Below are 64028 nucleotides of genomic sequence, written 5' to 3'. Positions count from 1 at the left end.
ATCTGCTAATTATGATAAAATGAATCATTCACCAGTCACCATTCTTTATTTTTTATTTGATAACATGAGACATATTCCTAATATATTGCTTCAGAGAATTAACAGCATATCCTTGCCTTTCTTTTCGTTAAAGTCAATTGGTCTAATTACTCTAAAAGTTAGGATGTGAGTCAGCATTACTGGGTTATCCTCATTTGAATAAAATAAAGAAATGTGATTTATATATTGAATAACTGTCTCCGTTTTTTTTTTCTATTATTTTGGTTTCTAAAATTTTGGACAAATATTATTTTGGTTATTTGAATTGAGGTTTTGTTCTGATGCTTTAATAAAAGGCCACAGATGCAGAGAAAAATCGCCAATAGAGAGGTCTATGTTATTTTCCATCAAACCCGTCTGCCTTTTCAAAAGATTTCCCTCTTTGCTTCCATTTTCCCACTATTCAGCTTCTAACTACCTTAACTGTCACGTCGATCTCTTCGTCTCCAACCAAACCTCAAATTTCGAATGTCTTCTCCAATCCCATGCCCTCACACAACTGGAAACTCCAACAGTGTCTTTATAGCAACGAAGCTCATCTCTCTCTGTGCATTTCTTGACAAACCCACATTTTCAACTCTAGTTTTTTCTTTGGTCCACCACAAGGATACCTTTCTTTGGAACTCCATAATCAAATCCCACTTCTCTAATGGTGGTTACCAACAAGCAGCTTGATTTCTTTCAACAAATGCAAGCCTCGAATTTTTATTTTTTTTCCTACCAATTTTTCTCTTCCTATGGTTGCTGCTATGTGTGCCAAGCTAGATTTGGTAGACAATGGCAAAAACCTTCATGGGCTGGCTTCAAAACTTGGGCTTTCCTCAAGTAATGTGGCAGTTGGGTCTTCTTTTTTATACATATACTCAAAGTGCTGAATGGAGGATGCATCTTTCATGTTTGAGGAAATTACTGTGAGAAAATTAATGCTTTTTGTATTTTCTTTTCTAAGTTAATATTTGTTCTTTAGTTTTGTATAGTTTGAGAAACATGATTTTAGGACTCCACATAAGGGGATGCTATGGTATAAACTACAACCTATCTATTATTCAAACTACAATGAGTTAATAGCATATTAGTAAACGTATCACACTATTATCTCTTTGGGACCAGGTGCATTCACTAGCACAGGCTTAGTAGTCATAGGAATTTTGTGGTTATGAATCTCAGTTGTGAGGTAATTATTTGTATTACTTAGTTTGGTAATTTCAGTATTGCCCATTATTATCATTTAATATTTTTTTTATTTGATTAATGTTGTCATTCTCTTTATTTACCTCTTTTTTTCTTTTTTCTTTTTTCTTTTTTTCCCTTTTTTTTCTTTTTTTTTTTTTCAGGCTTTCAGCTTATTGGAATCTTGCGAGGAGTTATTATCCAGATGTAAACATGTGAGTTAACTACCCAGTTTTTATTGTGAAATAGTATTGTAAAAGGATCAAAATGTCAATATGGGTGGAAAAAAATTAGTGGTACAGATATATGGATTTGTTGGTAATGATTTGATACACAAGATCATGAGGACATTTACCTTGTAATGTGAACTTTAATGTAAATTTAAGAAATGCTAAAAACCAAGATTGAATTAATTAAGCTGGTTTTCTCCAAGATTGAGTCAATTTAGCTGGTTTCTTAATAAAGTAAAATATTTATAACAAATATAATGCCTATAGTAAATGCATTAGTTGATAAACAAACATCTTGCTAAAACTTATCACAGGAAAATTAGATAATCATGTAAATTAGAAATGTCAACACCTTAATTAGAATCAATTGAAATTAGAAGATTAGAAATTTATGATTAAGGCAGATGGATTTTGGGGTGAAATTTTTTTGTTTATGTGTTGGGGGAGGAAGGGTGGTCAGTGCAAAGATTTGAGTGTATTGAAATTAGCAGCACTTGAGGAAAAACTATGATTTTGAGCTATTACAATGGAATTTGTGCAAACTACTTGATTAAATAAGATGTTAATAGTGAAAGAGAGTATTAATGAGTACTAAAATCGTTACTTGAAAGCATTTCCAAAACCAGCAACTAATGCTATTCTACCCAAAATTAGGCTAATATTTACCAATATTGTACTGAGGACTGATAATACTGGTACATATTGACGATATTATGAGAAAATTAAGCTGAAACTAAACAATATTGACAGAAACAAACTCTTTCATGATTCACAAAATGTCCTAAATTTCCAAATTAAAAACTACTTTGGAACAATAAGTAAACCAAAACCAGAATGTGGTAGTACAATTACCAGGAACTGGAGCCTTGATCCATTCCTCTTAACTGTGTGAGGCTTACATTCTTTAACTGATAGGCTATTTAAATTTGTCACTCCATTACCTGAATGTATGAAAGATTTATCATGTGGATTAGGTTAAATAGAATATGGAAGGCACTTCCGTCACTCATTATCCCAGTAAATAAAACAGACTCAGAGAAAGAGAGCTTTCTAATTATATTTGCTTCATGGCCTTGAAGGACTTCTGAAAAATCCATTTTGGCAACAGCTTAACCTTGCTTGATTGAATACTTCTTGTTGTTGTTGTTGTTGTTGCTGTTCATAATCGAGGTCGCCTTTGATATGTGAAGGATAATAAAAAATTTTGTGTAACGCTGGAAATATTATGGTTATTGAGGAACAGTTTGGATGGTAATTGGTTGAAGTCATCTTAGTTTTGGACTATGTACTGCGTTTAATTCATCCAGAAACTATATAAAAACAAAATATACAAGTGGTACTGAAAACAATGGCCCCACGACCCCTTAAAAAAAAAGAAAAGAAAAAGAAGAAAATATGTATAAACATCAGATTGAACTAATATTCCTTATTACAAGCATTGAATTTCCTTTAATTTTTTTGATTGGAGTGAGTTTATTCTTTTGCAATTAAATTTGAAAAGCTAATTTGGTAGGTCCTTTAATAACTGTGAGTCTGCAACAAAAGTCAAATGGGATTAAACTGTCATTTATGTGGTTGAATACCTTTTATGTGTCTCTGTATTCTCTTTGTAATTTTATTTTTCTTTTTGGATAAATTTTATTTTGGCTGTTTGAATTATAATTTTGTTCTGCTGCTTTTATAGGAGAAGGCCATGGATGCAGAAATATAGCCAATAGAGAAGGTCCATGTTCTTTTTTATCAAACCAACCTACCTCTTCAAAAGATTTCCCTCTTCTCTTCCATTTTCCACCTATTCAGCTTCAAACTACTTTAACTGTCACCTCAATCTCTTTGTCTCCAACCAAACCTCAACTTTCCAATGTCTTCTCCAATCCCATGCCCTCATAATCACGACTGGCAATTCCAACAATGTCTTTGTAGCATCAAAGCTCATTTCTCTCTATGCATTACTTGACAAACCCACAATTTCAACTCAAGTGTTTTCTTCAGTCCACCACAAGGATACCTTTCTTTGGAACTCCATAATCAAATCACACTTCTCCAATGGTGCTTACCAACAAGCTCTTGATTTCTTTCAAAGAATGCGAGCCTCATATTTTTCGCCCAACCAGTTTACTCTTCCCATGGTCGTTGCTACGTGCACTGAGTTAGGTTTGGTAGACAGTGGCAAAAACCTTCATGGATTGGCTTCAAAACTTGGGCTTTTCTCAGGTAATGTGGCGGTTGGGTCTTCTTTTGTGTACATGTACTCAAAGTGCAACCAAATGGAGGATGCTTCTTTCATGTTTGAGCAAATTGCTGTGAGAGATGTGGTCGCTTGGACTGCACTTGTTATTGGGTATGTGCAGAATGATGTAGGGTGGAAGGCTTTGGAATATCTTTGCAGGATGCATAGGATAGGTGGCGAAGGTGAGAGACCGAATTTTAGAACATTGGAAGGTGGATTTCAAGCTTGTGGGAATCTTGGTGCTTTAGAAGTTGGTAGATGCTTGCATTGCTTTGCGGTGAAAACTGGAATTGGGTGCTCAGAAGCTGTTAAGTCTTCGCTTCTGTCTATGTATTCCAAGTGTGACACACCTGATGAAGCTTATTATTCCTTTTGTGAAGTAATCAACAAAGATCTTCTCTCATGGATGTCTATTATTAGTGTTCATGCCAGATCTGGGTCGATGAATAAATGCTCAACTTTGTTTTGGGAAATGCTGGTCAGTGAAATAAATCCTGATGAAATTGTTATCAGTTGCATGCTTTTAGGTTTTGGTAATTCCATGACTTCCTATGAAGGAAAGGCCTTCCATGGATTAATCACGAGGCGTTCTTATGTACACAGTGATATGATTCACAATGCGTTATTATTCATGTACTGCAAGTTTGGATTCTTGACTCTTGCAGAGAAGATCTTTAATAGAAGTGGAAAATGGACCAAAGACACTTGCAGCAGTTTGATATCTGGCTATAACAAAAAAGGGCTCCATGCAAAATGCATAGAATTATTTAGAGAAATGCAACATCAAGGCATTGAAGCTGATCCAAACTGTCTTGTCTCAGTGATTTCTTCGTGTTGCCAATTGGGAGCAGTCTATCTTGGGTGGTCACTTCATTGCTATGTAATTAAAAGTTCTAGAGATGAGAATATCTTGGTTTATAATTCACTCATAGACATGTATGGAAAGAGTGGTAATTTGACAATTTCAAAGAGAATATTTGATGGGGTACAGGGAGATACTATCACATGGAACACATTGATCTCGTCTTACATAGAAAATGGAAAGTTTTCTGAGGCAATAGCTATATTTGACAAAATGATCTCACAGAACTTGAACCCAAACTCAGCAACACTGGTGATGGTGCTTTCAGCTTGTTCTCATCTTGCATTCCTGAAGAAAGGACAAGAGGTTCACCATTACATTATGCAAAGAGGGCTTGACATCAATCTATCGCTTGCCACAGCATTAGTTGATATGTATTCGAAATGCGGCCAACTTGAGCAATCAAGAGAATTGTTCGACTCAATGAAGGAGAAAGATGTTATCTCCTGGAATGTTATGATCTCAGGCTACGGGATGCATGGGCATGCAAAATCTGCAATAGAAATGTTCCAAGAAATGGAAGCTGCCAATCTTAAACCGAATGAACTCACCTTCCTTGCTCTGCTTTCCGCATGTAATCATTCAGGGCTTGTTGAAGAAGGGAAGTATCTGTTTTCTAAAATGCAAGATTATTCTCTGAAACCCAATTTAAAGCATTATGCTTGTATGGTAGACCTTCTTGGTAGGTCAGGTAATCTGCAAGAAGCTGAAGCTTTGGCTTATTCAATGCCCATTTCTCCTGATGATAAGGTATGGGGTTCTTTGCTAAGTGCTTGTAATATTCACTGTGAAATTGAGATGGGAGAAAGAGTTGCCAGGCATGCTATGGAGTCTGACCCAGAAAATGATGGTTATTATATAATGCTTTCAAATATGTATAGTTCCATGGGAAGGTGGGAGGAAGCTCAACAAGTGAGAAAATTGATGAAGGATAAGGGTGTAGGCAAGGGAGCTGGTTGGAGTGTGGTGTAGTAATTCAATGAGAACACTTTTTTTTTTTTTTTATTATGATTATTATTATTATTATTATTTTAAAGTTTCAAAAGCCATCTACCTATTTCACAGTGACATAAGTGAGATTTTTTTTTTCTTTTTTGTTTCATATTTGCCGAATTCTGTTATCAAACTCAAAAGTAAGTTTAATTTTCTCTTCAACCATTATGGTACGTTGTAATCGAAAAAAAAAAATCTTTATTATTATTATTATTATTTTTCTCTTGTCAAAGAAAAAATCTCTAGTATAAATATATATATATATATATATATTTAGTAATTTTAAACAATATTTAATGTAATGATGTGGATATATATAAATATATATTGCATTAGAAACAAATACAAAATAGGTAATAATTTGACGGAAAATTTATTTATTTATAAATTGATTAGTGGTTAACTAGAACATAATATCAATTACAAAAAACAGAAAGTTAATAAAGAGTTTTTATTTTTTTTTTTTTTTTGGATAAAAATTTTAAGATGTTAAGAAACTCATCTATTGCCTTTTGAAAGGAGATTCACTATTGATTATTTTCATTGCATAATCATAAGTAATTTGGGATATAGTTCACCTAAAAAAAAAAAAAGAGAAAGTATTTTTGGATGTAAATTTGTTGGCCCAAACATAAAATTTTGGGCTTGAAGCTAGCTCAAATGAGGTTATTGGGTTGGGATGCAGATTCATCCGAAGGTCGAACTGGGCCCATAAATCTCCATATTATAAAATAATACACAAATTAAAAAGTATATGAAGATTTATTTTAATATTGTAACTTCCGACTAATTACCAACGTTCCTTGTCTGATAGGAAACTCAGTTATACATCGAAATTATAAAAGAGTATTTTTTTTAACAATTCCAAAATAATTTTTTACAATTTTATTTTTTATACATTACTGCTTAAATGTATAAAAAAATATAAAATTATTTAATATAATATTATTTATTTTTAAAAAATTTCTAATCCATACTATCTTAAAATTATATATTTTTTACAAATAAAAATTATTTTCATAATTCTAAAAGAACTATATACAATCCCTTTAAAATTAATTTTATTAAAATATTTTTTTTTCTTATTTCTCATTTGAATTCTTCAAAATTATAAATTATTATTTTGGCGCGTTCAATCATAAATTTACAGATGTTCGGTTGTGAACTTCTGAACATTATCATTTTAGTTAGTTATATACTTTTGAACATGCAATTTCACATGGGTACATTTTTAAATGTTTGGTTTTAAATTTTTATACGTCATTAAAATATTTGTTTGTATACCTTTGAATATTTTTAAAATTATAACTTATTATTTTGGAGCGTTTGATCATAAACTTCTGTATGTATTTTAGATTTTCGATTGTGAACTTATGAACATTATCGTTTTGTTTAACTGTATACTTTTGAACATGCAATTCCATATGGGTACATTTTTTGATGTTCAATCGTAAACTTTGTACACCATTAAAAAATTTGTTTGTATACTTTTGAACATGTTAAAGTTGTTTGATTGTAAATTTTGAACGAAATTTAGAGATATTAAATATCCTAATTTTATTTAAAGATAAAAATGCAAAACTATAATAGACCTGCTTTATATCAATCACTAAAGATAAAAGTACAAAAAGATCATTTTGAAATTGCATTTAGTGCCATAATCACAAACTAATTTGTTCAAAACTATAGACTATCTAAATCTATTGTCTTATGAGTGGCTACATCATTTGAAATTAAGTCTTTGAAAGCTTTTATTTGGAGAGCATTTGGTGTTTTCCATTATTGGGCACATATTTGACGATGTTTAAACCATTTATCAACAACTGGTAGTATTGGACATCCTGGTACCATGAACAACTATAACAACAACAAAGGTAATAAAAATATTCTCAACATAAATATTAATATAATCCAGCACTTACATTATTTATATCTTTTTCGTCTTGCATATTTTTTACATTTAATTAGATATAAACCTTCAATTATTAAAAAAAAAAATTTGGTATGTTTCATAGCGTAAGGTATTTAATATCTGTATATATATATATATATATATATAATGCTCAACAAATAAAAACTAAACATCTTGATAATGTTCAGATGGACGCTTCTGAATAATTAAAAAATATTCATTTTTAAACTTCAAAATAAAAAACGATTTTTAACATACCAGAATCAAATATAAGCCAACCCTGTCATTGGTACATGATAGAAAAAATAATCCAAATTAAAGCAATTATCATAAAATGAAAAGAAGAAGAAGAAAAAAGAAATTAAATATACCTTACTGTTTCATATTTTTGAACTTTTATAATTTGTGAATAATTATTGTATCTGCAATCCTAATTTTTAATAAAGTATAAATTAAATGGATATATGTAATATATTATTTGAGAAGAATAATGAGACTGTATAAAAAAATTATTTAAATAAATTTAGTTAATAAATATCTTTAATAGTAATTTAAAATGGGGATAAAAATGTAAATCAATAATGAAACTATACAGAGTTAGAACGGTACTGCAACTAGAAATTCTCGTTATAAAAATAGATACTCTCTCTTTTTTTTTTTTTTTTTCTTTTGGTGACTAAACAAACATAGATATTTGTTTTTAAAAAAATTAAATTGTCTCCTGACCTCGAATGAAACTATCCATGGAATTGCGCCAGTTGATATGGCACCTTCTAAACTAATAATGAAATTTTCAAAAATTCAATTATTATTTTTCATATCTACGAATATAAAGATTAAATAATTTCTTTCAATTTTTACCCCCAAAAAAAAAAATTTTCTTTCAACTAAACTATCATCTTCAATTATATATACTTAGCTAATAATAGATATAAAGTAGACTCACCGAGTATTATCCAAAAGTAGATATGGTCAGTTTTTTATTTATTTTTTTTTTTTATTTTGATTAAAAAAGATATTCATTGCCAAAGCACAAAAGCCTCCAAAAAAGGAGGAATTACAGAGAAAGGCCCCCTCCAATAGAGTCGGTGGCCAAAATGTTCAAAAGGTCTCTTGGGAGAGAGACTAAGCAGCTAGAACAATCAAAGAGTAACTTCTCATGTAATGCTTTCTCTGTGAGAAAGTCTGCAACCTTATTAGAGGGTCTAGTGTTCCAAGAACAAGACCACGTGAGGCGAAAAGGGCCTTAAGAAGTATGAACTCATTCTTGGTAGACCAGACTGCATGAGTCCCAATCTCAATGTTTTGGGCCTATCCAAATGGGCAACTAGCCTATTACAATATATAACTCCACACCATGCAGAGGAAAGGAGAACTTTGGGCCTTAGTGGCATGGATCATCCTGATAACCAAAGGCTGGGCTCCCCATCTTCAAGATACATCTCAGGAAGCAAAACATCACTAAAAGAAAACAGAGACCATAAGAGGGTGTCCAAACGGCCTGCGTTACTGGAACTTCATGGACCCCCAAAAAGCTACTTCAGAATAGAAGAACCCAGGAGGAAGGAATTTGTAGAAAACCTACAGGTCCAGGAAGGCGTCGAGGGACAAGAGGAAGGTTCGGAACCGGTCACTGAATATGACTCTCTCTCATGCAGCTTGGATGCAGAGGCTACACTAGAATTAACTATGAGGTTGGAGGGCGAGTCAGGTCCCACAACAAAAGACACAGGAGTCAGAGAGATATACGAGACACCAAGAGAGAGAAGGAATACACAAACTCGAGAAGGAGGCAACAGCACTTGGTCTTGGAAAAGAGAAGCTAGACAAAGAACCCGAATTCCTCCAGAATCAAGCCAAAACAATGAAGGGGCTTCTAGTTCCTTTTCCAAACGCCATCTGGATTTTTAAATGGCGGAGGAGGCGGGCCTATACATGCCCCTCCCGCAGTCATGAATTTTATGGCATGAAACTGCAGGGGTCTAGGACAACAGGGAGTGTTACTTGTGCTCAAAAACTTGGTGAAAAACCATAACGCCTCATGTGTTTTTCTGTGTGAAACAAAAGGTGGTAAGGACTGGTTGGAGATGGTTTGCGGGAGCCTAGGATACCAGATGACAGAGATCATAGAAGCGAAAGGAAGTGCAGAGGGTCTCTGCTTAATTTGGACAGATGATTTTAACCTAAGAATTAGGTGGACTAGCGAGAGAGTGATCTGTGGAGACGTGCTCAATGCGTAAGGGAACCCAATTTGGAGCTTGCTTGCCTGCCATGGGCCTCCCTATAATGGAGAGAAGAAAAATTTTTGGACTTATTTGACTGAAATTGTTAACAATTTAAACAGGTCGTGGATTGTTTTTGGCAATCTCAATGAGGTGATTGATGGATTGGAGAAGTTTGGAGGACGTCCTATTTGAAGAAGAACTCTATACTTGAAAGATTTTATAAATGAAGTGGATGGTACTGATTTAAGTTATATTGGAGGTCGATACACTTGGGACAACCGACAGAATGGGCAAGCTCTTATCAGGGAAAGAATTGACAGGGCTATCGTAAGTAGAGATTGGTTTGCTGGCAATCCCCAGGCGCTGGTGGAACATCTTCATTTTGAAGAATCGGATCATTGTCCCATCCTGATCCGAACGGAGGGGGAAAAGAAGAAAGTGAGGAGACCGTTTAGATTCTTCAAGACTTGGACCTCTGACAAATCAAGCTCTTATGTCATAGATAAAGCTTGGAATGCCGACTCTCGCCCAGGAATGGACTGTCACAAACTGAGAAGGAGCATTCTCGAAACTTCCAAAGCTTTTAGAATTTGGAACAAGGAGATCTTTGGGCTTGTCGACAAGAAAATCTAGGCTTTAGAAGATGAGCTGAAAGTAATGCAAAAAGGGGACTCCAGAGACTTTGCCAAAGAATCGGTCATCCTGGATGAGCTGAGGACATATAGAAATAGATGGAAATCAATCCTACGTCAAAAGTCAAGAGAAGTGTGGCTAAAAGAAAGAGATAGGAATACCAGCTTTTTTCACACAAGTTTTTTAAACAGAAGGAAAAGGAACTCTATTTGTGCCATCAAGACAAATTAGGAGTAGATATGGCCAGTTGAAACAAGTGTTTGCACGATTCAAAGATTGCAAAAACACATTAATCTCCAGCTTTCCGATCCTTTGTTATTATACAAAAAGAAAATGTGTGATAACATGAGTCCACGTTTTCTTTCAGGAAAAAAAAGAGTCCACGTTTTCTATAAAATAAAAGAGCGAAAAAAATTTATATTCAAGTGGGACTTGGGCAGTTTCAAAGGTTGAACAGGGGGGACCCATCTGTGATTTAGTAAAATATCACGTCAATCAAACGGTAAAGGGTTACATATCATCTTTTATAGCTAGGATAGGGAAAGCAGGGGATTATAGCTACTAATATAATATTAAAAAAAAGGAGAATATAAAACATAAATAAATAAATAAAATTAAAAAACAGAAATTATCAGGTCTGCTCGTCGTTCTCGTCTGGTGGAATTTAGAGCGCTCTCTCTAACTTCTAAAACCTCATCCCTGCCTTTTGCCCTTTGAGGGCTTTGCTCTTCTGCGCCGCAACCCCACCAAACACTAACCTGAACCTGCGCCGAACCTAAGCTTCTTCTTCTTCTTCTTATTCTTCAAGCTTTGCTATCTCTATTCTCTCAACCAGCCTACCCCCATTCTTTGTCCACTAACGCGCTCACTGTAAGTTTTAATCCACTCCCTTCCTCTCTTTTTTTTCTCTTTACTTACATTTCACCCATTTTTCGTGGAAACTGTCGCCGATTTTTATCTACGGAAATTTGTTGTGCTTGTTATTTTTTTTATTTTTTATTTTTATTTTTTTGCTGTAGAACCGTAACGTATGGTTCTTTAAATCGACAATTTTGTTTGCTTAGGACGAAAAGGGAATTTTTTTTTTTTAAAAAAAATTCATGGCCAAATAGGGTTTAAATTTTATTGAGAAATGTTTATTTATTATTTTTTAGAATATTTTTGGGGAAATGCAATGATATTTGGGAGATATTCCGGAGAAATATCATTTTCCCCATTTGTCGGTGGTGATTATTATATGTGTTTCTGGTTGCAGAAAGTAATATATATTTAATGGCAATTCTACCTGCGGGAAGTACGGTGGTTGCTCAATGGGCAATTTGTCCTCAGCCTACGATCAAGTTCCGTGCCACTAATAAGTTGATGACCTCCCCATGCTGGTGAGCATTTTATTGATTGACTGCTGTATTTGTAGAAATGGGAGTGAAAAAGACATTATTGTAGCTAAAGGAAAAAAAATTTGAATATTTGTTTGTGTTGCCTTCTGTATGTCCTTATGGTTGTTTGGTTTAGCTGCAAGGAGGCCTATGAATGAGGGTTATATGTTCTTTCCATATTCTTCGTGGGATAATATTAGGACTGCTAATAATGATAAAAGAATCGTTTGCTGCTTGAATAAGTTGAGGAGACATATAGTTATGAAGACTGCTAGTGTGTTGGTTCACCGACCAACCTTTTTTTTTACTTTTGGCATGCTTTTGAAGTTTCGTAAACTCATTTAAACCAATGCGAGCACATTCTTTATTTTTATTTAATGACATGATAAGACATTCCTAATGTATTACTTCAAAGAATTAATAATATATTCTTGCCTTTATACATTGCCTTTATTTTCATTCATGGCAATTGATCTACTTACGCCAAAAGAAAGAAACTTAGGATGTGAGGGCTTTGCTTTAGTAGAGAAGAAGAAATATGGCTTACTGTAAAGGACAATGTCTTGGTCATACAAGTTCAGAGGGAGACTGACAAATGGGCAGGCTGGAAATTTTGGTTTATATAAATGTTTTTGAATCTTAAAATGGACCGGTTCATATTTATTTCAATCCTTATCAAAAATGATGATTGTATGGTGAATAGCATTGCCTGACCTCCCGTCTGCAAATATTGTATTCTAATACACTTCTTTATCTCTCATCCCTGCTATGGGAACCACTGACATCAAACTAACCAAACTTGAGCTTTTGGATGAGCTGATGAAAGTTAACCGGGAACCAAACTTTATATTACACATACAATTAACATTGAGTTTCATACTCCATGATAGATTTTTTTCCCCCGATTCACAAGCAGACCTTCACATGTGCCCTTTAAGATAAGCCAAGATTTCCCAACTAGCACAGGCCACAACATTGTAGTCAAAATATATGCCGTAACATGTATCATTTGTGAATATTGTATGATATGCTTTTTAACCAAAAGATGTGATAAATATTTATTTTGTGTGTAATTGTCATATATAGTTATAGCTGTTTATGGTATTCCCAAATAATCATTCGGGAAGCACAGACCAAGATTTTGTTTGCTGGATTCACAAGTGCACTTTCTCCTATGCCCCCTGAGAAAAGCCAAGATATTCCAGCTAGCACAGGCTACAAATAGTTGTCAAAATGTATTCCGTAACATGTATCATTTGTGAAATAAATTGTATCATGCATTGTGTAATGATTGTATATTTTAACATATGCCCCCTTAAAAAATGCCAAGAATTTTTTAGCTAGTACAGGGGACAACATATTTGTCAAAATTTATGTTTTTGACGTGTATTGTGTTTAAAATTAAGTGTATCGTGAATTTTTCGCATATTGTATGATATACTTTTTAACCATAATATGCTATAAATATGTATATTTTGTGTATTTGTCATAATATAGTTGTAATTGTTTATGGTGTTCCCAAAAAAGTCATTTGGGAAGCATAGGTCAAGCCCTGAATTGACAAGTTCACCTTCACATGTTCCCCCTAAGAAAAGCCAAGATATACCTGCCAGCACAGGCCACAACATAGTTGTCAAAAATAAATGTTGTAAAGTGTATTGTTGTGAAATAATGTGTATCATAATGTTCGCATATCGTACAATATGCTTTTAACATAGTATGCTATAAATTTCTACATATATATAAATATCTTCTTTGTATTTAACTATTTATCTTATATAGTTATAGCTGTTTAAGGTATTCCATAAAAAAATAAAAAAAAATAAAAATAAATAATAGAAAAAACATTTTCCTAATCCGTGTATGATATACATCTTAAAACATAGATAAAAACAACAATCATTAGGGTAAACTTTGAACATTGTTATTAGATCATAAAAGTCATAAAAACTTCCTAAACAACTAAATGTTCATTTTTTCAGTCATTAATTTCATTATTAATGGCATTGTAATCTCCATCCTTTAATGTTAATAGAGTTTCACTCTCTAATCTTTACCTAACAGCATAGATTTATACTGAACTTTGTCTGTTTACACAAATAGACATTTCAGTAAATTTGTGTGCATCTTACCAATCAATATTGTTAAAGGTATCATGTATAGAATATACGTTACAATTTCTGATATGTGTAAGATACTTATCATTTTTGGTCTGTAGCAATATGCTTTGTAGGTATCCTATCATGTATTGTCAGATACTAACAACTATGGGCCACAATACTGTCATTGAATCTCATATTGTTTGTTATTTTATATATTCGTTATTCATTGCTATCATACATTTTTAGGTATTTAAATATGTTAAACATAGTTTGTTGTTTGTCATCTTGTTGGCAGTGTTGCAAGCAGAATAAATTATTTGGGGGCACCAAGTTCAAGCTTATTTTCTGGGGAATCCCTTCGTGCTCTGTCATCAGTAGGATCATCTCAAACTTCACATTACCGTAGAGGAGCAAGGTTCATGGTTAGAGCAGATAGTGTAAGTCTAACTTTCACTTGCATGACAGTGTTATTGAATGCATTGAATGTTTACTGGCTGTTTCCGCACTAAAAGTTAAGTTACTAATTTCTTTCTGTTTCCAGGATTATTATTCTGTCCTTGGCGTGTCAAAAAATGCCAGTAAAGCTGAAATTAAAAGTGGTATCTACCGTTCTTTTTCCTTTTCAATCTGTTAGCCGTTTCTGTTTTATGCTTGTGGTGTCCTGCTTTTTGTGTTCTCTTTTTCTAAGTTGATAATTTATCTTTGTAACATGTTTTATGAATCGATATGCAACTCTATGGCTTGTCTATAGTCTGTAAAGTAACTCGTCTTCTCTTTTCTTCTATAGTTATCATGCAAGCATTGTATTTTTTTTGTTTTTGTGATTGTTTGGTATTTGTATGGACTTTTAAAACTGACATAATATGGATGTATTATGCAATTTAGATTTGAATAGTTTAACATGATTTTTGGATTCTTCATGACGGAACTCTATGATGCAAACTACAGCCTATCCATATTTTAAACTACAATGGGTTATAATAATAAAGGTATCACGCTATCATCTCTTTTGCATCACATGCATTTACAAGCACAGACTTATTGATAGCAGTTTTGCTAGGTCATTCCTTGAGAGATCCTTAAAGTCGAGCAGTAGGTAATGTAAGTGTAAATTTTTTTGGCAATATTTTGGAAAAATCCAACATGTTTTCTTTTACCGACCATTCTGTGTTGGCACCTTCAATTTTATGAAATAACTGGCCAAAAATTCGATGATATCATCAGTTTTTCAACATTGCTTGTTACTATTATCTTGTGGAGCTTTTAGTAAATTCAAATATGCCTTTCGTTTTTGCCCCAGCATTAAATACTAAATACATCTCAATTTTTTTTCGATATAACTTTTCATTTTTCAGTTAAATTCGTCCTGCCACCCTTTTGATGAATGATGCAATGAAGTGACCATTACATTTGTTGAGAAAATATAATGTCCTAAAATTTGATTTTATGCCATTTCCTCTCTGAATAAATATGTGATCAAACATCACTGGTTTTGCCATGGCATGGGAGCCTAATTAGTGGAGCTTCATTTGGGGAATTAAGGATAAATTGGACTATTCATATGCTTCTATGGAAATTTTATATTAAATTGCCATCCTAATGAAGACCTTTCTTTGTAAAACCAAAGACGAGCATTGGATCCAAATTCTGCCGCTGTGAAGAAGCATCCAAAAGTGGATTGATGGCTCAATCAAATAAGTAGTCATAGAATTTGTGTGGTTATGAATCGCTATTGTGAAGTAATGATTTGTATTAACTAGTTTGTTAATTTCAAGATTGCCTATTATCTTTGTTTTTTTCTGTTAATATTGTCTTTAGTTGATTAATATTGTTATTCTCTTATTTACATTTTCTTTTCAGCTTATCGGAAGCTTGCGAGGAATTATCATCCAGATGTAAACAAGTGAGTTAATTACCCAGTTTTTATTGAGTAATAGTGTTGTGAAAGGATGAAAATGTCAATATGGGTGGAAATATTAGTGGTCCAAACATGGATTTGTTGATAGTGATTTGATACACAATATCAGTGGAAATTATGGAAACTAGGGATATTACCTCATAAAATGAACTTTAATGTAAATTAAGAAATGCTAAAAATCGACATTGAATCAATTAAGCTGATTTTCTTAATAAAGTAAGATATCTATAACAAATAGAATGTCTATAGTTAATAATCAAACATCTTGCTAAAACTTATCACAAGTAAATTTGTGTAAACTACTTGATTGAATCGAATGTTGTTAGTGAAAGAGAGTATTACCGAGTATTAAAATTGTTACTTGAAATCGTTTCCAAAAAACCAGCAGCCAATTGCTATTCTGGGTATACTCAAAATTAGCCTAGTATCTGTCAGTGTTGTACTGATTACTGATAATACCTGTACATATTGACGACATTATGAGAAAATTAAGCTGTAGCTAAACAATATTGACAGAAACTAACCCTTTCATAGTTCACAAAATGTCCTAAAATTCTTAATTAAGAACTTCATTGGAACAACTAGGTAAACCAAAACCTCAAGAACTGGTTAGTGCGATTACCAGGAACTGGAGCCTTGATCCACTGTGTGAGACCCTCCATTGTTTGACTTATTAGCTATTTAAATCTGTCACTCCATTACCTGAATGTGTCAAAGATTTATCAGGTGGATTAGGATAAATAGAACATAGAAGGCACTTCCATCATTCCTTATCCCAATACATGAAATGGACTTAGAGAAGGAGAACTTACTAACTATTTGCTTCATGGCCCTTAAAGGAGGGTAAACTTTCGGAAAAATCTGGTTTAGCAACAGCTTAACCTTTTACTGAAATCATATGCTTGTCATGGGACTTCTTAAATGAAACAAAAATGGGGCTGAGATAATATGGAAAGAAGATGGTGTAGATTAATATAGTTGCAGTCTATTTGCCATATTATTTATGTAACATAGAAAGTATAAATAACATTTCTGGCACTCTTATTTATACTTTTATCTTTCTATTTGTTCTTCCTTTTTCTCTTTGATTTAGCATTACTTAATGCAAAAACCTTTTTGGACAAAGCTACATGTTTCTCATTTTGCAAGAATTATACTATTCTATGTTGCAGAGAGCCAGATGCAGAAACAAAGTTCAAAGAAATTAGCAATGCATATGAGGTAAAAGAATGGATGAATGACTTATGTTTTTAGATGGTGGCAGTTTTTATTATAATCTGCATGCTTAATCTTATAAAAATAAAATAAAATGCTTTGTAGGTCCTCTCTGATGATGAAAAACGATCCATATACGACAGATATGGAGAAGCTGGACTAAAAGGTGCTGGTGTAGGCATGGGGGTAAGTATTTATTTGATCATGACGAGGAAAACCAATCTTTTTCTTATTAATTTTCTTTTCTTATCACTTCTGCTCTCTTACATGGAATAATCTTTAATTGTATCAGGATTTCAGCAATCCTTTTGATCTGTTTGAATCACTTTTTGAGGGCATGGGTGGTATGGGTGGGATGGGTGGGATGGGTGGTATGGGTGGAAGAGGATCTCGGACTAGAGCAGTTGATGGCCAGGATGAATATTACAATCTAGTTTTAAACTTCAAAGAAGCAGTTTTTGGGGTTGAAAAAGAGATCGAAATAAGTCGTCTAGAGAGCTGTGGAACATGCAATGGTTCGGGTGCCAAACCAGGGACCAAACCATCCAGATGTAGTACCTGTGGTGGGCAAGGTCAGGTTATCTCATCAGCAAGGACCCCATTAGGTGTCTTCCAGCAGGTTACAACATGCTCTTCATGTGCTGGGACTGGGGAAACGTCCACTCCATGTAATACATGTTCCGGTGATGGTCGGGTGAGGAGGACAAAGCGAATAAGTCTGAAAGTTCCTGCCGGTGTGGACTCTGGTAGCCGTTTAAGAGTCCGAAATGAAGGTAATGCTGGGAGACGAGGTGGGTCTCCTGGTGATCTCTTTGTCATTATTGAAGTTATCCCGGACCCTATTCTTAAACGTGATGACACCAACATCTTGTATACCTGCAAAGTGTCTTATATTGATGCGATTTTGGGGACTACAATTAAGGTTCCAACAGTGGATGGAATGGTTGATTTGAAGATCCCAGCTGGTACTCAGCCAAACACAACCCTTGTGATGGCAAAGAAAGGTGTTCCTCTTCTGAATAAAAATAATATAAGGGGCGATCAGCTGGTCCGCGTGCAGGTTGAGATCCCAAAACGATTAAGCAGTGATGAAAGGAAGCTAATTGAAGAACTTGCAGACCTAAGCAAGGGCAAGGCTGCAAGCCGGAGATAGGTGTTGGTTTTGTCATCTATAGATCCAATCTTTTCTCTTCTTCCTTTACCGGCGTCTTTTTTGGTGACATCCATGCACATTGAAGAACAATGATAGTTTGGCAACAGATGAACTATTAGTGGGGGAAGCAAATGTTTATAGTCGTAGGTAAAAATTATCATGTGATAATTGTCACCTTGAATGAAAGCACTAGAAGGGAATGCAGAAGGTGAAAAAATTAAGTGTCCTCCAAATATACTGTATTAAAACTTAAAAGTACATCATTAATTATTCTTTTGGGGTTGAACTAAATTTATACCATGTATTTTGCTCTCATAAAAAATTTTGACAATTTTGTGTTGTACCAGAAATTCATCTTAGAGCTTATCCAATTTTTGCAGTTGTTCATTTAATCAGTAGAATTTGATGCATTTGGCCATCCGAAATGAATCAGGGAGTAGTGGCTCTGTTGTGACCTGGAATTGGACCTTGGCTTAAACTTCTATTGCTGGGACAATATGAGTGAATATGTAACACGTCCAATGTGCCTATTTCTCCAGAAATTCTGGTGGTTGTTTAGCCATGTGTTTGGCAATCATTATATGGCAAGGTTTTGATAGTCGAAGTAACTATATTCCTCTCATTTTCCGTGATGTGAACTAGTCAGCTTGAGATTGACGTGACTGTAGAGTTTTCAGTGCAATTCCAGTCGACTAACTCAACCCTGAGTTGCTTCATACCAGAACATGGGGATGATTTGCTTTGGAACATCCCTTTGCTGGTTCATTTCTACAGAAATTTATTTTCAAAAATTTATATTATATATATTCTGGCAGTTTGTTTTTAATTTTGAAACCTAATGTATATTTGTGTCATGGGTAACTGAATAGTTTTACCAACTAAAAGTAAAATAATAATAAAAAATAAAAATAAAAATTTGGATAATGGGGTGAGAGAGGCTCGAACTCTCGACCTCAGGATAACTCAGAAGCTATGAGACCTACGCGCTAGCCAACTGCGCCACCACCCCATTTGGCGTTTACACATTAATCCTTAATATTAATCATCAAATAATTTCCAAGTGCTTTTTTATTTTTAATTATCGAATGTATCTATGTATCAATCATTAAAACCAAGAGGGCTATCTAAGAGGTGAACCACATTGGCTACTCATAGTTTAGTACATCAATATCTAAAGTATTAAGGTTTAAAATTCCATTTTAAAAGGCTAATTTAATAAGAAAAATAACTCAACCCTCTTATATACATTTTAAAATCCTTATGTTTAGTTAATGTCATCCCATCAAGTGCTTTCCAGCATCCTATGTTGACTTATCGCGTCACTGGGAGTTTCTTGGCATAGCCTCCTCCATGTGGAAGGATGGCATGGAGATCCCTATGGCCACACCATCTCAACATAAAATTTTTGTCATTAATTTTCAACCACCATCATGGAGTTTCTTTTCACCATTAATGTTCACCATATGGGGCCATCATTGCTCGATTCACCTCAAATTCCATCTTATGCATACACATGGACATGTTTGGATCCCGGCTCTAATGCCATTTGCTAAGACTTGAGGTTCTACCTTAAAAGGTTAATCAAAGTCCATCTGATAATCTATCATGTTGAATCATGTTCGTCATATCATATCATATTTAGGTCAAATTTAGTTAATCCATACTTTCATATAGAAATAGTAAACTGAAGCCATTTGTTAAATTATCGTATAACATATAATCTAATCAATTAACTTGTTAAGTTTATATAAATTTAAAAATTGAAATTTGACTTAAATTTCAAATAATAAAATTATTTTTTATTTTTTAAATATTGCAAATTGACCCTTTTTTATTTTTTAGATTTTAAAAAAAAATTAATTGAAAAATTATGAATCAATACATGTTTAAATAATAAACTAAATTCTTTAATATTATAAAATTTGCATAATTACAAAAATATATCTCTTTGCAAATTATTGTATAGTTCATGTCATATGAGATTTAGCCAACCTAAAACTTCATAGGAAGAGTACCTAAGCCTCTTATATACCGTTTAGAAACTTTATGTTTAATCAATGTAAAAATATAAGGCATATTTCTAGTGCTTCTTGGAGAACTATTTCCTCCTCTAATATACTGTTGTATTCTATGTATGTGGAACCCATCCATGTATTAGAGGAGGTAGTAACACCCCTGCAAGTATGGACCCTAACAATGTATTAGGGGAGGGAGTAGTACATCAATGTACTAGAGGAGGGAATAATACCTTCACAAATATGGAGCCCACTAATGTATTAGAGAAGGGAGTAGTGCTCCCAAAAGTAAGATTTTTTCCACCATCTAATGCAAAAAGATCATATACAAATATTTTCATTTTCTCTTAATCAATACTACAATTTGATAGCCGGATAAAGATGATTTATTCATTACTATTTTATAGTTATTAATCAATGTACATAGTCTTATTATGAATTTGTATATTTACCCTATATTATTATGAACATTTATTAATTAGATGATGTTTGGAAGTATGCGAACAAAGTTTATATGTTCAGCAATTTGCAACTAAATATTTGTAAAAATGTGTAAAATCATATAAGCAAACATATTCAAAGATGTTCAAGAACATAAAACAAACACCCCTAATAGATTCATTTTTTGGGGCTGTTCAATAGTATGATACCAAATGTCTCTAGGAATATTTGGTTGAGCGCATCTAAGCATTTTTGGTATATGTTCGGCTAACCAGGGCTGAACATGCCTCTGATCTCCATACAATTAATATACAACCCAAACTAATCATCTCAAATGAATCTCAGACATGTCAACATAGTCCTAACTGGAAGGGAAAAAAAAAAAAAGAAAAAAAAAAGCGAAGAAATGTTGCTAGGCTGGTGGATTTTTACCAAGCTATTAAAAAATGAAAAAAAAAAAAATCATTCCTTAGGGCTTAGTTTATTTTATATATATATGCGTAAAAACATTATCAGTTTAGTGAAATGAAATAATTGTTAATAACGTAGAAAGAGATGACTATCAGCTTTGTGGAGGATAATACTAATATTGGTTCGATTTCTTTCAGTGTTCAGTTGATGAGTAAGCGAAAAAGATTTATTGTGATTGGGGATTTAATGGAAGTGAACATTATACAAAGTTTTTTTTTTAATAAAATATATATATTATATAGGCAAAATTTTATTTAGACACTTTTAGTTTTATATTAATTATAATTAGATCCATGCTTTTGAAAAATCAAACTCAAAACCCATCTATCAATTTTTTTCAGTTAAAAAATTATACGTTTAACAATGATAAAACTGGAAAAATCGGATATCTAATAAAAATTTACCTATATATATATATATATATATCTTATTAGTAGTGTATACCAGATGTAGACGAGGTTTAAGCAAATATTTTAAAATTGTGAAAAAGAACTTCTTATAAATAAAACAAGTAGCATTTATATGCTTAGCCCAATACTAAAAACTACTTAGAGTATGTCTCTAGTTCTAAGGTTCTAAATCTTGACCTAGGTAAAGAATCTCCAGCCCAATTCGAAAATATGTATATATATATATATATATATATTTCAACTCATGATTAACACACAAAGTAAGATTTGCCTCCATATATCTATATATATATATATGCAAAGAGGCTAGTATGTGGATCGACCGCATGGGTTATATGTGGACCAAACCTGTGATGAAATTTCCTGCCCTTCGATTTGCACTGCTGGCATCTACAGCCCAACTTCAAAGCAACTCTCACGTGAGAATGGCTGGCCAAATTTCCCCTGAACCCTTCCCGTTCACATTCCCGCTCTCACCAGCTCGAAAGGACTTTGCCAAAATTCCCATTCGCACCAGCAGTAACCAGCCAAAATTCCCAATCGCACCAGCAGCAACCAGCATTGCCATCCTTGCAAACCCACCAGATCGCACCACCATTGCCACAACATTGCCATCTTGCAAACGCACCTGCTCGCACCACGATTGCCACCCTTCTCTGTACCCACCAGCTCATAATCTTCTACTCTGCATGTCTATATTCTGGTTCTTCGTATCTGTGAGTGAGTGAGTTTATGTTTTGTAATTTTTTTTTCATTCTGTTTTTTATGTTGGTGATTTTATGTAATCATGCATAATTGAAATTGTTAAATGTGGGATTGTGATTTGGGTTGAGAAATAACTTGAACGAAGGCCAATCTTCATGATGATTTTTGAAAATTTAGAAAATGATACTTTTCGCAGAAAAAGCATGAATGTATGCATGTTGTTTTTCTTTCCTGGTGTATAAATACCACTGTTCATGCATACTGTTCACGCATACTGTTCATTGTGTAATAATCAATTCACTTAGTCTATCATAATAATAACACGAAAGAGATATTTACACAACTTGTTTTTGGAGTATACGAATGGCCAATCCATGCATGCTATACAAGAGAAAATAAGTTTGTTATAATTGGAATACAAAGTAATTCTATTTTGTAATTCCTATATCTACACACACACACACATAAAGACATATGTATATATATATATATATATATCCTTGAATAAGAACTTTAAATAATTATAATCCCCTTAATATGCATGAAACATAGAGTTAATAGATTAAATTGATATCATTTCTTTTTATTTTTATTCTTTTAATAGCCTTTGCGTAGATTTGTTAACCTCTCATTGATTAAAGAGTTATGTATCAATATTTTTGTTTCCCTTTATCTAGCAAAGATGTAATTATTTCATTGTTTTGCAACTTATATTTTTCATTTTTATATGTACTATTAACTTTTTTGAACCCCATGATTCAGATTTATTTATTTATTTATTTTTTTTGTTGATGCACGCATATTTGTTTCTTTCATTATAGGGTGTGCTGGATCAGCAACCATAATGCAAACTTGGCAGATTTTGGCTGAAATGCCTTTATTTTTGCAATATTTTTCTCTTCTATTTAGAAACTAAACTTTCTTAAAATAAAAGATATTACCACCTCCCATGATGGTTTTGCTTTGCCATCTACCAGGTTACAAATTGATCAATAGGAAGCTGGTTTGAGTGTAGAATAGTTGGAAGCAAATTTAGATTGGAAACATGAGTGTAAAACAGTTGGAAGCAAATTCAGATTGTAGACGAGTTGAAGACATATCCTTGTTGTCACATTCAAAATCCGTGGATGACGTTTACATTTCCCAAGTGGCCTAAAACTGCAAACCAAAGGTTGGACAAGAGTTTGAATCGATAGATGGGGCACATGAGTTCTACATTAAATATGCAAAAGAGGCGGGGTTTAGTGTTCGTAGCAATTCGACTAAGAGATGTAAAGGTGTGAAAGAAGTTGTCAGGAAACAATTTGTGTGTTTTAAGGAAGGAGTATCTTCTATAAAGGACGATGAGAGAAAAAGGTGTCGGGGGATGACAAGAGAAAATTGTAAAGCTAAACTTGCTGTGGTTAGGTCAAAAACGGGAAAATTTGTCATCACTGTATTTGTTGAAGAACATAGTCATCCATTATCAACCCCTCGAAGAGTGCATTTATTGAGATCACATCGTAGTGTGTCTGAAGCCAAGAAGTCATTAACTTTGCAGTTTTCAGCAGCAAATGTGCCAACTCATCAACAAATAAGCATTCTTGAATTTGAAGCTGGAGGTATAGAGAATATTGGATGTACAAAGAAGGATATATATAACCATGAAGCTAAGGTGTGGAATGAATTAAGAGGACAAGATGCAGAACTTTTAAAGGAATATTTCCTAACCGAGCAAGAAAAGGATCCATGCTTCTTTTTTAAAATAGATGTAGATGATGATGGTAAATTGAAGCGTTGTTTTTGGGCTGATTCGGTGTCTAGAAGAGCTTATGGATGTTTTGGTGATGTAGTTGTATTTGATACAACTTACAACACTAATCAATATGGTATGATATTTGCACCCTTGGTAGGGGTGAACAATCATGGTCAAACGGTGCTTTTTGCATGTGCCTTTTTAAGTGATGAAAAAACGGAATCATTTGTTTGGTTGTTTGAGCTATTAAAGGATAGCATGCCGACGAACAACCCAAAATGATCATTACCGATCAATATCCTGCAATAACAAAGGCTATAGTTCAAAGCTTACCGAATACATTTCATAGGTATTGTAGTTGGCACATGCTTGAGAAGTTCTCTACGTATTTAAATGCGATCACCTATAGAGATTTTTATAAGGACTTCCAACAATGCATTTGGGAATCAGAATGCCCTGAAGAGTTTGAAAGAAAATGGGTGACTACCATCGAGAAGGCAAGCCTAAATAACACTGATTGGTTAAAATCAATATTTGAGCTACGTTCAAGATGGGTGCCTGCATATGTTAACCATATATTCTCAGCTGGAATGTCAAGTAGCCAACGTGCGGAAAGCTCCCATGCATTTTTCAAGAAATATGTTTCGAAGAGAAACTTATTGATGGATTTCATACTTCGATTTAATAGCGCTTGCACAGCAACATCACGAAGAATTAGGGGCTGATCACGTTGATATTAATGAGAAGCTTGTTTTAAAATTGCCATTGGAAATGGAAAAGCAAATGGCTAAGATTTACACACGCAAGATTTTTCTTAAGTTTCAAGATGAGTTGTGGAATAGCTTAGTAATAATGCCACAATTTGTTCGTGACAATGCTACACACAAAATGTATGTGGTCGAGAGTAGTCCAAAAGAACGTGTTCGTAGAGTGCGGGAAATTGCTTATGATAAAGAATTGGACTTTGCATCTTGTACATGTAAGAAGTTTGAGAGTGAAGGACTTCCCTGTAGACATATCTTGGCATTCTTGAGACTGTTTGGTAACATTCCTTTGCCAAATCAATATATAATGAAAAGGTGGACTAGAGGTGCAAAATGTCAAATAATAACCGATAAGCAAGGTGTTGAGATAGGTGGACAGCGTAGTTCAATGTTGACTTGGCGAGCTAAACTATTCCAACTTGCTTCGGAAGTCATTGATAAAGCCATAATATATGAAGAGGCAAGTGTAGGCATTTCTGAAAAAGGTAGCACTGCTCATGACTATGAGGCTTTGAAAAACCCATCTGCTGTGAGGGTAAAGGGATGCGGACAAAGATTAAAAAGGGGAAAGGAGAAGGCAACAGATGCCGCAAAGTATAGAGGTCGACGTTGCAATGGATGTGGAAAAATTGGGCAATCGCACGATAAAAGAAACTGTCCACTCCTCAACAATCCGTAAGAAAATAATACATTTACTATTTATTATTCTTATGCAATTTGTATGATCATACTTTGTACAAACCATGTTGCTCATCTATATAGGTTCTCACAAAATGAGGAAAGTCCTCAGCACGCCTCGGAATATGATTCTAAAGCTGATAGTTTTTCTTCCACAGGTATGAAACTAAGTGGTATCGTATGGTCTCGATATTTTATTGAAGTAACATGTTGCTAATCTAAGGACGTGCTGGACTTTGGCAGGTCTGCATGAGACAATGAAAGGATGACCTATCTTGCAACAATTTGGGAGAAGAAGTTGTTTTTTTATTTTGGTGTGCTTGTCTGGGATTTTCTATCTTATAGCAAGCACTATCAGCTGACTATATAAAATAGAGATGTGTTTTGATTATTGGATTGAATGTATACTGGTTTTGCCGTATATTCACGTGCTACCCTTTATGTTTGGAACGTTTAATTTCTGTACATCATGATAAAAGAAGAGAAGAGCAGCCATTTTTGCAACAGATTATCTTCTTCCACATACCACTGCCATTTTGCTCTACTTCAATATTCTAATCTGTCATGTTATTGATTTACTTCTAAAATGCCACATTGTACTTCACCACCTTAGTTTATTTGTTAGAAAATTTATTGGCCTGTTTATTTCATCTTTCTCATGTTTTCTCTATGCCTGTTTATTGGATTTATGCTTATTAGGAATTTTCTGGCCTCTACTTAGGTGTGTTTGTCAATGGATAGATTGGCATCTCAAAAAAAGATCTAAAAAGTCCTAAGCTAGATGAAGCACACAGAAATATCCTATGGGACATTAATAATCGAAACGAAAAAGGAAAGTGCTTTAAGGAATAGAATGCTCAATGCTGTGGTAAATTCTGCATAGAACAAAAAGCTGATATTTTGTGCGTTGGTTTTGTAGAAAACTAGATTATTTTCATGGGATTCTGTCATTGGTTGGTATATTTATTAACTAGGATAAAAAAGCCATAGTACAAACTAGTACAGAAAACTTAAGAAAGCAAGAAACTTAAGAAAACAAGCTTCGTGATTACTGTTCATGTAAACTGTTTACCTGCATTTAAACATTCTTCTTTTTCTTACATTTTTTTTCTTTTTTTGTCATATTGCAATAACTATCAGCTTAGTTACTAAAAGAGAGTTGAGTTATGATTATAGACTTCTTAAATTGCCATGTATTGGAAACATGAAGTCTTGTTTGATTATTTGACGAAATGTATGCTAGTTTGCTTTTAGTCTAGTTTGCCGTTTATTTACCAATGTGGTTTACTTCAGTTAGCAGGAAAGAGAAGCTGGAGATTGATGTTTATACACAAGTATTTTAGCAAAAAAATAAAAAATAAAAAAAATCTAAAAAAAAAAGGATGTTTAAATACAGATGAACAGTACACATAAACAGTGCACATAAATAGTTACGTAAACAGTATCTCGGCAGCAACATAGCTCGGCAGAAACACAAGCTGGAGATTGATGTTTATACACAGGTATTTTAGCCCCAAAAAAAATTTTAAAAAAATCTAAAAAAAAAAAAAAAAGATGTTTAAACACATATGAACAGTGCACGTGAACAGTCACGTAAACAGTATCTTGGCAGCAACATAGCTTGGCAGCAACACAAGCTGGAGATTGATGTTTATATACAGGTATTTTAGTCCCAAAAAAAAATTAAGAAAAAAAAATCTAAAAAAAAAAAAAAAATGTTTAAACACAGATGAACAGTACACGTGAACAGTGCACATAAACAGTCACGTAAACAGTATCTCGGCAGCAACATAGCTCGGCAGCAACTCAAGCTGAAGATTGATGTCTATACACACGTATTTTAGCCAAAAAAAAAATTTAAAAAAATCTAAAAAAAAAAAGATCTTTAATACAGATGAACAGTGCACATAAAAAAAAAAAAGATGTTTAAACATAGGTGACCAGTCACGTAAACAGTACACATAAACAGTAGCTCGGCAGCAACTCAAGCTGGAGATTGATGTTTATACACAGGTATTTTAGCCAAAAAAAATTTTAAAAAATCTAAAAAAAAAATGTTTAATACAGATGAACAGTGCACATAAACAGTACACGTAAACAATAGTTCGGAAGCAACGTAGCTCGGCAGCAATACAAGCTGGAGATTGATGTTTATATGCAGATATTTTAGGAAAAAAAATAATAAAAAAAAAAGATATTTAAACACAGGTAAACAGTGCACGTGAACAGTAGCTCGACAACAGCACTAGCAGCAACACAGCAAGCTCGGCGACAGAAAAAACAAGCTCGGCAGCAACACAGTAGCTCGGCAACAGCACTAACAGCAACACAGCAAGCTCGGCAGCAGCAACAACAAGCTTGGCAGCACCAGCAACAGCACCAACAGCAATACAGGAGCAACAGCACCAGCAGCAACACAGCAAGCTCGGCAGCAGCAACAACAAGCTCGGAAGCATCAGCAGCAATACAGGAGCACCAGCAGCAACACAGCAAGCTCAGCAGCACCAGCAGCAATACAGAAGCATCAGCAACAGCACCAGCAGCAACACAGCAAGCTCGGCAGCAGCAACAACAAGCTCGGAAGCACCAGCAGCAATACAGGAGCACCAGCAGCAACACAGCAAGCTCAGCAGCACCAGCAACAGCACCAGCAGCAATACAGAAGCATCAGCAACAGCACCAGCAGCAACACAGCAAGCTCGGCAGCAGCAACAACCACTAAATATAAGGCAAAAGCAAAAACATGTAATTCGACAGATGAATTTATACTGCATGCCCAAGTTGCTCTCTTGTGTGTGCAAGAAGTCGCAGCAGATAGACCAAACATGGCAGATGTTGTGTCAATGCTTGGAGGATATGCAGTAACTCCCCCACATCCAAACGGGAGAGGTTGGGAGCATTGAAACTGATAAGGCAATCACAAAAGACTATCATCCAGCCATATATTATTGATAGCAAAGAAAATCAAATAAAAAATGTTTTGACTGGGTTTGATTAATTTATAAAGCAGATAACTTTTAATATGCAAATGCTGTCACAGGACCTTTTTTCTTTCTTTTTGAAATTAAATATCATCACAAGACTAGCAAGCATGGTATTATTTTACCTAGAAAAGACAGGTACTCAACTAACAAGTGAAACTCAAAGAAGGTTAAGATAGCAGTGAGTGATCAATGATGAAATAAAGAATGTATCCTACATGGCTTGGAGGGATATGCTTTCCGCTCAGAAGGTCTAGCAGAACAGTTCCATAACTGTATATTACACTCTCCGGGATGACCCTACCTGCATAAATTTAGCCCCTGAAGTGTTGAAATCTAATAGCCACAACCAAGAACAAGAAGCAATAAATCAATAAAATAAAAAAAGAAAAATGCAGAGGTTTTCTTAATTGTTACAAGTGTAGCAAATGCAAGCTCTACCAACTATTTAAAAGATGGTCAATGTTGACAATAAAATATCCCATATTACAAAGTACAAAACCAATATATCATTTTCACCATACAACAAATTACGAACCAATAAAAGTACATCTAGTCATAACTCATAATCAATATCTTCCTTGGCCCTTCTACGAAAGTTGTCAAAAAGGTTTAATCCAGTGAATGCATTATTTTTCCCACTTCATTGTGACAAATTTGTATGGAAGACAAACTTAGATTTGAATTATGTAAGCTCAACTCTCAATAAGACATTTCTCAGTTGGTGGAATCATCCCGACAATAAGAATGGATTTAGTACATGATGCTCCTCAAACATTTTAAATTAATACAGCTCACTATAAATTATCAGCAAACTGAATTAAATGAATATAAACTTCAGTTTGGTCACTGATTCTGCAATTTAAGTTTACATAGAAGGAGCAATTGCTTCTATTTAGATAACTATAATAATGGAATATATATCACTGTCCACATTGCAATTAGAAGCAACCATTAAGGCACTGTAAAGACTGATGCAAAGTCAACATAGCTTAGACCAAGAGATTTCTCTTTATCTCAATTCTAAGGATGATAGCTGCTTCACGACTGGGGTTTACTTTGGCAGTCAACCCTCAACATTTTGGGTCAGCCATTAGTTTCATAAACTGGCATACCATTTATCCAGAGGTAAGGACCAATCTTACAACCACAGGGGCTCAAACAAGTGATAAAGGTCTATTGCAATTTGCATCTCGATCCAAATCCAGTTTTTATAGTTTTGTACTATATTCATTGCAATTTGCATCTTGATCCAAATCCAGTTTTTATAGTTTTGTATTATATTCATTGACCGGTTTCTAAATTTTTCAAGTTAGATTACAGGAGGATCTTGACTATTTCTTTTTTGTATTTGTCTTGACAACTCTCTTCACTTTTCACTGTATCAATAACAATTCTTCATTCTTCTCCATTTCTCCCAATAGTTCACTTTTACTCTAATTAATGTCTATATCCAATATTAGAAATGAATATCCGTTTACATTTTAATCCCTTTATCAAATAAAAATCAAAGAGAAGGCATTAACAATATAAGAAAAACTGGCATACCTGTCCTCAGAAACTCAGGTGGAGTATAAGCCAGGTTAGTGCTATAGCTTTTTCAATCTCGACTATTCTTCATAAGGCCAAAACTAGATAACCGTGGGTCACCATCCTATCATTTATAAAAAAAAAAAAAAAAAAAATTAAGTTGAACAAAAGTCCAGTTGGTTCATAGATAACGCCACAATTTATGAGGCAAATAATGAACAGGATGAGAAAAGTTTATAAAGAAAAATAAAAAGAAGCAAAAGGATATCAATTCAACATCTTAAACGCTATACAAATTTTCAGTAAACAAGAACAAACATCTCTCTACCATAACAATTTCTAGCCTTTATTTCCACCAATCATTTTTAAAAACCTCCCTAGCTTTGCATATAGAAAGTGCATTTAGAATATGGACAATTTAAATTTCTCCACTATAGCTTGCCCCATCTGCACTTTCTTGTTAAATTAAATGTAAAAATGAAGTGCACACAAGTTGATTGTCTTGTAAAGATGCAGATTGTGTTTAAATGTGTATACACTACCTCGTCAAAGAGGACTCTGTATGCATTCAAGTCATGATATATTTTTCGGTTTTCCGTGTTACAATGATCAAGTGCTTGTGCAATGTAGTATGCAACTCTCACATGCATCTCCCATGGCAGTGGCTGTTTCTCCCCTAAAACAAAAAACTTATATTGAGAAAAAGCACGGTAAAAGGGAAACCAGGAATACATGGCCAGCAACAATTTAATAAAATAAGAACAGTCACACTTGCAATAAAACATCAATTGCTAAAAATATTGTAAAAAGGATAGGAAATAATACATTGAAAAACAAAAAAAAAAAACACAGTCCATAGAGCTAATATATTTAAAGGACAAAACATCTTAAAGGAACAATATCATAGAAACTTGAATGAGTAAAATCCAGTACTACTGGTTTCACTATTGAGTAACTTGTAGTTTAAGATTAATTTCTCTTTGCGTCTTTTATTATATATGAATTTTTAATTTTGAATCTCTCTATTAGTAGATTCCTTGTCACTAACTATCCTTGATTAAGACCAACTTATGGTTTAACCGCCAGAATAAATAAAAATAAATACATAAATAAAATAATTCATTAAAATTGTATGAAATTAGAGGGTCCACAAAAATCAACAGTGGTTATATCCATAAAGAACAAAGAAACATACAGTGAAAGAGATGCTTGGAGAGAGTATCATTAGGCATATACTCCGCTACTAACAACCGCTCGTCTCCCTCAGCACATCATCCACAGAAATCTAACAAGCTTCTCAACTCTAGATATTGGAGCCACAATGTTAAAAAAGAAAGCAATTTCTTGAATATTTGCTCCCAGTAAACAATGAGATCCATAGAATAAACAAAATAATTCAAAAGAGTTTATTACATTATGATTTCTAGAAGCCTAAGTAAATAAGAATAACGATATACATTAAGTGATCACCCAAAAAAAATAAAAAATAAAAACACTTTAAAAGCAATGAAACAAAAAGAGAAACATTATTATTATTTTTTTTTTAAAAGAACAGAACTGAACCAGAATGAAAAAATAAAAAAATAAAAAAAAAAATATATATATATATATATATATAAAATATAAAAACACAAACAGAGGTATAGAAAAATCAAAATGAAGGAGAGGAAGGAAGTAATGGCAAAGAACCCACACTCCAACGGCAAGGCACTAACGGCTGCGACTCTTTCTGGTTCCGAAGGATGGCTGGTTGGGCTGGGTTTGAGATTTTTGAAATAATTAGGTCGGTGGCTGGTTGGGCTGGTTCCGAACGGTGAGATGCGAGCGGGAAGGGGGTGGAAGCAGAGGAGAAGAGGAATTTTGGCAAAGGTGGTTCCAGCTGATGCGAGGGGGAATGCGAGCTGCTGTGAGCGGGAAGGGGAGATTTTGCCAAAATTCTCACGTGAGAGTTGCAATTCCATATGGACCGTTGACGCCAAGTATGAAAATCCAATGGTCTTTATTCTCTCACGTTTTTTGTCCGCACATAACCCATGCAGTCGGTCCTCATACTAGCCTCTCTGTATATATATATATATATATATAGTCGAAAAGGAAAAGTTTTGCATGTGTCAAATGGTTGTCTTATAGAACAAGGATCCACTCAATTTATGAGAAATGAAAGATTTTAAGTTGATTTAAACATTTTATGTTACATCATGTAATATATATCTAATGGTCAAATTAAATCCAATCACTTTGCTTAAAAAAGAAAAATTTTCTAAACTTCTAACAATTTTAAATAACCTCGGCTTCTTTCTATCTTATTTTAAGAATTATATTTCTTTTTATAATGAATCAAATCAATAATATCTTTCTCCTTTTCCATATCAAATATTGTTATAACTAATATATAAATGCTAGCAATTTAATTTTTATTTTTTTTTATGATAGCTAGCAATTTAAATTCAAAGAATGTAACCTACCATATGTTTATGATTTATCAATGTTCAATAATTCAAAAAACTTCATATTTTTATTTATTTATTTTTTAAAAAACACTGTAGAAAGATTTTAATTTAGTCCGCCTAGAAAAGATTTTAAATTTTTTTGTGGCTCCTTTTTTTTTTTTCCTTAAAAAATATTTTCCATATGTATATATATTTTAAATTTATCAATATGTGTAAGTACAAGTATTTAGTATTTGTTTAGAAAATATTTATGTTTAATATTACCCAGAGCTTTAAAAAATAAATCATAAATATACAAGCTATCAAATATCAACAAATTTTCTAAAACTATTCAAATATTAATAATGATAACTTTTATTTTATACGAGTAAAATAATTTAATAGTTCAAATTTATTCAAAACATGTATCATTATATTATTTATCAAATATAATATTTTTTTCATTTCCATAAAAATGGGGAGGATGTTTTATTAAACATGAACTAAATAAAACTTTAATTATTAATTACATAATTAATCACCCATCATAATGAAGGGCCTCCTTAATAAACCTATCAAAATTACGATAAGACCCACCTCCAATATCAGTAGCTTCTTCAGCTTTCTTCTTCCATTCCAATGCTTTTTCCTTCAATTTCTTCCCCTTTTCACCTTCCATCATCTCCCTCACAAGCTCTTCAACTTCAACTCTTTTAACATCATGGTTAATCTCCATTCCAATCCCCCAATTATTACAAGCATATCCACAATTTGTCTGCTGTTCAGCAAAGAAAGGCCAGCAAATCAGTGGGACACCAGCACAAACAGCTTCCATGCAAGAATTCCATCCACAATGGCTGAGAAAAACAGCGACAGAAGGATGAGCCAAAACCATCTCTTGAGGACACCAACTCGCCAGCAATCCACGATCTTTGATCTCCTCGAGAAACCCATCTGGAAGATCCGCCGATTCACCCATTACCACATCGGGTCGTACGATCCAAAGGAAATACTGCTTGCTGTTCGCTAAACCCCATGCGAACTCCTTGAAGTGCTCATCGGACATGACGGTGACGCTTCCGTAGTTGACGTACACCACCGAGTTGGGTTCCCTCTGGTTCAGCCACTGGAGGCAGTTTGAGTCCTCTTTCCAGAGGCTTGAACCCAGAGACTTGTAAGGGGTATCGGGGAGATGGCGGCCCAGGAGAGGAAGTGGTCCGATGGTGTAGATGTTAGGGAATTTAGCGGAGATCGCTTCGAGGACTTGGTGCTCGAATTCGTCGAAGGTGTTGAAGACAATTGCAGGGGAATTGAGGCAGTTTTGGGCTTCGGAACCCATGAAATCGAACATCGTCTCGTTAGCGTCTTGGGTTCGAACGAAGCTCGGGAGGTCTTTGAATCGGATGTCTTTCATCCCGGGGATCCAATCGATCGGTGTGTTCAGTGTTCCATCGTGCATGAAGCTTCCGTCTGAAAAATGTTTTCATTGGAAATTAAGAGGGCTTATGAACTTGTAAACTTTTTGATCTAAAATTAAATCAAAATTTCGATACAACATTTTTTTTCTTTTTTTTGTGTGTGTGTAAATTATAGTGTGACTATCTTAGCTCTAAATTTGTTAATTTTTCTAAATGTTGGTTCTCATTTGTTTATTTTCTGAGCTCCAGCAGATGTCCAGAGTTTGAATCTCCACCGTGACGATACTTGGTTTATATTAATCTTTCAACCATTAATATTAACATATTATTTTGAAACATTATTATTTGATAAACAATCTAACAATTTAGCATTTATAGAGGTAACACCACTACCTCCCGTTCTACCAAATCTGGGGGAAATCTCTTGAAAAAAGAAAGATTTACATACTTCTTAAAAATTATTATATACCCAAAAAAAAAAAAAAAAAAGAAGGTTGAAATTTACATAAATTTTGTTCTCTAAAATTATGAATCAATAGATGAACAACGATACTAATAACGTGCATCAAACTTAGATATAACTATCTTTCAGGTTAGTTTAAATTTTTAGTTTTAAAAATTAAAAAAAAAAAGAATCAAGGATTAGCAGGTAAAATAATGTATCATCATTTAGAGAGGCGAAAAGTCATAAAAGATGGATCATGTCGTGTCGTTCATTTCTGGCATCCCAAGATATTTCAAGATTAGGATGACGTTCGGTGAAAACATGTTCGAATAAATACAAGGAAACAATGACGAAATATGCCGACTCATGTATTTCTATTATCAATTCATAAAACAAAATCTTGGAATTTGTAACAAAATTTTCTAATTTAATCACAAAATTAGATCAACTTGTTATAGCTCACATTGTAATATGTTTGGTAGAACTTAATATATATATATATATATATATATTGTTTATGAATTCACCAAAAATATATGTGGTTCATGAAAATTACTATAAAGCATAAGGTCGAAGAAATTAAATAATTAAAAGTTGGTAGGTAGCTATGTTAATCACCTTTGAAAGGAACAATCCCTCTCTTGACGAGTTCGTCGAAGTGCAAGTATCCCATGAATCCACAAGCCGAGGCAGTCCAAAACTGAGCCTCTGGGATTCCGAGTTCTTGACCGGCTTTGATCGCGAAGCTCATCACTCCGTCGGAAACTATGCAACTGACAGGAGGCACTGAGGACTTATTCAGCCTCCGAAGTAGGTCTTTGAACGGAGCTAGACAGTTCTTTCTGGTTGAATCACATAGAGCCGGGGGATATTGGGTGGCGTCGCGATCGGAAGGTGGTAGACCCTCCGGTATGGTGTCGAAGACGAAGTCCGGTAGGCCCTTGACGAAATCAGGACCGTTGGATCTGATCAAGCGTCTGTGGTTGAACTCGGTGTTGACAAAGGTTATGTGGAAGCCTCTTGAATGAAGAAGCTTAGCTAAGTGCATCATGGGGCCAACATGGCCTTGTGATGGGAATGGGACACATACTGCGTGAGGTTTTTTTCGGCTTCCAACTGAACCCATTTTGCTTCACCCAAAAAGAGAAATCAAGCTGAACACGGAATTGGTAAATTTGGCAACAACTTTGGAGGGAAACTTACACATATATAGAGCCAAGATGGATGAGGAAAATTATTTCAAATGATTGAGGGATTATAATGCAATGATTGGATGAGACCAGCTAAGTGATGATCTCCACAATTTCACGAGCTTAATTAATTTATTTAATTAATCTTTATTTATGAGATAAGATCAGTTTTTTCTTCTTCTTTTTTCACTGCACTTTTTCCTTAAGTCAATGTATGATTTAACAAGCAATAATTGATTTGGGTGTACGTGTCACCAATAAACCATTTCTCTTTCAACATTTATTGAGTTAATCTATTCAAAGACTACATATAATACTTTTTTATTGACTGCTGTTTTTTCAGATTAGTTTCTTGAATTTAAGCTCTTCCAAAAACTATACAAACATTTTTAGAAATTAACTATTTTTTAACCTTTAAAGCCAAAAACATAATTTCAAAAATCATGTCTCATGTGGAAATTTAACATAGTGACATATCGCTTTGAATCTTCAACCTCCAGATCGCACGCCTCTTAAAAGTATATTCCTTGATCGACTCTCTATGTTTTACTTATTCCTCCTCTTAAACTTTTACATTCATGTATCTGGGAGCTCCATGCATAGAGTCAAAGAAAAGTGAGAAAAAGAGGAAAGAAAAACAGAGACAAAGACAAACACACGCAATTTAATACATGTATTAGCTTAATTATATTATATTTTATTAATTAGCTTAAATTAATTATTATTTCTCATTCTGTTGCGAAGCCAGGTGTTACATAAGATATTTTAAAGCCAATGTACAAGTCTGTTGATATTTTATTTGATTAATTTCCGCATGTAGACCATCCAGAGAGTAAAGTATCAGTTAAACTAAATTTTGTAGCAGAAATTAATGTATAATAATTAAGAATGGGGGATCAGTAGACAGTAGGAGGGCTGTGGAATATATATAAATATATGTATATATACACATATAGTTAAATACTTGATTCAGATAAATTAACAAATAAAAAGAAAGAAAAATTAGCAAGTTATTAGTTAAATAAATGATTTAGATAAATTAATAAATAAAAAGAAAGAAAAATTAGGAAGTTGTGATTGATTATGAGGGTCTGATTTAACAAATTAAGCTGTTTTTCCTAATTATGTTGGATTGGCGAATTAATAATTGAAGCAGCTAGCAGACAAGAACCATATGGAAAGGAAAAGTCATCGATCACGGATCTAGACCTTAAATTGATAAGTTTAGATTTTTTATTTTTTTGGCCCTTTTGGTAATAGACAAGTTTAGATATTTAGCATAATCAGATGTGACAGCATGTCATGTTGTACTGTAGTCTAAGTGAATAGGATGTGTTAAATTTTTATATGGAAATAAATAGATATGAATTTATTTATTAAATTATGTACTTATTAATAGATTAAGAATATATAAATTTTAAATTTTAAATTTAATTCAAGTTTCAAATAATAAAATAATTTTTTTAAAAACTTAAAAATAAACTTACATTTTTTTTTAAATCTTAAAAATAAACTTACTTGTTTTTAGATTTTTAAAAAATTAAATTAAAAAAGAATAAATATTTAAATATTAAATTAAATATTTTTAATACTATAAAAATTACATAATTACAAAAATATCTTTTTAAAATGAATCTAACATATTTATTATGTGTTATCATATTTTACCCATTAAATTCTGCTAACTTATTAAATCTTTTTAAATAACATTAATGAATTCAAAATGATATCACTATCATGTGATATTTTGCCAATCTAAGTATAACTATGATTTCATATTCAAAACGAGGAGGTTAATTGGTTGCAACATATATGCTTTTTTCAGTGCATGAAAAGTCAATGTGACCTGGCCAAAAGTGTCACGTACAATCAAATGTCATATCTTTTTTTTGCCATTTTTAACTACCGTATTCAATGCAAATAGAGTAACTTAATAAAATAGGCAACAACTTATAGATTAATGTTAAATCCAAATAAAATATTTGTATTTTATAAGATAATTATTTAGTGTTTGATTATAAATATCTTGTGGTTCCATCTTATCCATGTACTTGTTACATAAAAAATAAAAACAAATAAATAAATAATTATTCAAGTTTCCGATCTAAAATTAAACATGATAATACTCTTTCAAAATGCATGTTAGTATTATTATTATTATTATTTTTTAAGTAGTATATATATATATATATATATTTTTATTTACCATTCAATTTTCGTACTGCTTGTTTTACTCTTTACCACGTCGTCAAATATGGTCGTTAACACACTCCAAAACTAAAGATTGAAAAATCCCAGTGCGAGCAAATCTAGCATCGAGAAAAAAAGTAACATATTGTGAATCAAATTATATGCATAATGCTCCAATTTTAGATACTTATTTTCTTGTTGATCAGAAAGTAATAAACCAAATTTGCTAAAGCAGTAAAGCCCCATCTAGCTCATTGACCTAAAGGTTCTAATTGTCAACTACACATATATAGTAACTATTGCTAAGGTGTTATTTCATTGTAGTTAATTTTTTTCAGTTAGACAATCTATTGGAAGATAACGATCATAGCCAAAAACCAGTTCGCTGTCCTGGTTGCCATTTCTTGTTTCGCCTTTTAACTCCTTACAAAGCAAGTTTGCTTATATTACTTCTACAAAGAACTACTAGCAAATCAAACCATAACCATAATCTAAATTCCTTCACGCAACAAGTAAATTTTTCATTCTTATTTTTTACCTGTAAATGAATTGTCAATGAATAGATTTCATTACAAAATCATTTATAGAGACAAATTTAAATAATGACATTGCCAAAGAGATAATGCAACGCCACCAATTTCAGCCGAAATTTTTATGGAACCCATACAAGTTCTTCAAATTCCAAAGAATGAAATAAATTTACCATTTGGCAGTGACAACTTTTGAAAATAATTTGAATTTCGCAGATAGTATTTGTTTAGAAAATATTTATATTAAATATTATCAAGAGCTTTAAAATACATTAATCATAAATATCAATTATTTTTCTAAAACTATTCAAATTATCACCGATGGTAACTCTTATTTTCGACAAGTGAAATATTTTAATAGTTCCTTTTTTTTCAAAATATATATCATTATATTATTTATCTAATTTAATATTCTTCATTTCCATAAAAATGGGGAGGATGTTTATTAAACATGAACTAAATAAAACTTTAATTATTAATTACATAATTAATCACCCATCATAATGAAGGGCCTCCTTAATAAACCTATCAAAATTACGATAAGACCCACCTCCAATGTCAGTAGCTTCTTCAGCTTTCTTCTTCCATTCCAATGCTTTTTCCTTCAATTTCTTCCCCTTTTCACCTTCCATCATCTCCCTTACAAGCTCTTCAACTTCAACTCTTTTAACATCATGGTTAATCTCCATTCCAATCCCCCAATTATTACAAGCATATCTACAATTTGTCTGCTGTTCAGCAAAGAAAGGCCAACAAATCAGTGGGACACCAGCACAAACAGCTTCCATGCAAGAATTCCATCCACAATGGCTGAGAAAAACAGCGACAGAAGGATGAGTCAAAACCTTCTCTTGAGGACACCAACTTGCTAGCAATCCACGATCTTTAATCTCCTCGAGAAACCCATCTGGAAGATCCGCCGATTCACCCATTACAACATCGGGACGTACGATCCACAGGAAATACTGCTTGCTGTTTGCTAAACCCCATGCAAACTCCTTGAAGTGCTCGTCGGACATGACGGTGACGCTTCCGTAGTTGACGTACACCACCGAATTGGGTTCCCTCTGGTTCAGCCATTGCAGGCAGTTTGAGTCCTCTTTCCAGAGGCTCGAACCCAGAGACTTGAAATGGGCATCGGGGACATGGCGGTCCAGAAGAGTTAGTGGTCCGATGGTGTAGATGTTGGGGAATTTGGCCGAGATCGCTTCGAGAACTTGGTGCTCGAATTCGTCGAAGGTGTTGAAGACGATGGCAGAGGAATTGAGGCAGTTTTGGGTTTCGGAACCCGTGAAATCGAACAACGTGTCGTTAGCGTCTTGGGTTCGGACGAAGCTCGGGAGGTCTTTGAGTCGGATGTCTTTCATGCCAGGGATCCAATCGATCGGTGTGTTCAGTGTTCCGTCGTGCATGAAGCTTCCGTCTGAAAATATTTCATTGGAAATTAAAACGGGTTATGAACTTGTAAATTTTCTGTTCTAAAATTAAATCAAAATTTGGATACAACTTGTTCCAACAAATCCATTGGACATTGGAATTTATGTGGCAAAGTGTTAAAACTTAGAAGTATGGTACAGTATTTATCAATAACTAATATATATATATATATATTTTCAATAAATTCTATTTAAAATTCAAAATGAAATATATTGAGATATTAAAAAAGATGATGAGAGGACAGAGGAGAGAGAAAAAGTTGCTCAATGGATTCTATTTAAAATTGTTAACATATTAAGAGAGAAGATGAGACAGAGAGAAAAAAAAATTATAAGTTGACGATGAAAGACGAGTGAATATGTTAAATTTATGACTCATAGACTTTCTATAATAAATTCTTTGACCACTGATATTCAGATGAATCACGAGTGCAGCACACCACCATAAACCTTACAAGGTTTATTAATGCGCAGTCTAATCATCCTTCCTTCCTTCGAACTGTTGAGCATATTGATCCAAAGCTCCACCGTTCTGAATATTGATAAAGACTATTCCAAATTTGATAAAATATATCAAGAATCTCATCTCCTTTTTTTTTTTTTTTTTTTTTAATTATCATCTTAACAGATCTTTGACATAACATTGTTAAAGAAGATTTTTTTTTTTTAAATTTATTTGTCTATCTGATATGGTAAAATTTTTATTAGATAAACAAAACTAATGAACATTCTCTAATATGACTATTTTAGTTCTAAGTTAGTTACTTTTTAAAAAAATTGGGTCTTATTTGTTTATTTTTTGAGCTTAGCAAATGTTCAAAGTTTGAATCTCAATCCTTATTATACTTAGTTTATATTAATTTTTTAACTATTAATATTAACATATCATTTTGAAATATTATTATTTAGTAAATTCAACCCTGATTTTAACCCTGATTATACTTAGTTTATATTAATTTTTTAACTATTAATATTAACATATCATTTAGAAATATTATTATTTAATAAATGAATAAACAATTTAACTATTATATCATTTTGAAATATTATTATTTAGTAAATTCAACCCTGATTGTAACCATGATTATACTTAGTTTATATTAATTTTTTAACTATTAATATTATTAACATATCATTTTAAAATATTATTATTTAGTAAATGAATTTGGTAAACAATTTTACTATTTGGCATTTATAGTGGTAACATTACTGCCTCCCGGTTCCACCAAATCTTGCGGAAATCTCTTGAAAAAAGAAAGATATACATATGTCTTAAAAATATTATATGCCGAAAGAAAAACACAAAAGAAGGTTGAAATATACATAAATTTTGTTCTCTAGAATTATCAATCAATTAGATGAATAACGACACTAATAATGTGCATCAAACATGATATATATATATATATATATATGTAAAATTGATTTATTGTGAACTATTTTTAGGTTATTTTAAATTTTTAGTTTTGAAAAGAAAAAAAAAAAAGAATTAAGGATTAGCAAGTAAAATAATATATCATCTTTTGGAGAGGGAAAAAGTCATAAAGATGGAAAATATCGCGTCGTTCATTTTCTGGGCATCCCAAGATGTCTGAAGATAAGGGTGACGTACTGTGAAAACATGTTCTAATAAATACAAGGGAAACACTGACGAAACCATGCCGACACATGTATTTCATTATCAATTCATACAACAAAAATCTTGGAATTTGTAACAAAAGTTTCTAATTTAATCACAAAATAAATCAATTTGTCATAGATTTTAGTGTTCAAATGAATTAATTACTAACGTTATACCTCGGTTGATATACTTTTATATATGTAAATTCTACAATGAAGACGGTTGTATAAAGATCGCAGACTGCATATATATATATATATATATATATATATATATATATATGTTTTTCATGAAAATTAATATAGAGCATCAGGTCGAAGAAATTAAATAATTAAAATTGGTAGCTAGCTATATATATTAATCACCTTTGAAAGGAACAATCCCTCTCTTGACGAGTTCATCGAAGTGCAAGTACCCCATGAATCCACAAGCCGAGGCAGTCCAAAACTGTACCTCTGGGATCCCAAGTTCTTCACCGGCTTTGATAGCGAAGCTCATCATTCCGTCGGAAACTATGCAACTAACCGGAGGCACTGAGGACTTATTCAGCCTCCGAAGTAGGTCTTTGAACGGAGCTAGACAGTTCTTTCTAGTTGAATCACATAGAGCCGGGACATCTTGCGTCGCGTCGCGATCAGACGGTGGTAGACCGTCCGGTATGGTGTCGAAGACGAAGTCCGGTAGGCCCTTGACAAAATCAGGACCGTTGGATCTGATCAAGCGTCTGTGGTTGAACTCGGTGTTGACAAAGGTTATGTGGAAGCCTCTTGAATGAAGAAGCTTGGCGAAGCGCATCAGAGGGCTAACATGGCCCTGTGCTGGTACAGGGACACATACTGCATGAGGTTTTTTCTGTCCTCCAACCAGACCCATTTTGCTTCACCAACACAAAAAAGAGAAATCAAGCTGAAGATGGGGTTAGTAGATTTGCAAGAATTGTGAAGGAGAAACCTACACATATATAGAGAGCCAAGATGGGTGAGGAAAGTTATTTTCAAATGATGAGCGAATATAATGCAATGATTGGATGAGACTAGCTATGATCTCCACAATTTGATGAGCTTAATTAATTTGTTTAATTAATCTTTGTTACGAGATAAGATCAGTTTTTTCTTTCGTTTTTTTATTGCATATTTACCTAAAAAGGCAAATTAAGCTGTTTTTCCAATTATGTTGGATTGGAGAATTAATTAATGAGGTGACTGGCAGACAAGAACCATACGGAAAGGAAAAGTCATCAGTCATGGATCAAGATCTTAAATTGATTAATAGACAAGTTTGTAAGGTATTCAAAATGAGGAGGCAAATTGTTTACTATACTTTTCCAATGCATGAAAAGTCAAAAAGTCACGGGGCAATTTGGGATAAGTATTAAATGTGGTACATATGTCGTGTCATTCTGTATTCTTTTTAATTATTGTGTGAAATGCAAATCCAATAACTTAATATTTATATATAAATAACTTGTAGATTGTATTTATATCTAAATAAAATATTTAAATTTTATAAGATAACTGTTAAATGTCTGGTTATAAATGGTTTGTGAGTTTACGTTATTTTTGCATTATTCATGCATGTGTTATACAAAAATGAAATTCTAGTTTCAAACCTAGAATTAAGCATGATAATATATTAATAACTTCTGCACAAGGTAAACTGATCCAACGTCTATTCCTTCGTACGGTCACCGTTAAGGGTCCATCATATTAATAGTATACATTATTATCAAACCAAACAAAACCAGTACGTGGCTGACATGTTTACCAGGTCCGCACTTACAGTCTGGTGGGAAAAGACGTGTCGTAGGGCTATAGTATTATTACTATTTTTTTAGTAGTATATATTTTATATTTTTATTTACTTTGAATTCAATTTTCGTACTGTTTATTTTGGGCAAAATATACGCATAATGCTCCAATTTTAGATATTTCTTTTCTTATTGATCAGAAAGCAATAAACCAAATTTGCTAAAACCCCATTCAGGTCATTGACCTAAAGGTCTAATTGTCAACTACACATATACAGTGACTATTGCTAAGGTGTTCTTGTAGCTAATTTTTTCAGTTAGACAATCTATTGGAAGATATTGATCATAGCCAAAAAGCAGTTCGCTTGTCTGGTCGATATTTCTTGTTCCGCCTTTTTAACTCCTTATAAAGTAAGTTCGCTTATATAACTTCTACTAAGAACTATAGCAAATCAAATAACCATAATCCAAATGCCTTCATGCAACTAGTAAATTTTTCGTTCTTATTTTTACCTGTACATGAATTATCAATGAATAGATTACAAAATCATTTATAGCGACAAATTTAAATAATGACAATGCCAAAAAGATAATTTAGCACCTCCAATTTCAGCCGAAATTTTTATGTAAGCTACACAAGTTCTTCAAATTCCAAAGAACAAAATAAATTTACTATTTGGCAGTGACAACTTTTTGAAGTAACAGTTCCAAGTCTTCCAGTCTGCATAGATGGCATGAATCATACTTAATTTAAGGATGTCAATTGATTAACAAAAAACACTATGATACTGATCATCAACAAGTTTATGGCTACCATACCTCACATTGCTCAAGTCAGGATAGATTGCTATTGCTTCTTTAAAATCCTACATTGACAAAAAGTTCAACACAAAAATCAACTATCTCATATCGCAGTTTTCTGGTATTAGTTGCTACTTGCCAAATGTTATATATCATCTTCTAATCTTCTGTGTCTGTATTCTGTAATAGCTATAAACTAAATGAGCCTTACCTGTTCTGCTGTTGAAGATGTGTAGGTAATCACACATGACATACCAGCACTTGTTGCCGCCTAAGGAGAAAATGAAGTTCACTTTAGATTATAACCACAATAAATGCATTTGTTTGAACGAGAAATTGCCAATTAAGAGAGGAAACTTAATAGATTCAACAATTTATTGCATTAGGAACGTCTCCTCTTAATACTTTGCTGATCTAATCAATTTTAAGCATTTAGTACGGAATTGCAAGATCTACCTGCAGCCCAATAACGCTGTCCTCCACGACCAAACAATCTCTCTGTGATACACCTAGATTCTGCAAAGGCATAAAAGTAAAACAGGGGTCCTCGTAACTTTCAAATTTGATGATAGATTGATACCTTTGCAGCTGTCAGATAAATAGATGGATCAGGCTTTTTCAACTTCACATCATCACCTGCAAATGAATGAAATGAAATGCCATAATCATTGTAGTTAAATATCAAACTTTGTTCAACACTTCAATAAATAAATAAATAAATGCATATATACATATATAGATAGAAAGCCTGGCCAATCAGAATGACCAAGCATTTCAACTAGGCATCGGTAACCACATGAAATGCAGATGATATAGGACCAAACAACATGCAGTGCATCTTGCCCACAAGATAATGGGATGTAAACTGTTCTTTTTAGGCAACCATGAACCAAAGATAATCATCAAAAAGAGAGTTATCAAGATACTGTTTCTGAAATGTATGTCATTAAGTTTTTGAGCATATAGATAAGGATATAGTATATGATTACAAACGTCTTACATGGCATAAGAATACCCATTTAAAAAAGATGGTTAACATACCAGCAAGGAAGCAATCAAGACTTTGAAATCGCTCCTAAACAGGGAACAAACGATAATTGAAAACAGACGTAGTGCAGATAAAAGAAGCAAAAATTGATTTAATAGTTAAAACAATCTAAGAGGAAGAGCTTACAATTCCTATAAGGTTTTCAAGACACAATATAACTGAACTCTTTGTAGCTGCAGAACAAACTGCGAGCTTTGTCCCCTACAACATAGAGAGACAGAGGATCACTATCATAAACATTAAAGCACCCTTACGCAACGAAATTGACCCTACAAATGATATAAGATAAAACAAAGAAAAGAGAATAGATCAGGTAGAGGAAAGACTAACAAAATTGACTTGTAAAATGCAAAACATACTCGTCGAACCAAATAACGATAAAGTGATGCATATGGAATAATAAATTCAATGTGCACGGCAGTGATGCTGCACTATGAATGATAGATGTTATCTTACAGCAGCCTTGGCCTCGTCCATTAATCGTAAAACTCCAGGTCTAGGCTCCACCTGCACAGAACAATATTAATATATATTGCTACTAATCATATATATATATATATACATATATGTATATGTATATGTATATATATATATATATATTTTCAAACAAGAAATTTGAAACAGAAAGTATAAATGAACTCTTACGGTCCCAGATTTGATAATTTCTTTGTACCTTTCAGTCTTCCAATCCTACAAGAGAGTAGAAGGATCAACAGAACGCAAATTCAAAGTGTGGAAGCCAATTGTTTTTAGGTCAAAATCTAACAACATGACCTATATAAATTTATCAACCAAAAGGTCATCCCGATTAGTGGAGCCCAAATGCAGAATACACCACACCTTTTTACAGTTCCAATTTGCCAAAGAAAGAAAGACTATATGATATTTCAATAATTAAATGTAATATTTTCCAACAATTATACATGATAAGTTAAACATTGCAATCTCAATGCAGTTGCAAATAGTTTGGTTATGTTTATAACATGTGAATTAGCTAATTAAGAAAAATAGTTTTGCAAAGTTTGAAAACCCAACTTATTTGTTTTTTCTCAACTCCCATATAACGAAGTGGATTTAGGAGACTTCACCTAAAATAAAGAAAAAATGGAGACAGCTAAATAAAAGAATAAAACTTTGAGATTCACAGCTTCAATCATTTTTCTTGCTTACATTTTCTCAGCAACCAAACAATAGGAAAGAAGAAAATATAAAAACCTGCAGAATATCGATCAACTTCGCACGGTCCTCATCGTTCTCCGGAGGCGACTCGAATACAGTCGAGGATGGCCATCCATGCTCCTTAAAGTACCTTATCCATTTCCATAACCCAAACAATCACCCAAAAAAAAAAAAAAAAAAATTCCAAAACTATATTCCAAAAAACAAAAAAAGAGACAGAGATAAATTGAAAGAAGCTTAAAGAAAATACCATCGCATTTTGGGTTTGCCACCACCGACAAGGTTCTGGAGCACGTCGTAGAATTCGGTGCCCCAATTGAGAGGCTGGGGAGAAGAAGAGCAGCGGACATTGAAGTGAGCAAAAGCGTCGTTGTAAGCTTGGCGGTGCAAGTGCTCGGATTCAAGGATTACGCCATCGCAATCGAAAATGAGAGCTTGGAGAGCAGGGGAAGAAGAAACCGAAGCGGAAACCGAGAATTGTCTCCACGAGTTCAAGAAAGGCTTTCTTGTTGTGGTCGGGAAACGAAGAAAAGCAGTGCGAGGAAAGAGAGGATGAGAAATTAGGGCAGTTGCAGAAGTGGAGGTAGTAGGAGAGGAAGAGAGCGTCATCGCCAACGCCATGGCTTTGCTTTGCTCTCTCTGCTCTCTGCCTTCAGTGCTTTTGGCTTTCCTACGGATTTCACGACCTTTCTCAACCTCCAATTTTCATTATTATTATTTTTTTTTTCTTTTGTTTTTTGTTTTTTAAACTTTAAAATTGATTTTCCTTTCAAAAACAAAAAAAGAAAATGGTTTTTAAAATATATATATTATATATATAAATGATTTTATTTTATTTTTTCAGTTTTTACTTCAACTTTGTAAATTATCAAGCTGTTTTTTTTTTTTTGAAAAAAGCAAATTCCGTATAGTTTTTTAAATTGCAAATTAAATTTGAAGCTGGTTGATTTTAGAGGTTTTTGTGTTTTTTTTTTTTTTTTCATATTTGCATCAATAATTAATTAATGGGCTATAGAAGGTCATATAAAATAGTTAGAAAATTGCATTGGTTATTGGTATTTTCGGGAAGTCTTTCATGTAAAGTTTAGTGAGAACAAAGTTCAAACATGGTTTAAAAAATTAAAACTTTCCACAAAATTTATGATTTTAATTTTAACATATAGGAAGAAAATTTAAACCTTATATGAAAATGAAAATAGGCATAATTTTACTAATACCTATTGAAATTTTTGATTTTTCTTATAATTTTTTTTTTAAAAAAATTTATCAAAATATTCACATCAAACTCTTAACAATTTAATAAAATAAATATATAATTTTTATAAAAATTTTTAAAATTTTCATAAAAATTTTTGAAAATATCTATAAATTTAATTTTCTTAATTTTTAAAATTTTTTATCAAAAAAATTTATAAATATTATTGATGTTTAGTAAAATATTTTTGCAAATTAACTTTATTGATAAGCTTTTTTAAAGCTTGTTATTTCTTTTTAAACATTTAGTAATATAAGTAAAATTGAATAATTTTTTAAGTTTAATTCATTGATAAAGTATATATATGCTTTATTGTACATTTTGTATGAAAAAAATTCATTAAAATCTCATAATAACAAGTTAACAGTTGAGTAGACAAAAATAAAAAACAATAATATGAAAATACAATATTATGAAGAAAGTGTTAATAAAGTGTTAATATTATTTTTAATAATATCATATAATGATTAAAATTAATAAAAAATATTTAATACGAGATCTATATGGTTAGAATATTAATCATTATATGTAAAATTGTTAAAAATATATATTTTTTAATAATTACTGATCATATTTCACAATTGAAAATAAGAATGAAGAAAAGATCAATAATTTTTAATTACTCAGAAGTTCTAATGGTTTTAAGAAGATATTAATAAAATATAATATAATTGTGATAATTATTTTATATATCTTAATTAATAAATAATTATATCATTTTTGTACACTTTTATTTATAATAGTTTACTTATGATCATTAATACTTATTATAAATCAATTTATCAAGAGTAATATAATAGTCATTCAATATTTTAGCAATTTTTATAATTAATTTGATAATAAATTGATTAAATAAGCTAATCCTAAAATTTAGATAAAAATTTTCATCAATTTTTATCATTTTTCTGAGTTTTTATTAATATTTGATAATTTTTTATATTGTTATAAATATTTTCATATTTTGAACATTTGATATTTCCATCGATATTGAGATTTTAAACTCGATTGAAACTAGAGAATAATGTTTAGCTTCTAAATTTTTAGCGAAAAAAGAAAAAAGAAAGTTTACCTTTTTAAAATAAAGAAATTAAAAAAAAAGTTTACGTTTTTTAAATAAAGAAACTGTCTGGCTGACTTTGTTTTATAGATAAAATAAACCCACAAAATACTATGAAACATAAATTTGTTACTCAGAAAATGTAGATGCTTTTTAGTTTTTCTCAATGGTATATATGTATATACACTTAGCCTCTGAATTATGACTTGTTTTGCACTTTATCTTACAAATTACAAAAAGTGTTACATATTTCCATGGTTTTATTGTTTTTATTTTTTATTTTTTGTCATTTGAGTTCGATTATGCATTTTGGGCAAATGGATTTTTATGAAATTAATCATATAGAGTTAATGTCACTATTCAAATATTATCTTATTTCATTTTTAATTGATGTGTGTATACCTATTTTGCCAAATTTGTCTGAAAAATTGAATAATTGTAAACAAAAAATAAATAAATTACGAGATGACATTCTCTAAAGTTTGAGGGATAAAATGCAAAACGTAAATATATATATATATATATATTTTTTATCGCATTCAGAATCTATACAATTTATATGAGGGCTAAAATGTATTTAACCATAATTTATTTGTATTTCTTCAACCTGAAAAGTATAAATATAATATCCCGAATGAAGATGATAGTTTATAAAATTTTTAAGGCTGGCTATGTAGTGAAAAAATTATAATTTGACTAGTTTTAGGTAATTGATTAAAGTTTCAATTCAAAAGTATTCAAGTCAGCTCTCAATTTTTATTTTTATTTATTTATTTTTTATAAAATAATGGAGCTCAAGGTGGGATTCATCGACCAAAAGCTACTAAAGTCAACATACCTCTAGCCTGTTTTTACAACTCAGTAGGAGTCCAGACTAGAGATATACAGCTTTTGTAATCCCACAACCAGACCAGAGATGAAAAAAAAAAAGGGCCCCCAATTAAACAATCATTTTAGGGCTTTTTTTTGTAGCTACAGCCTATACAGTATTATATATCAATATAATAAAAACATTTATACTCACTAATTAGCCATTTTCTTAAATAATTAAAAATCTTAAGCAATAATAATTACTGTTTTTATTTTATTTTATTTTCTTGAAAATAAGCGATTTTCTATCAATTTTGGTCCCATACATTTATTAGTGATGCTAAATGGAGAGAAAATTGCTAGATATTATTATTATATACCTATAAAATTTTATTATATAACACGTGCATGCCCTCATTAATGTAATTAATTTACCACATCCGATTTTATATATTTAACCAAAACCTTTAATACAGAAGGCACGCATGCATTTTCCTATCCAAAAAAAGTATGTCAATGCATTCATGCGTTGTATAGCAAATTGTATATATTATATACACATGAATCATTATTACTTATCTATATATATTGAAGATCAAAATCAGTATTTAAAAAAAAAAAAAAAAAAAAAAAGAAGACAATTTATCATAGGAAATAGTAATCATGAATTGGATAAATTAAGGCACCGACCAAAGCGACACCATTTCTTCCTAATTTTGGCTTATATGGAGCTGACAAGAATTAAAAGCCAAAGGCCAGCAAATAAGCAACTTCTTTCAATCATCTTTTATCTTTTGCAGATGAAATTGAAAATCGTCCAAAAAACACTCTTCAGCTTTATGTCCTACCATATTTAAAGGTCATATATATAATATATAATTATAACCAGAAAGTTGGCACTAAGATCTGCATATCTACAGGTACAGATTACTACCAGGCAAAACCTTTTAACCATAACTAGAACCATTCAACTGTTTGAGATTCACCATTTTCGTTGGCCACCACAAAGGCATTTTGGTCAATTCCCATTAATGGGATTGGCTTCTGTAAGCAAAAGATATTCAGGGACACGAGAAGAAAGTGATGTATCATATGGGGCCATGTAAAATCCCAAGAAGATAAGGAAAATGCCAACAGAAACAACAAATTTTGGACACCCTGTGTCACATATATATGTACACACACACACAACATATGCTTCCATTGATGATCCAAAAATAATATTATTATAATATATATATTTATATAATAAAATAAAATAATCATATTATAATATATATATTTATATAATAAAATAAAATAAAAAGTAGGATATTGATTAGAAAACCAGATATTCAGAACATCACTCTGTTTGGAATTTTCTGTACAATATTGTATATGGATCAACTTTCATCCCCTATACATGATAAATAAAAATTGAAAATAGCAATAAATAGATGGAAAAATTGTAAATTTTGCATAATGAAATTGGAAACCTTAGGGGTTGAAAAAATGATCACCACAGTGGCATTTCCAACCCAATGGTTTGTAATTAGAGTACTTGTTGTAGTTACCCTGAGGAGATGGCTGAAAGAAGACCTGCATTGGACCAATGGTTCTCGTTAGACCGGATCGGACCGGTTCATGGCTTGGTAAGGTTGGGACTTGGACCGCCATGCACGGATGACACTGGTTACACTTGTTGTGACAGCTTGGTGGTGTCGAACCCAACCTGGTTTTTTCCTCGAACAACAAACCCTGCATCCGAAACAAAGAAACCGTTTTTAACCGGTTCGATTAAAAACCGGAACCAAAACCAAACCAAAGAAAAGTTGATGGAATTTTTTGTTTTCTATTTTCTTACCCGAGAAGAAGTTAAGGCTGGAGAGAGAAGAACAAGATGAAGAAAGGAAAAGAGTCTGATAATGGTTAAAAACAGAATGAGTTTTTTTGAATTCATGGCATTCATGAAAATGCATGCTATCATTTCATGACCACAATAAATTTAAAAAAAAAAAACATTTTAAAAGAAAATAATAATAATAAAAGTAAATATAATTGAAAGAAAGAAATCAAGTTTGCTGCAGAGTGGGTTTCTAAAAATCCCACGACAAGAAGCAAAACCCAAAACGAAGCCAAGAAAGGTAGAGAGATTTTTTTGGATTAAAGTTTTTTTTTTTTTTTTTTGGTGGATTTGAATAAAGAGAAGGGAAAAGAGAAGCTAGTGAATAAATGGTGCAAGGGGAGGTGGGTGATAGAGAGAGAGGGAGAGTACTGAAAGAGTTGCAGAAGAGTGAAAGGAACAGGACGAAAAAGGAAAACAGAGTAAGAAAGTATCCACATCAGAAATCAAGGATACCAAATACTATTTTTATTTTATTATTTTTGTTTTGTCGTCCAAAAGAAAGAAAAACTTACTGTATTTTAGTATCTTGAAGAATGCCCAAATTTAGGTGGGTAGAAAACGAAAGGATTGTATCTCAGAGTGGGAAAATAATAAATATAATAGGAGGCAGTAAATTAAAATTTTGCATTTAATATATATAAATGGGGTTTGACTAATGACTGTTTGACTGCTACTACTATTACCACCAGCTTTGGTTGATTTAATGTTCCCTCAGATTGAGGCAGATCGTAAACAGTGGGTTTAGCATTTTTCCATGATGATTGTTAGGAAATTGTTTTCTTATGTACTATCTGTTTTTATAAGGGAAAAAGAAAAGAGTGGGTTTTGAGTAATTAGATCATTAGCCTCCCCCCAAAGAAAATATATATTGCATCATGATTTTTTTTCTCATTTTCTTTTTATGTTCTTCATATATAATGAAGGGAAAGAATTTGAAATTGAATCCCACACAACAAGGTGATGCTATTGCATTAATGTAAAAGTTCTCTTATGCCAAACTAATTCACTAATGGATATGCAATAGTTACTTTGAATGAGTAAAACTATCATTTAAGACCCCTGACCAGTGCAAAGCTGTTGCTGTTGTTATTATTATTATCATTTGACAAAAAGTACCAAATTTGAATTTTCCAAAAAGACAGGTTAATTCAAAAGTTTGTAAGCAAAAAAATAAAGTTATGATTTTTAAATTTTTAAAATAAGAAAAAATACTTGAATTTTACAAATCATTAATTAAAATTACAATGGTAAATCCTTATTATATCATTTATATATATATATATATATATTTTTTTTTCCTTCGTTAGATGAACAACTATTATTGCTGTTTAGGAATAAAAATTGTGAGTGGAAAATAAACCACTAGAATGCTGGCCACTCAAGAAGGTACTTCTTTCACTAATTAAGGATAAATAACAAATGAATCTATAGATGCGCTATTAAGGAGACTGGTAAGATTTGTCTTGTTATCCTTTTATTAAAAATAAATAAATAAATAAATTGTCTTGTTATATATATATATATATATATATATACACACACATATGCATGTGAGATGTATCTTCTGAAAAATGTTTGGTGCCATATCTGCTCTTCTGTTTATTCTGTGAGATATATAATAATAAAAAAATTAAAAATGATATTCACATATTCTTGTAGTAATTTAATCAATTATTTTTTAGGCTTATTTTTTTTCATATTATATTCTTAATTAATTTTTTTGAAAAAATAAAGTTAAAGGGTTTGCAGTTAAAACTAAATGGATAAAAAAGATAAATAAAATAATTAAATAAAAATGTTATTAAATAACTTGGATATCCAAATTGATAATTTCCCATGCTAATTTGGAACCTATCTTTAAAACCAATCATGATGGGATTTATATTCAAAATCATTTTGATCTTTCAATCCATATTGTAGAGACAAGTCAAAGAAGAAGTAAAGAAGTAACACAATTGATGGAGAATGAATATATCCCACTTTATCAAATGATGGACCAAATAAAAATTAATGGGAATTGCATTCTTCTTCTTCTTCTTCTTCTTCTTTTTTTTTTTTTTTTTTGTTGTTTTGTTTTTTGGGGCTGAGAAGGAACCATCCCAGTTTTATGCCATCTTCCGAGAAAAGATGATGATGATGATGTCATGTGAAAAAGCTGTCCCTCAAATAATAAAGTTTTGCTTTCACCTAAACCTAATAAATTGAGAGGGTTACCTCCAGTTTCTATGAGTTCCATCTGGCTCTGGTCTAATGGCTAGGCCGCCAAGCCTTTACAGCAACATGTTTCAAGGTTCTAGATAAGGGTTTTGTCCAAGATAAAACTAAAATCTTAAAACCAGTACAAATTTGATATTTCCCCTTTTTTTTTTTTTTTTTAATCATCACAACATTTTTTCTTTAAAAAAAAATATATATATATAATAAAAAACAAAAGAAAAGAAAGAAATGTGATGTCAAATGAATATTGTTTATAATTAATTACCATTATTTTTAAAAAAATTAAGTTTATAGGAACAGTTTATAAACCTAATATACACTTTATTATCAACATTTGTCCTCACATCACTTGTAAATCCAATAATTTACACGTGCATATTTTCAAATAAATCATATAAAGTTTATCCAAATATGTATATCAAAACACAATTTACTATCATCAATTTATACATGAATTTGTGTAGTTCGAGACTCATAATAGTTTCTATAGCAATTCACCAAAAAAATAATAATAATAGTTTCTATAGCACCATAAATACAGATAGAGATACCGGAGTGAAAATCAAAGTATTAAACAAATTCCTTTATGATCTAAAGCAAGATCAGCATCTGAGCCCAGCTACACACTGCGATTCGCGAGTAACCTTAGTTCAAGTTGAAGCTGGCTAATACCTGAAAAACTAAACTAATAAGCCTACACGTGCACATGCAAATGGGATTATAAAAATGTGGATCCAAATAGGTGTGAATGTTGATTTGATTCAATCATTTTTTTTTTCTTTTTTTCTTTTTTAACAAATCAAACCGACTTGAACTATTTAAAAAGTTAAACCAAATCAAATTGAAATGATCATTTTCGTTTAGTTTGGGAGGTTTCATTATTTTTAAAATTTTTATTTTTATAAAATATTTTTATTTTTAATAATTTGAATTTAGTATTATTAATATATTTAACTAAATAATTTTAAAATATAAAAATATATTAAAAATAATAAATAATTATAATAAATTATTAAAAATATATATAATATATATAATATATATCTTTTGTTTTATTTCAATTAAAAATCATTTAAATCAAACCGAATCAAATTAAATTAATTCAATTTGTTTGATCTCATTTTAGACCGGTTTGTGTCTACTTTTAAACCCAACTATATATATAAAGAGCAATACTATATGTATTGAACTTTTTATCAAAATTTTGATAACCAATTATGTGACATATTTTCAATAGTATTAAATTAATATTATTTTATATACATAGGTAGATAAACCATTTAAAAGTTATCAAATCATAAATATCAAAATTTTGATTAAAAAAATTAATCACTCTAAATTTATCTATATATAAAGCTAGAGCAATTATATGTGTTCGTATATCAAGAGAAAATGTTATTATTTATAGTTGGAAAACAACAACAATCTTTAACATTTATTACATCATTAAATTAATGAGAATTATTTTTACAGTATGTCAAAATTGTATAAAATTAGTCTGTTTTGGGTGAATAAAGAAAATATATAAAATTAACTTAATGCATAATTTATATGTTATTTGGTAACATGATTAGTTTTTAGTTTCTGCTTTGTATTTTTTTAACTTTGTTATATATAATTTGCTTATATGAGATGTTAGCTAATGGTATTATAAACATTTATAAACTTTTTTGTTTAAACTGAAGTTTTAAATAACTATAAATTTGAAGGAAAGAAAAAAAATAAAAAACCAATATAATTTAATTTAAAGTTGTGTTCAATTTTATATTTATATATATATATTTTTTTTTTGCATTCCTTATTTTATAGTCAACTTAAATACTTAATAAACTCTAATCATTCTAAACTAGGATTAAATATAAACAAATTACATGTAACTAAATAAAAAAAATTAAAAACCAAATCATGTTACCCAGCGATACCAATATTAGTTTATAACCAAGTTACAACGACATTTTAAAGCAAATTAGTGGTAAAAAAAAGAGAGAATATTGTTGCATTCACAGAGAAAGCAAGGACCAGAGACTTGGGAATGTGATAGAATCCCATTCTACTGTTTCCTGATTTGTTGCTGGTGCTAAAGATACAGACTGCAAATTGACAGTGAGAATGCAGCTGAGACAGTTATTAAATGGGCGATTGACACTGGGGATAGACCCTACGGAAAATACCTTTTTTCATCGATCAAGGAAAACAAATATATATAAATATATATATAATCATATCAATAACTTTCCAGTCAGAAATTGGCATATATTAAACGGAGATATTCAATTTAGAATTTGAAAAATTTTAAAAGTCTTTTAAAGTTTTGAGGTATTCGATTTAGATTTTAAAGGAGTCCATATAAATCTAATGATATTCAATTCAGATTTTGATGAATTTTATAAAAATCTATTAAAATCTAGATGTATTCAATTAGAACTTTATAAAATTCTTTTAAAATTTGGTGATATTCAAAAAGTCATTGATTTTAAAAGACTTTAAAAAATAATGAATTTTAATGGATTTGAAAAGATTTTAACAGAGAAATTGTGAAGAAAATTATCAATATAAAATTCACCTTTAAATCCAAAAATTTCATTAGATTCTTACAAAATCTTTATGGAGTCGGTAGAATTCCATAACAATCCATCAAATCCTTTAAAGTCTATAATTCATTTTAAATCCATCAAATTCTAAATTGAATACATCCCTCTAAGTGTTAAAAATTGTGAACCCATTTTAAATTTTTAAATTTAAATAACAATTAATATTATAATTAATTAATAAATATTCATTACATAAACATATTTAATATTTTTAAATTAGAAATTTTCTAATAAAAGACAATCATTAATTATATAACATTATATTATTAAAAGAGAAAAAGAAACAAAAAGAAAAAAAAAATGGTGCAATTCATAATTATATAACATTATATTATTGAAAGAGAAAAAGAAACAAAAAGAAAAAAAAATGGTGCAGTTTAAAGGAAGATTTGAAGTTGGTGGATCATCAGAAAGAGTAGAAAAAGGGATTTATTTTTGGTGAGTTCTCCAATCAACCAGTCAATTCTTTGCTATTCTCAGACTATAATATGCCAAATGCTCTTCTCTGCAAAAGCTTCAAACGCTACTTTCTAGCAAAACCTTTTTCTCTGCCATTTGAAAAATAAATAAATAAATAAAATAATGGTGAAAAAAAAAAATTAATGAGCATGGGCTGGTGAGCTGAGAGCTGAGCTGGTTCAAGCATATTTTCTTCAGTGAGAGGTTACGTCTGGTCTGGCAATCAGATCGTACGAAGGTTCACATGTTAATGTAATCCTTTTCAACGGTTCTGATCCCATCACTGCTGTATATCATCACCTTGCATTGAGTGGACCCCACAATCGCAACCAAAAAATATAACATTGAGAACAAAAAAAAAAAGGGAAAGGGAAGTTCCATCTATGATATGTTACTTTATTTTGGACCACTGGCCTACTTTTTGCTTTTTAATTATTAGTAGTGTTTCAGAAAAACAAGGAGTCTTTTTATTTATTTATTTTCTGGTAAAAATTTCAGAAAAAAGAGCCAGGCCACTTAATTCAGGGTTCTCTCTCTCTCTCTCAATATATATATATATATACACAGAATTTTTAATTTTTATGGTTAGGACGAATTCAAAATTAATATTTTTTAAATAAAAATATTAATTTTATTTTATACTATATATATATATATCAAAGTAGATATTTTTATTAAAAAATATTTTAGATATAACATTATAAAATTTTTCTATATATATATATTTATTTACATATATCACGTTGGTGTAATTCATAATTACATGTATACAGTACATAATCCACAAGGAGAAAAATAATATTATGGAAATATTAAGTAATATATAGTATGAAATATAGGTAACGTTGGGATATATGAAGAGATCTGATAATTCATTTTGGTTTTGGTTTTTTTTTTTTTTTTTTTTTGGGTAAATTCATTTTGGTTTTGGTTGGATACATATAAAAGGTGAATATGAAATGAAAAGTAATAGATAATTATCCTTATAATTTACACGCTTTAAATCTATTCATTAAGTAGTCAGGATATATATACAAAAACAAGTGAAATCAAAGGTAAAGTCCCCATATTGGCTTGGTAATAACTTTTAGAGTGCTCCCCACAGGAAGCGAGCTCTAATTGACAAAGAAAGAAAACACCATTATCAACGAGACCAAACCTCGTAATTAACAATCGGAATAATAATAATAATAATAATAATAATAAAACAAAAGTTTATTTAAATACTTATAGTACGTTAATATAGAATCCAAGTTTCAGACATCATCATAAGAATGTCCTCATGTTTCTTTTTTTTTTTTTTTTTTTTGGGCGAGAGATAAATTGAGATGAACCTATGATGATTAGGAAGGTTAGCTGATTGAATTTATACTCTTTAGTAATTAGTAGGAATAATAACTATATTCAACTGCTTGTATAGTATTTTTTTTTTTAAATAATGTTAAAAATACCAACTAATAATATATTAACAAATAAAATATTAACATGTGGCTTTTTGTATGTATTTTTCTACATTAATTTGGTATTACTAATATTACTCATATATATTTTTTGGTCTTTTATCTCGTATTTGAATGGGACCAGATTATAATTATTATTGTTAGAAAAAAAGAAAAAAAAAGAAGAAAAAAAAACATATTTTGGAAATTTAAAGCCCAGTGTGTGGATTATGGAAGCAGTCCAATAGGAATCAATACCACATATTGGGCTCAGGTGGCCTTTCTATGGACTATGTTCCTCAAAAAGCCCGAACAAAGTCGTTCATTTCTCTATTTCAAAAAAATAAAAAAAATAAAAAAAAGTTCATCTCTCTCTCTCTCTCTCTCTGTGTCTTATTTTGTCTTATTTTCCTTTTATTTCTTTTTTTTTTGTTTTAATGTTATTGATTAAAATAAATTGTGTTTACAATCATGTAGGCAGAAACACTAATCTTGGTTAATTTATTTTAGGATAAATTATACAAAACTCCCCCTAAACTATTTGACATTTACAAATAACCCCTAATATTATAGAAACCCCCCAAACTATTAAAACACACAGTTGAAGAAAGAGTATAAATCAAGACAAAAATAAAATTACCTTTATAAAAATATCAAAAATTTAAATTTTAAAATTATCTAATATTCTCCATAACAAATTCAATTAATTAATATTAAAATTGCTTTAAAAATGTTTTTGAAGAAAATGTTATTTAATATTTTATTTTTTGGAAAAAATATTATTTTTCAATTTTTTGAATAAGATATTATCTTTATTATTTTTGAAGAAAATATCATTTTTATTATTTATTAAGAAAATTATTATTTTTAATATTACAACTAAAAAAAAAATTACTTTAATATCTTATTAAGTAACAACATTTTTAATATTTTTAGAACGAAATATGGTTTTTAATATTTTTGTGAACGAAATATTGTTTTTAATGTTTATTTTGAAGCAAATATATTTTAACATCTTTTTTGAAGAATGTATTATTTTAATATTTTAATAATTAATAAATTGGACTAAATTATTTGGGAAATAGTATAATCGATATGCCATAATTATATTTTTGTTAGATTAAAATTATTTTTAGCGTTTAATTTGTTTGAAGAGGGCAATGTAATGTATTTTACATAACCATAATTGAGGGATCTATTTGTCATTTTAATAATTTAAGAAGGTTATTTGTAAATGTCTAATAATTTAAGAGGATTTTGTGTAATTTACTTTTTATTTCATTTTAATTTTAAAGTTTTTTCATTCCCAACATTTAAAACAATATCAAAATTACTACATTATTACCTTCTTTTTTTTTATTGACTTCGTAATCGCAAATTTGTATCGACTTTGTACAAATCAATTCAATTAAATACTAAAAATAACAGCAAGCATTCTTTATTATTAACAAATTAATCACTATAAAAATTCAGTCAAAATTTTTGGTGATGAACAATTAAAAAATAAGCTCAAGCTGGCTATTCTAGGTTTGAGTTGGTATTTTTGTAGCTTCTAAAAGAATTACTTTTAGGTATTATAAAGAAAAAATTAGCTGTAGAAAGAATGATAAGTGTTTGGTAAACAAATGTTTTAAAATTATATAGATTTTAAAATCATAATAAATAATATAAATAACAATGTTTAACTCTTGTAGCTATATATATATATAACGTTTAAAAAGGACATTCATTATTACTATATTCGTATTTATATTATTATAATAATATTGTAATAGTTTTATTATATTTTGTACCATATGTAATATTATTAAATATTTATTTTTCATAATAAATTTTTATTCACCACAAGTATATAAAAGAGAAAAAAAAAATTTAATGTACCAAAATTCATTTATTATAAAACAAGAATTTGGAAAATTAAAAATTTTAGCTGTGCTAACAAGGGTCCAAATTGGCATTGTAGTGACAGTCGATGAGTGAACCTAAAATCTGCATTTAAGAAGCTACTCTTTTGTTGTTTCTGAAAATCATCTACTGGAACATTTAAATTCTTAGATAAGATTTTCTTACAAACAATTTTAGAACTAACAAATAATCTACCAATAGATTTACTAAGTGATAAAGGTCATTATATTATGAAAAATGATGTTTGTTAGTTCATATTTAATTATATATATTATGTAAAGAGTGAAATTATCCATATTTATGGTATATTAAAATTTTAATCAATGAAGTAAAAATATGTTACGTTATTAATAACGATTAGTGTCATTATTGTATATCCTTATCTACACTTGTAAATTAGTTTAGGGTGTAAGTCTGATTTAGTTATATTGTTAAAGAATATTTATTTGTAACAGTCGGTTGTTGTTGTATTTATATTTATAATAGTTTTTACTCATGAATAAAGTGAGTTTTTCCATAAATTTGTGTGAGGCTCTTTATGGTATCATAGCACTATCTTTAATGAGTTCTTACTACCATTTACTATCTCTTTTCCTTCTCATGATGGCTTATTAAACTGCAAGGATCGCTCAACATCATAACTTATATGTTTGATATCAAAAGGGATGTCGATGAACTTGCAATGCTTAATGAACCCTTTAAAGATGAAGAGATAAGCATTTATGTTATTAATGGTTTGAATAAAGATTTTAAAAAAATCTTTGCAACTATTCGATCAAGGATCAAGAAAATTTCGTATGAAGATCTCCACGCACGACTACTTAAACATGAAGCCTATATAAACCAATTTGATCCTCACTCAACTGATAATTCTCAAATTGTTGCTTACATTGCCAATCGGAATTTTGGGAACAATAGGCCTAACATCAAGAAATTTGGTATAAAATCTTCTTAATCTTCCATGAACAATCACATGTTTCTTCTTCTCCTTCATTTCCATCTAGCAATCATCATGGACGGTGTCAATTATATCATTAGCAAGGGTACTCTGCCAAATTTTGTCCTCAATCGAAACAACAATGGTGCTATACCCCCCCTCTCCCTAGGTGCACGCGAAGAAGGGCTTCTTCAAGCTCCAAGAACAACTCTTTTGCCGCATGCCTCTTATTCAGGCCCTTAGTCAATTTCAACATTTTCATAGTATTCTTCCTAATCACCATGGCTTTTGGATTCTGAAGCTTCTCATCATATGAGTGACAACTTTCATAATATCACTACTCAATCTAACTATGATGGAATAGATGAAATCGTAGTTGGTAATGCTAAGTGTCTTAATATAACCCGTATTGTTTCTACATATATTTCTACAAAAAATCGGTCCTTCTTACTATTTAATGTTTTGTGTGTACAATATATGTGTAAAAAAAAAAAAAAAAAAAAAAAAAAAAAAAAAAAAAAAAAAAAAAAGGGTTTCTATCTCTAAATTTTGCACTACTAATAATGCAAAAGTTGATTTTGCACCAAATGGTATTGTTGTGAAAGATTTGGCAACAGGATCGATCCTAGTCTAAGGACAACATAAGAGTGGTACTTATGAGTCATCCAAAAATTCATCTATCTCACCATTGTTTGCATTTTCCAGGGTCATAACATCTTATCAAGATTGGCAGTTTATTAGGACATCCCTCCAATTAAATTTTAGGATAATTAATTTCTTGTTATTCTCTTCCACTTTTATTTTCCAAGCAATTTTATTGTAATCCTTGTCAATGTAATAAAAGTCACAAACTTTCCTTCAATCATTTTTTTTGTGATTAACTAAGCACCATTCCAATTGATATATTCAGATTTATGAGGTCTTACACCAATAACTTCTATGGATGGCTACAAATATTACATCATATTTGTCGATTATTATACAAAACATAATTGGTGGTTCCCAATGAAATAAAAATCAGATGTATACTTTATTTTTATTAAATTTAAAAATAATGTTGAAAGATATTTTTAAAAACAAATTGTTTCATTTTACTCTGATAATGGAGGAGAGTTCCTTGCAATCAAATCTTATTTTGGAACAAATGGAATCACTTATTTTCTAACACTCCCCCATACACCTGAACATAGTGGTTATGCAGAACATCGTTATCGCCATATTAGAGAAACTGATCTAGCTTTGTTATCTCATGCTGATCTATCTAAAATATACTGGACTCATAATTTTAGTACAACTATTTAATAAACAGGCTTCCCACACCTACTCTGAGTTTAAAATCACCTTATCAAATGCTTTTTCAAAAATCTCCCTGTTATAACAATTTAAAATTTTTTGGATGTCTCTGTTATCCTTGGACAAAACTATATAACAGGCATACATTAAAGTCCAATTCCAGGCTCTGTCTTTGCTTGGGTTATTTGAAAATCAGAGTGGTTATCGATGATATTGTCAATGGTAAATATTTTTTATCCTGGCATGTTGTATTTATCGAATCTGTTTTTTCATATAATTCCATTATCTATTCTAATAAATCTAGCAAAGAAGACCTATCTAAGTGAGACTTCTCTCTTATTTTCACCACTACCAGTCTACCACGCATACTACAATTCCATTCTCTTCTAAAAATGTTACTTCTCATCTAGTCCACTATCATTGCCCAATTTAGAGTTAGCCAATAAGAGTCCATGTTCCATCCCATCACTTAATCAAAATTTATCTTCCCTTCTAGATAAATCTATAACCACACATACATCTCCTACAGTTGTTTCAACTAAGGATTCCACCTCATTAGCTCCTTGTGATGTGGAGATTAATGATGCCACCAAATCACAAGCACCAACTTAACCTAATCCCATGCCTTCTACAAGATCAGTTATTAAAGATCATAACCATACCATGCGTACATGATCTTGAAACAACATTTTCAACCCAAAGCAACTCATGGATTTCTTTGTTGCCACATCACAATATGATTTTTTTGAAAATTGAACCTCACATGGTGGGTCAAGCTTTAAAGCATCCTCAATGGCAGAAAGCCATGTCTGTTGAATTTGATGCTCTTATCCAAAACAGAACATGAGATTTAGTTCATCCTAATCCTCGGTACAACCTTATATGCAATAAGTGGGTATTTTGATTAAAAAGGAATTCAGATGGCTCCATAAAGCAGATATAAGGCACGGTTGATTGCAAAATGTTTTAGTCAGAGGCCATGGATTGATTATTCTAATACTTTTAGTCTTGTTCTTAAGCCAGATACAGTCAGAATAATTTTGTACATAGCCTTAGCCGAAAGTTGGCCTCTTCGATAATTGGACATTAACAATGTATTCCTTCATGACAAGTCAAATGAAGAAGTATATATGGCACAACCACAGGGCTTCATTGATCCTACCTGTTCGTCTCATGTTTTTAGATTACGAAAAGCAATTTATGGATTGAAACAAACACCACGTGCTTGGTATACAAAGAAGAAAACATTTCTTTTATCCTTTGGTTTCATTAATTCTCTGTCTGATACATCTTTGTTTATATATAACACTCGTGATGCAATAATATATCAGTTAGTCTATGTAGATGATTTGGTTCTCATTAGAAATAATGAAGCTATGCTATCCAAGTTTGTTTAAGCCTTGTCGGCAAAATTTTCCTTAAAAAACTGGGTAATTTAAATGATTTTCTTGGCATAAAAGTTACACCAAGCAAAACTGGCATTCTCCTAACTCAAAATAAGTATATTCTAGATCTTCTAGACAAAACAAGAATGCAGGATGCTAAAGAGATCACCACACCAATGTTTACAATCACTTCACTCACACTCCAGGATGGCACCAATCTTACTAATGCTACTCAATACCGACAAATAGTTGTGATTCTTTAATATTTGTCATTAACTTGGTTTGACATTTCCTTTACAATGAATAAATTGTCACAATTTATGTACAAACCGATAGAAAATCATTGGGCAGTAGTAAAATGCCTTCTCTGTTACTTAAGTGGCACGAGAAATTGTGGTGTTTTCCTTAAGCATGGCTCATCTCTTTCTCTCCATGCTTATAATGATTCTGATTGGGCTGGCAATCAATATGATAGTACATCCACATTTGCATATATTATGTACCTTGATGCTGATCCAATCTCATGGATATCAAAGAAACAACATATTGTGTTACACTCATCTACAGAAATAGAGTACAGGTCTATAGCTTCAGCCACATCAATGTTGTGCTGGCTTTATTTCTTAGTGTTTGAGCTACGGGTGGCCATTCCTCAAATTTCTGTTATATATTATGATAACATGTGGACAACTTACATTTGTGTAAATCTAGTGTTACACTCGAAGATGAAGCACATATGGGTGGATTTCCATTTTAATCATGAAAAAGTGGCCAGTGGTGAACTTCGGGTTTGTCATGTTTTCAGTCAAGAGCAACTAGCTAATGGTCTCACCAAGTTATTGTCAAGGCAATGACTTCAACTTTTGCGGTCCAAGCTAAGTGTGATTCCTAATCCCATTAACTTGAAGGGCATGATAAAGATTAGTGTTCATTGTTATGTTTTATATCCTTATGTACACTTGTAAATTAGTTT

General features: G+C 31.5%; 6 protein-coding genes, 1 non-coding gene and 1 pseudogene across 12 annotated transcripts in view; 3 read left to right on the top strand and 5 right to left on the bottom strand.

The window, feature by feature from the left end:
• Positions 1 to 5588, top strand: part of LOC107425281 (pentatricopeptide repeat-containing protein At4g39952, mitochondrial) — a 6860-nt gene extending 1272 nt beyond the window's left edge. For 3 of the 6 annotated variants that reach the window (XM_060819142.1, XM_025076581.3, XM_060819144.1), the window contains 3 exons: positions 310 to 950; positions 1374 to 1424; positions 3124 to 5588. In XM_060819142.1, coding sequence (XP_060675125.1) covers positions 3167 to 5503 — 2337 coding nt within the window. In that variant the 5' untranslated portion in view covers positions 310 to 950; positions 1374 to 1424; positions 3124 to 3166 and the 3' untranslated portion in view covers positions 5504 to 5588. Of the gene's footprint in view, positions 951 to 1149; positions 1214 to 1373; positions 1425 to 3123 lie in introns of all 6 variants that reach the window. The other 3 variants (XM_025076583.3, XM_060819143.1, XM_016035256.4) reach the window with 3 other exon arrangements.
• Positions 5589 to 10938: 5350 nt separating this feature from the next.
• On the top strand, positions 10939 to 18450 carry LOC107425317 (chaperone protein dnaJ A6, chloroplastic). The gene is made up of 8 exons (XM_016035305.4): positions 10939 to 11164; positions 11550 to 11673; positions 14068 to 14209; positions 14314 to 14371; positions 15633 to 15675; positions 16863 to 16911; positions 17011 to 17091; positions 17198 to 18450. Exons 2-8 carry the CDS (start codon positions 11567 to 11569, stop codon positions 18056 to 18058), a joined length of 1341 nt encoding a protein of 446 aa, XP_015890791.2. The 5' UTR covers positions 10939 to 11164; positions 11550 to 11566; the 3' UTR covers positions 18059 to 18450.
• A 532-nt stretch (positions 18451 to 18982) lies between these two features.
• On the bottom strand, positions 18983 to 19067 carry TRNAM-CAU (transfer RNA methionine (anticodon CAU)). Its single transcript is given in 2 exon segments — positions 18983 to 19018; positions 19030 to 19067. It is a non-coding gene; the product is annotated as a tRNA-Met (tRNA).
• A 2654-nt stretch (positions 19068 to 21721) lies between these two features.
• Positions 21722 to 24560, top strand: LOC132804478 (protein FAR1-RELATED SEQUENCE 5-like). The gene is made up of 3 exons (XM_060818884.1): positions 21722 to 22111; positions 23272 to 24068; positions 24185 to 24560. The coding sequence occupies exons 1-3, from the start codon at positions 21722 to 21724 to the stop codon at positions 24558 to 24560; spliced, it is 1563 nt and encodes a 520-aa protein (XP_060674867.1).
• A 2908-nt stretch (positions 24561 to 27468) lies between these two features.
• Positions 27469 to 31059, bottom strand: LOC132804477 (serine/threonine-protein kinase BSK2-like; annotated as a pseudogene).
• Positions 31060 to 32628: 1569 nt separating this feature from the next.
• On the bottom strand, positions 32629 to 35422 carry LOC125423870 (linamarin synthase 2). The gene is made up of 2 exons (XM_060818664.1): positions 34699 to 35422; positions 32629 to 33687 (listed from the first exon to the last, which is right to left on the bottom strand). Exons 1-2 carry the CDS (start codon positions 35204 to 35206, stop codon positions 32756 to 32758), a joined length of 1440 nt encoding a protein of 479 aa, XP_060674647.1. The 5' UTR covers positions 35207 to 35422; the 3' UTR covers positions 32629 to 32755.
• A 2951-nt stretch (positions 35423 to 38373) lies between these two features.
• LOC107425319 (linamarin synthase 2) lies at positions 38374 to 42429 on the bottom strand. The gene is made up of 2 exons (XM_048479711.2): positions 41413 to 42429; positions 38374 to 39413 (listed from the first exon to the last, which is right to left on the bottom strand). Exons 1-2 carry the CDS (start codon positions 41918 to 41920, stop codon positions 38482 to 38484), a joined length of 1440 nt encoding a protein of 479 aa, XP_048335668.2. The 5' UTR covers positions 41921 to 42429; the 3' UTR covers positions 38374 to 38481.
• Positions 42430 to 43257: 828 nt separating this feature from the next.
• On the bottom strand, positions 43258 to 46518 carry LOC125423912 (haloacid dehalogenase-like hydrolase domain-containing protein At4g39970). The gene is made up of 11 exons (XM_048479367.2): positions 46073 to 46518; positions 45859 to 45952; positions 45289 to 45333; positions 45100 to 45150; positions 44770 to 44844; positions 44637 to 44670; positions 44176 to 44231; positions 44052 to 44111; positions 43807 to 43866; positions 43614 to 43660; positions 43258 to 43515 (listed from the first exon to the last, which is right to left on the bottom strand). Exons 1-11 carry the CDS (start codon positions 46441 to 46443, stop codon positions 43467 to 43469), a joined length of 942 nt encoding a protein of 313 aa, XP_048335324.2. The 5' UTR covers positions 46444 to 46518; the 3' UTR covers positions 43258 to 43466.
• Between the last annotated feature and the right edge of the window lie 17510 nt (positions 46519 to 64028).

Source organism: Ziziphus jujuba, chromosome 7 (genome assembly GCF_031755915.1).
Source record: "Ziziphus jujuba cultivar Dongzao chromosome 7, ASM3175591v1".
Classification (NCBI taxonomy): Eukaryota; Viridiplantae; Streptophyta; class Magnoliopsida; order Rosales; family Rhamnaceae; genus Ziziphus; species Ziziphus jujuba.
The sequence above is the reverse complement of the archived record's forward strand: the minus strand, read 5'-3'. Positions and strand labels throughout refer to the sequence as shown.

What these genes read in the sequence shown, in the direction of transcription:
- LOC107425317 (XM_016035305.4), top strand. Translation starts at nt 11,567, where the DNA reads ATGGCAATTCTACCTGCGGGAAGTACGGTGGTTGCTCAATGGGCAATT. An exon ending in TATCATCCAGATGTAAACAA is followed by an intron (nt 15,676 to 16,862) that starts GTGAGTTAATTA and finishes TCTATGTTGCAG; the next exon opens with AGAGCCAGATGCAGAAACAA. An exon ending in AAATTAGCAATGCATATGAG is followed by an intron (nt 16,912 to 17,010) that starts GTAAAAGAATGG and finishes AATGCTTTGTAG; the next exon opens with GTCCTCTCTGATGATGAAAA.
- LOC132804478 (XM_060818884.1), top strand. Translation starts at nt 21,722, where the DNA reads ATGGGTTATATGTGGACCAAACCTGTGATGAAATTTCCTGCCCTTCGA. An exon ending in TATTCTGGTTCTTCGTATCT is followed by an intron (nt 22,112 to 23,271) that starts GTGAGTGAGTGA and finishes TGCAAACCAAAG; the next exon opens with GTTGGACAAGAGTTTGAATC. An exon ending in AAAACGGAATCATTTGTTTG is followed by an intron (nt 24,069 to 24,184) that starts GTTGTTTGAGCT and finishes TACATTTCATAG; the next exon opens with GTATTGTAGTTGGCACATGC.
- LOC125423870 (XM_060818664.1), bottom strand. Translation starts at nt 35,206, where the DNA reads ATGGGTTCAGTTGGAAGCCGAAAAAAACCTCACGCAGTATGTGTCCCA. An exon ending in AGGGATTGTTCCTTTCAAAG is followed by an intron (nt 33,688 to 34,698) that starts GTGATTAACATA and finishes AACATTTTTCAG; the next exon opens with ACGGAAGCTTCATGCACGAT.
- LOC107425319 (XM_048479711.2), bottom strand. Translation starts at nt 41,920, where the DNA reads ATGGGTCTGGTTGGAGGACAGAAAAAACCTCATGCAGTATGTGTCCCT. An exon ending in AGGGATTGTTCCTTTCAAAG is followed by an intron (nt 39,414 to 41,412) that starts GTGATTAATATA and finishes AAATATTTTCAG; the next exon opens with ACGGAAGCTTCATGCACGAC.
- LOC125423912 (XM_048479367.2), bottom strand. Translation starts at nt 46,443, where the DNA reads ATGGCGTTGGCGATGACGCTCTCTTCCTCTCCTACTACCTCCACTTCT. An exon ending in AAATTATCAAATCTGGGACC is followed by an intron (nt 45,151 to 45,288) that starts GTAAGAGTTCAT and finishes TGTTCTGTGCAG; the next exon opens with GTGGAGCCTAGACCTGGAGT. An exon ending in CATCTTCAACAGCAGAACAG is followed by an intron (nt 43,661 to 43,806) that starts GTAAGGCTCATT and finishes TTGTCAATGTAG; the next exon opens with GATTTTAAAGAAGCAATAGC.